This window comes from Rhipicephalus microplus, chromosome 2 (genome assembly GCF_043290135.1).
Source record: "Rhipicephalus microplus isolate Deutch F79 chromosome 2, USDA_Rmic, whole genome shotgun sequence".
Classification (NCBI taxonomy): domain Eukaryota; kingdom Metazoa; phylum Arthropoda; class Arachnida; order Ixodida; family Ixodidae; genus Rhipicephalus; species Rhipicephalus microplus.
This window is the reverse complement of record NC_134701.1, coordinates 180,055,648-180,127,736: the sequence shown is the minus strand read 5'-3', so window position 1 is coordinate 180,127,736 and position 72,089 is coordinate 180,055,648. Positions and strand designations below refer to the sequence as shown.

Sequence of the window (72,089 nt, the reverse complement as noted above, 5' to 3'; positions counted from 1 at the left end):
ACAAGAAAGCAACCCGTTCCGGTGAAGTGTGGCAAATGCCAAAAAAGAAAAATGTAATGTTCGCTTTAAAATACTTACGTTGCAAATACCTCTCGGAAAAACTAAAGTTTGAAGTAAAGTGAGAAGCCCTAACAAAGGCCGTCCCAAGAGAGCAGCAAATGAGTCGGACACGTAGCTTGAGCTCTGTATATAATTGGTAGGCATCAGATTCGGGAGCTTTCATTGCAATCACGCTAGCGGAACTGCACAAACCATTTATACCATCTGGGTTTCTTCAACGTGTCTGAACATCGGTGTTCCTAAATTATTCATCCATCACGACGTAACCATCATATACAGCGGGCATGCAAGGGGCGAGTTCCTAACTGTTTTTTGCGAGCATTCAATAGGCGGTCCTGATAAACAGCGTGTGATATGTACTGGAGTACAAATGGCTATCAACGTCAGGAAGAATCGACAGGAGCACGTGACATGTAGCATTGAATATTTACTCATTGATGCAGGCTTTATTAGGTGTTCATGGTTCTTGTTTACATCAGGTATTAATCGGGTCACTAGGAACTAACCTGATGTAAATACCAACCGGAGAAAGTTTTAATCCACCATACCGAACGTTAAAACATGTTCATGAACAAACAACACTATGTTCAAACATGTTGTTGTTTTTAATTTATATCAATGATATTTCGGTTGGTATCTCATCGCTATCAGGCTTTTTGCCGATGACTGTATAGTCTACCGGAAAATTAAAAGTGAGCAGGATTCGTCCCAACTTCAAAATGACTTGGTGCGTATTCATGACTGGTGTACAACGTGGAAAATGTCTTTAAATTTTAATAAGTGCATTAACCTTTGTTTTTCAAAGAAGAGAAAGAAGATCGAATTTAGATATTGTATTAATGGTGTGCCAGTTACCACGAAGACAACTTACAAATACCTGGGTGTGTTCTTTTCTTCTGACTGTTCATGGAATATACATGTTGATTATGTTGTCGCGAAAGCTGCGAGAGTGTTAAATATTATTCAGCGTAACTTCCGATGTTCGCATCAGCGACTTAAAGAATGTGCGTATTTGACGTGTGTACGACCAGTCTTAGAGTACGCCTGCGCTGTGTGGGATCCGGCGCAGGTATACCTTAGTGATAAGATAGAAAAAATACAGAACAGGGCGGCAAGGTTCGTCCTGGGACGGTATCAATGGCGGGAAAGCTCTACTGCTATGAAACAAGAATTGAATTAAGAGCTGCTTTCTTCGCGTAGAAGAAAATTGCGATTAAAACTTTTATATCTAATATTTAATTATAAAACTGGAATCAATAAGAATATGTATTTACAGACGCCGTATTATTTGTCAAATCGAATTGATCATCCTTTCAAACTGAGGGAATACCGTCCCAGGACTGGAATTTTTGCAAATTCTTTTTTTTGTCAGAACAATACATGAGTGGAATGGGCTCACAAGTGTACAAGTGTCTGCTGTAAATGAAAATTTGTTTGTTTTTTTCGAATCTGTAACCCCCCTGCTATAACGCCTTCGGGCGTTGCAGGTATACTTAGAATAAAGAATAAAGAATAAAGATTGACAGCACCTTATAAGGTTAGGATTTTATAAAAGAAAAGATAAGTTATATATAGCAATGCCGGCCATGAATCAGACATTATATATCTTTAAGAAAGCTTCAGCTTCTCTTATTAAGAGGTTTGTGCTTCATGTAGTAGGACGTAAACACTTCTCCTATAGGGTGTTTCATGTCATGAGCAACGCAATATAACTTCAGGTGAACCTTTCTGCTTTGAACCTTTAAGCTTATTTATTAATCTTTTAACCTGTAGTCAGAGCTGATTCTTGTCTTAGCTACTCTCAAGTGTTTACCTGGCACAAACTTTCTCTACTTTGGATATTGGGGGTTTTCTTACTATCTTTCAAGGTTTCATCTTGCACCTACTATGCTTTTTCAAACATCTCCTACGCTTCTATTTTGTCAATGACAGTTTCCTTTGAATTCGTTGCAGTATAACATCTCTGTAAGTACTCGCGCACATTTCATTGTCCTTCTGTATTTGGTCCACCTTGTCACATCTGTGCAATTATGAAATAACGGAATGCAAAGGGGTCACGACACTACCTGGTGCGATTGCCCTAGAACTTACTGGCCAAATTTATTATGTACCAGTGGAACTGACAGAGAACAGTATTAATTCTACCATTTCTGTTTCAGCATGTTACTCTATGTCTGGGCCACCAGTATGCGGGCATGCTCAACCGGCTAGGTTGACCCAGCGGAGAGACCTGAGGGGAAACACAACTTAAGTTAAAATTTGTTGATGGGCTAGCTGGTAAATACCCCCTTAATATACTTAGTATATACCAAGACAATTGTAATACCAAATGATTTAATACCCAAAAGAAAACATTCTTTCTGTAGATAAAGACCGCAGATATATAGCCCATAAGTAACTATGCGAGCACAAGTTCTTTCAATCTACGTACAATTTTCGTGCCATCCAGAATAATGAATGCGAAATACTTGATTTTAGCCAAGTTCTTTTGGGATATTTGTCTATCTGCAAGTTTCTTTTACTATTTTTGTGTTCCCAAGAAATGAGCATAATATAAGCCTAAGAACATATTGCACTGGTTTTAATCTAGGAACAGTTACCTTCATTTGCACGTACTTTTGTCTCCCGGTAACAACCCTCATCTATATTTTGTGTCTTTCATTGCTTCACGCTACTCTCAAAGAACTTCAGCATCATGAACAGCGTCCGAGATGTTTGAGTTAGAGTTTATTCAACCACGTGACAAGTACATGAAAATACACTGTATACGTGGTTTGGTGCGAAGGGGAAAAAACCTGCATTTCACAGCTTGACTGGCCCCTTCACCCAGAAAAACTCTAAACTAAAAAGTTACAAAAATTTCAAAAAATACAGACAGCGGAAAGCGACAATACAAAAAGAAACACGCATGTGGCCCATGACAGCAAATATTAGAATGACAACTCTGAAATACATACAAAATATTCATAACAAAGCAATGTATGAAAAAATAAAAACTGAATAACCTATACATAAATCACCCAACATTCATTTACAACAAAATCAGCACATCCGATTTAACATTTCAGTTTTAGACAATATACGCAGATTATCAGTTGTTAGTTTCCATTTGTTCATCACACTTGGAAGGCGGTAACCTAGTGTTTCAAATCCATAGTTTGTGCGAGGACAAGGTACGTGGCAAGTCTTCGTACACCGAGTAACGCGACAGGCAGGATTTGGTTGCAAGGTGGCCAAGGTGCGTAAAAAAATACTTCCTCTGCGTATTTCTGATTTAAAAGCTGACAGAAAATGGTATTCGTACTAACAGGTAATTCTTAAAATTCTATATTTTGCAAATGTTGAAGCAGTGTGTGCGTTATAGAATACACCTTCAATGCACCGCAAGGCATTTTTTGTAACACGACCATGTTCTTTCAAGATGTTTTAGAGACTGTAGACCAGACCAGAAGACAATAGTGTAATTCTGAAAAAAAAACGAGCATACTCTTTTGTATACTATATACCATTTTGGATGGGAGAGGGTGGTGAGTGACGGGTTTTCAGGAAAAGAACAGCAAGCAAGCCCATTCACGGTTATTGTTGTGGAACGAAAGGACCGCCGAACATGCGCAGCCAATATTGTGAGTGTATCTTCAGTTACCTCCACCCTCTACTAGAGCACACGATTTTTCACTGAGGAGGATATGTCTTTTGTTGTATGGAAATAGTAATACTAATTTTTGTGTCTAACTTTTCAAAACTACGATATGATTAGGACGGACGCCATTGTGCCAGTCTCCAAAAATTTCGACCACCTGGGATGCTTTAACAAAAGCCCCTATCGAACTACATGGGTTTGTGGAATACTCGCCTCCAACGAAAATGGGGCCTCAGTGACCTGGATTTGATCCCCCGACCTTCGGGGAACCAATCGAGCACCACATTTGTTATAACGTTGTGAAGGTTATGAAAATATTATACAATAATTACAGGCTGAAAACGGTTTTCACAACAGCTATCATGCGTAATTTTTTTTTCACAATGTCCCTGACTTCTATGGGAAAATATTCATATATATCATGGTCTGTCGGACAAGCGTGCTTAACAAAACGCTGTATATAGTCTAGATCCCAGCTTACATGACCATCCCTAACAGTTCTTGTACTCATTCACTTCCTTTTCTTCAAAAAATGGAGAGTACCGGGGCGGGACAACGCTCGTTACGCAAGCACATTGAATGACATTCATCAATACAGCGGGTAACTACAACCGGTATTCGCTCAAAGTCTGGATTCACTCATTTCTATCGGCCACAGATTCAAGCCTGCGGCTACAATATCGGTAAACCATGGCGCCCAGTTGCAGAAGCCTGGAAATTGGGGGGGAAACTGGGCCATTCGATTAACGAAATTTGCGAGAGCAATTAACCACACTGTGAACCCAAACGCGCTGCGGTCGAGGAATTCGAAGCCCCACCTTACACTGCAGAATGCCGCGCTATCCCGCTCACATTGCGGCTACCTTAACGCCTATGGCAATGCCACAGTGAAGCTCCGGCTTTCTGAGTGGTCATCTGTAGGTACGAGTCGGGGTTTTTTTTTGGTGTTATACGTAATGACCAGCATATCAAAGGATACCAATGAGATAGCAGAATGGTCTTGTACAGAATAAAGCAGCTGTCGATATCGCTATGCGGAGTTACTGTGACCTGTTAATCAAATTATAGTGTGATTTTGCGTGAATAAGTGGACCGTTAGTTGTACTGGTGCACTAATTTCACAATTGTTTAGTCTAGATTCACCTTTCTGCGAAAAACGGCTGAGCAAAGGCGGGAAATTGCCAGTGTGTTTCCCACTAATACTTCCGTCGTTTACTTGTGTAGTTCCGCCTTAGTGCCAATAACTACTCTTGATGAGTCTCAGTGTTTTGACACTCATCCGTAGGAATGTAGACCATTCTCAGACGTGTTCGCTGCACTAGTGCTGTGCTTCGCCGTCCTAGATTAATCGGTGCTCCCATAGGTCACAAAGCTCGTGTATTGGCGTGTAATGGTATGTGTCAGTTGTCATAATGCTGTCACGGTTCTGTACGGCGAGTGTAATTGTTAGTTGGCCTTCACAAAACATGTTCAACCGATCTTGTTGCTCTTGTCATCCCTACGCACGATTCAGTTATTAATAAAGAATAATAATTGTTGCCGTAACAGCCGAAAACCACCATGTGACAACCAGAGGGGTGGTAGAGGAGGGCTCGATAATTTTGACGACCTCGGGCTCTTTAACGTGCGCCAAAATCTAAGTTACACGGGCCTCGGGCATCTTCCCCTCCATCAAGTTTTATCCACGTTGTCACATTGTAGTTGTAGAATCGCGTTGCCAAGCAGTTCTGAATGCGAAGAAAATATGCGGAACTTTTTTCTCTAGAAAGTTTTTTACATTCAAGGGTAGATTTAGAAAAAGTACCCGCTATTGATAAATAATACAAATAATTAGAAAATATAATACTGTTAATAACATTAATAGTAGTAGTAGTAGTAGTAGTAGTAGTAGTAGTAGTAGTAGTAGTAGTAGTAGTAGTAGTAGTAGTAGTAGTAGTAGTAGTAGTAGTAGTACCTCTAGAAATCTGGACCATCTGATGTGATTTAACGCACTGACATCGCACTGTGCTCGGGCTTCTAGCCTTTCGCCTCCAGCTTAAATGCAACTGCTGAAGCCAGGATCCAATTCGCCCTCTTCGAGTTAGCAGCCGGGCATCGCAATCACTACACCGCCACGGCGAATAACCGCTATCGATGTAACAAACTCCAGTAAATGAGGAATTAAATATTTTTAATTAAATCGCCTGCGAGTATAATGTAAAACATATTAGTCTGCAGAATATTTTATAACAATGCTACACTCGAACAAGGCTGGTGCGCGCATTAGACAGTGTTCACACTTACGTAATCGCATCTATACAACACACCTACCAAACGCAATGTTTCTGCGCTATAAATTGCCCCTTGCTTCTCCCACGTTCGATGACTACGTGCGATAGGAAAACGTTTGACTTCCATCAGGGACGAACGAATAAATACAATATCAACCAATAATAAACTGAGAGAAACGCTGGCGCAAGCACAGTGGCCTTCGCTTTTTTGTTTGTTTGTTTGTTTTTCTGTGGCTTCAACACAAGCTTTTTCATAAGAGCGGAACTCATGAAAACGCGAGCATCCTCCATAATTGATTGATATGTGGGGTTTAACGTCCCAAAACCACTATATGATTATGAGAGACGCCGTAGTGGAGGGCTCCGGAAATTTAGACCACCTGGGGTTCTTTAACGTGCACCCAAATCTGAGCACACGGGCCTACAACATTTCGTGTGCTCAGCCTCGGTAGCGCAGTAGGCAGCGCGTCAGTCTCATAATCTGAAGCCTCCTCCATAATCCGTGTCGAGATACGGCGCGTGTGACTGCGTGCTCCGATCGCCACCCGGTCAAAATACGAAGCTTTCTTTTTCGCAACCCTCTATGCATCTTTCGTGCGACGCCAATGCCCAGCGCATTTGCTCTATGCTTGAGCTGTCATCACTGCCATCTCTCGCACACTTTCCGTCACACCTAAAACTTGCAACGTTCAAGGGAATTTCGCCAATTTCACCTTTTGGGAGCCTGATGCTTTCGCCAGCAAAAATGTGCCTGAAGTGTGCATTTAATTGCTACAGCAGTACAAAACAGCTTTCATTGCACGTATAGCGCAAAACTGATGCTCCTCTCAGGGCGTATTGGAAACAGTCTCTGCTCATTAAATATTTTAGCTTAGTTTAAAGCAGGACTGATTCACATAACACGAATTCCACGTGCATTTACACGCGAACACAAGTTTTCTCAGCTAATGAAAAGTGTCCCTCTTATAATAAAGAACTGCGACAACCAGAACTGATATTTGAGGCCAGGTAGGATCGTATTCCAGCCAAGTGAAGCAGCCACAACGTCCGAGCCGAGCGTCTCGTGCTTAGCACTGCCGAAGTGGTTGCCGAGCTTTGCATGACCCACTACTTCTTCATTACATATTTCCCCCTCGCTGGAGACGGAGCCAAGTAGGTCTTTTCAGGTGTCGTGAGGACAAGTGGTTCGTGATACGGTTTGAGACGATCCACGGGTACGGTTTCGCGGCCTCGGCGACGCAAGTTCGTAGTGGCCGTGAGGACTTCGATGATGTAGTTGACAGCGGAAGTTTGCTCTATGACGTGATAAAGTCCATGGTACCTGCAGACGAACATTGTTGAGGTACCAGGAGCATCGATGGGAGGCACCCACAGCCAAACAAGAGAGTTAGTTCGGCATAAACTGGTAGTGGGAGCGTCCATCATCGCGACTCGATTTCTGTAGCCCTTGTTCTTGTGTTGTAAGGGTGCGAGCTCATAACCGATATTCTTCATTACTTCTTCGTTACACTTTTGGCGTATTTTCCGCCAAAACACTACAAATGCGTCAAGCTGACAAGCCGTATAACAAATATATCTCACCATCTATAAAGAACTACAGAATTAATGACGTTATTCTAACTTAGGAGTATGACAGTTTGGGTTAGTTCATATGACATGACATCATATGACGAGCGCTAACTTCCACGTTGGAAATTAGCGCTCGTCTCCTTCTTGATTCTTTGTCGTCGTTCTGTCGTCACGCTATAACTATCGTCATATCGTTAATCGAACACAGAGAAACACTACGTCTCCCCAAAACAAACAAAATCCAGGAAGGTCACACATCTTGTGTCATGCCTACAGGAAGAGTGCAATTTAGCGGGTTTGTTTCATAATTTTGTTCTATCTTTTCTTCTTTTTTATTCCTTTTTGCTTGCTCTAGCTCTCTTTGCTATGCATTTTTGTATTAACGCCTTTTTGTTTCTGTTTTTCAGCGAAAGCTGTTATGAGATCATAACTCTGGTCGCACGGAGTTGTTCTGTGTTGCTGCAACTGCCGATGTCTGTAACCACATCGCACAAAATTAGAAAAAGATTGCTAGCACTAAAGTGCACAGTGGGGCTCGAAGCCCGGATCTGCTGAGGCCAGCCCAGTATTCTACCACTGAGATTTACGCCGGTGCTTCTGACTTGTTGGCAAACCTAGCACCAAAAACACAGTGGAGCTCGACCCCGGGTGTTTTGGGTGCCAGCCCAGTTATCTACCATGGAGCTACGCTGGTGCTTGTGACATGTTGGCAGCCTCGCCTTAGGCAGGCTTGGTGTTCGGAAAGCAATCGCTTTATTACGACTTATAAAGTGCTTCAAAACAGCGAAAGAACAGCCAGTCGTCGCACAATACCAATAGCGTAACGAGTGGGCCGTTGAATGCTCCAACCATTACAAAAGCTTGTTCTTGTTCCCCTATTAACTGCGGCGCATACCCACTTCAACCATAGTTCTTCGTCGTCAGCAACTGCATGAACAATTGGCACAAAATTCCTTGCAAGTGTTCAGCGGATACTACGCTTCTCAGAAATGTGACGAAAAACAGCGTGGCGAATGCCAGCCTACTATCCAAAAGTCTATTATTAGTGCCCAAGTGGGTATCAAGCAAGTGTGCTTGCAGTAGTTAACCAATGAATGTTTTGAAAAGGCTCGGAAAGGCCACTCTTCCGACTTTCACTGCGACTGCGTTGCGCCTTTTGCGCTGGCCTGGCGTTTGTGTGTGTGTCTCTTGATATCTTTATGTCTTTCTCTGTGTTTTTGATCTCCCCTTTCTGTAGCAATCTTTCTGTCTCCGTTTTTCATATCTCGTTTCTTCCGTGTTCATTTTCATTTGACACTTGTCCTTGTGCGAATTCACGCGGCTCATACGGACTTCGGGAGTTTTCGAGCACCATGTAGATCTACGGGCACGTCTTTATTGGCATAGGACTTACATTTCTTTGGGGTCTTCTGGCGACCACCATTTGCTTTCCCCTTTTCTTAACTTTATTTCAAAGTGCGCACTCGTGGTGTGCGGCTCGCCATCGTCTCTTCGCAGCTATTTCCCAGCCGTCATTTTTAGTGGACAAGCGATGACAAGTGACATTCGCCCAATTTATACAGTATAACAAAATAGTCTTATTTCCCATTAGTGCAAAATATATTCATAAAGGGGTGGCACACACGCGTGATCACGTGCACTTCCCAGAATAAGGTTGCGTTGTTCATTTTTTATCATTTTTAGCCGACTAGTCGTTGGAATTCGCCCGATTTCTGTTATTTATAATTTTGGTACTTTCTACAAGGGCACGTGTTATGACGTTTTCTCTGAGACGACGTTTACTCAGTCCTTGGACTCGGTAGTGAATGTGAAGACAGAGACAAAGCAAACACAAACCTGCTGCTGATGATGATGACATCCGGTGACAATAATCATTGATCCACAAAAGAATCATGATGAGTACTTTAATGTACAGATGAAAAATAAGCACTTCACAAATGCCCACAATCTGTCAAATACGTGGAACCAATAAGAAGATGATGTTATGTACTAAAACAAAATTAAAATAACAGAAACGGCGTAACACGAACTATACTTGCTTCAATATCAAGGCTGTTAGAGCGCCTACCAGTAAGCGATTAGCGCGAGATCCTAAAGCATTCCTTGGGGTTTACTCAACACATCAACAATTGATAACCACAACTACACTTGCAGCTTTACTGAGGTTTCAGAGATTTTGGCGCCGAAATAAACGATCAGGCGTTCCGTGCGTATACTCATCAGTAGCTTATTCAATATGCGCTACAGTCGTAATTAAGCACACTGGCCCATGTGGCAACAGATGGACCACAGTCCCCCATATGGGCATGGGCCAAGAAGTAGACCAAGCATTGGCCATGGCCCATGTGCTGGTTAAACTGCAGAGTTACGACCATGTGAAATATTGACTGTAAGTACGAAACGGCAGTGGCTGAACTGCTGTGCTGAAGATTATGGGTTCCATTTTTGGTCACGGCTACCTTTTTCCATGCGTAAACCCCCGCTTACTTAGATTTATGCACGCGTTAATTAAACATCCGGCCGGAAAAATAAATTTTTACATAGTTATACAGTCTTGATTTCATTTTGGCTTTGTCGCATGAGATCAAGGCAACTAACTACGCATCGTTAGCCATAATTAACTCGTACACAAGTTTCACGATTTATCAGTATTAACAACACACGCAGCTATGCGGTGCCTCATATTTAGCGGTATACTTACGTTGCTCTAGCTGCATAACGCGATAGGTCGACGTAATCACTTTGTAATAATATAACCTCACCAACAACGAAAATTACGCTGAGAGGCTTGGTAGTAGTAGTAGTACAGAACTTTATATACATAAACCAGACAGGCTAGAACTCCAGTGCCCTGAAGGAAATATACAGGGGGAAGAGCGTAGTTTGTCCGGCAGGGTGGTGCCCCAATTCCCAGGCCCCACTAGCACGAGCCACTCGTTAAACTCTGTGGATCAGTCACCGCTGATCCAGCAGGGCTGGGCTAGACAGCAGCACCTCCCATTTGTTCCATGTGCCACTGCTGCCGTGCTCTTCGTCGTGCTCTGCACATCCCACGTGATTTGAAAGAGTGTTGAGGTGACTCCACACAACGGGCATGTGTATCTATATACGCCGTGGGGTAAATAAGGTGGAGAGTGTGCACATTTATGTAAGGGCTTCTCTGTATCCTTCTCAGGGCTGTCACATCCGCAGCGTGGAGCTTGCTTAGTGGACGTGGGTAGAGCTGCCTATTTTCCCTGTAGTACTTAAGAAACGTTGCGAATCAAGAGTTCAGAAGTGGAGGGTCCTCAATTATGGAGTGGCTCGATGATTTGTAAAGCTTCAAGATACCTCGTCCGCATGCAGGCTCCCTGTAAAGATCTCATACAGAGGCTTGAACCTCATGCTAAGACACAGCATACCAAATTATTGATAATGTCCTGATGCCATCCCTAGATTTTAGTAGAGAAGTGCCAGACCGAGGCGTCCAAATGTGCAGATGGTCTATGAAAAAATCGTACGATAAGTCTAAATCCTCATTATATTATTCCACTGAGCCTCCTATTTGAAAAAAACTACTGATCTTACTCCAGCACGCAGAACTTTTGCTACTCTATAACGCTAGAAGATAAGTGAAGACACATCTTCTAATTATCTATTTTAAGGCATTTTTATCAGCGCTTGACATTTCTATACTTCCGGAAGTTTTCTTAATAGCTCTGAACTACGCGAATTTTTAAATTAATCAATGTCGAGGTGTTTCCTCCTATAGTAAAAAAAATCTAAGCAAGTAGATACAGAGCCATGGAGCACAGAATATACGGAAGGCTTGTTTGTGTACTTATGGACGTGAACACGACAGCCTTATTACGTTACCCGTATGATCGATGAAGCAAGTCTGCACCATTCGTTGTGCATACCATCGCCACGTATGCGGCTGCCAGCCCCATCAGTTGTGTCGGTAAACAAAGTGTCGCACGGCTCCGTCTTCACTTCGTGCCGAAAGCGCCTCCCTCGTTTTACTTGTCAGCTTGTTCACTACGAGCAGATCAACAAGCAAGGTATGCACTTGAGTCACTGGATCGCCCAATTAAGATGCTGATCGAATAAGCTGGGTACTTCAGTTAAAGTAAAAATGTTGATAATTGACTCGTGCCGAAAGTCTTTAATGGGATAAGCATGTAAGCACGACAGCTGTTTCTTTATACTCTCAAGCATATATTATTAGGATCATGTTCGGGAAGAAAGCATGTAATTTGCTATTATTTTGTTGTAATGCATGAGTGGTAAAAATAACCCTCAATCATCCACAGTAGTTTGACCAATCATCCACCGTTAATTGACCAGTAGTTATGCAAATGTCAAATATATGAATGGAAGCCTCTCGTTACGACTGTGAAGCAACACGTGAGCATTTACACCACCATCACGCCTGCTCTCTAGATCTATTTTAGTAGAACCAACCATGTTTGAGTACTATCCTTTCTCATTCGTCAATGAAGATTGACAAATCTGCGTCGTGTGTCAGCCAAATCAGGAATATATTTTAGATCACGCTGGACGCCTGGTGTCCTTTGAGCACGTTGTAAGACTCGAGAGTTCATACTTTAGTAGCACGTTGCTGCTTATTAATACAAGTCCAACACGTAAGCGATAAAAACTCAAATATAGAGGCATCAAGTATAACAAATGCCTGCAGAACAAAAAAAATATTCTTTAAAGGAGGAAAACTTTCGAAGTATTTTCTATACGCGCCATACGTGTTGGTATGGGACGTATGGCATGTACATACTACATTTTAGGCTTTATGGCTGCCCCTAGCCAAGTCGTAAAGTGTATGGCCACGTACTTACATCCTTGAAGTATTTACTGGTACTGACTTGAAGCAATATATCACTTTATAAAAAAAGTACTACCCGTAACAGGGAGTTTGAGGTTACAACCGGGATGTTTATGTGATACACCTTAGGTTATGACACTACGTGGCTATAGAATTATGTTATGATATGCCTTTCTTTTAAAAACATTACGGAGTCCTGTAGCTGATAACTTGGATCACGCGATCATCTCATCGCACAGCACGCAGACTGCGACGGCTAATGATGTGCGCCACCTCCAGATCATGTTGTGGCTCTGGCTGCAGTAGTTTTTTTTTTCGTTAGAAAGCACCTCCCGAAGAAAGAAGCATTTTATTGCTGTGGAACCGTTACTAGTCGAAAGCAGCTTTGTAATCAACAGTTGAGATATCTATGTCACGCATGGCACTGTCGTTGAACTCGAATTTCTCTGCGCTAAGAAGCAACGTAAAAAAATCACGGCATATCCACGGAGTGAATGATCATAAGGCGACCGAAGCCTCGGAGAGTTTTATCGGTAAAGCTTGAAGCGTCCGTTCGTATGTATGTATGTATGTATGTATGTATGTATGTATGTATGTATGTATGTATGTATGTATGTATGTATGTATGTAGGTATGTATGTATGTATGTATGCATGTATGTATGTATGTATGCATGTATGTTCTTCCGTCTGTCTGTCCATCCATCCGACCGTCTATGTAGTGAACACTCCAAGTGCCACCACCTAGTTTTACAACATTTTGGATCTTTTCATCATGTACAAGTACCTCCATCTAGTGAACACTCTAAGAACTAAACTAGAGGCAGCTAACAACAACTACAAACGTCGAGGATGTACAGACCCACGCCTTAAGAATATTCGCCCCTGAAAATTTAGCATATCCTAGCTAGAATGTACTAGCAACATAGAAATAACTTGGTATCACCAAGCTAGAGCCTAGGAACCATCTAGATAAAAAAAATGTTATGCTAAAAATTCATCCTGTTTCACTGTTTCAAATATCTCGTGACTCAATACAAGCTTTGTCATTTTTTTTTTAATTTTAATGCTGCTATAGTGCAAGACATTATTCATTTAGTACTTCGTCCCTTAATTGATTGATTTGTGGGTTTTAACGTCCCGAAACCACCTTATGATTATGAGAGACGCCGTAGTGGAGGACTCCGGAAATTTTGACCGCCTGGGGTTTTTAACGTGCACCCAAATCTGAGCACACCGGCCTGACTTCGTCCCTTACTCCATCAGTTACTGATATAGGGGCATTCATCACATAAATGATGAAATGCTTACGAATGACGGTATCAACGAAATTATTTGAATGCAATTGACCAGGCGTAGGACGCAGTCAAGTGCATTGCTAATAATTTGCTTCCATTCTTCAAAGCACGTTATAACGTACAGCACCCTTCCGAAACATACGGAATGAAAATCCGAAATAAAAGACTTATACGAAAAGAAAAAGAATATTTATATTAAACGCAGCGGTTTCTGTAATAGCAAAATTCAATGATATATTTTGTTGGAACAGAGGTACAACACTTGCGAATTCATTGGCACTCAAGGTAGTAATAAGAAGCTAGACAGGAGAGCTTTGTAGTAGTTGCTGTAAGCTCTTAGGTTGTGAACTCCATCTTGCTTGTGTGGCAAACACAAGTTCTTCCACGTCACGGCTTCATGCTCTCCCATAGTAGAGTAATATGTACTCTAAATCGTTAACCCATTTTTCTAAACACAACAGCCCACAGCACGGCTGTATGCTCTCCCATAGTAGAGTATCTAGTACTCTAAATCGTTACCTACTTTTTCTAAACACACAATAGTTGCGGCCTCATCAAGTCTAAGGCGTACGGGACGGATTTAAACTCTCTCATATTATAATACCAAGCACTCTAAGTTGATAGCCAGTGTTTAGGGGTGTAGCTCCTTAAGTCGTGAGTCGTGTGCGTCTTAGTAGTAGGTAGCCAGCCACCTCCATGTCCGGACTAGAGAAGCGGCACGCGTGCACTCATTTGAATTGAGGAGTGAACCCACGCACGTTAATAATAAGTTAAAAAATCACATCATATCCATGGAGGGCATGATGATTAGTGGGGTGAAGCATCTATGAGTTCGTCCGTGCTTCCGTCTGTCCGTTCATTCTTGTTTCCAAGCGTCCGGCTGTGCGACCGTTCGTCCGTTCATCCCTGCGTTCATCCATGCGTCCGTCTGTGCGTCCATTCATTCGTCCATCTATCCGTCCGTCTAGTGAACACTCCAAGTACCGTCATCTCGCATATTTTCATCATATATTCATCATATATTCATCATATATTCATCATATATTCAACATATATTCATCATATAATCATCATATATTCATCATATATAAGTACCGGCATTCAGCGAGCATTCCAAGGACTAAACGAAGAGTGGCATGGCTGGAACAGAAGAGCCGCATGCGTGCACTCTCTTACGGCCTTTTCTTCGTGTCTAGTTCCCACCTTTCACCGCCGCTAGTTCAAGGCACTACGACCCGACCCTCCCTAAACCGTGCTAAAACCAAGGAGGTTACGCCCAGTGAATTTAACGAAGCTGAATTTTCTGGTCAGATAGTGCTCAAAGTGCGTTCATCTGTTACTACTAGTTTTTTTTTTACTGAGCATCAAATTCAAGGCGACTTTTATCGGAGATTAAGTCAATGATACTTGTCTCTGTAGATTATTTCATCAGAAACAACTACCTATTTATGATTAACTTGCGTAGGTTTCTCCCTCAATTAAACAAAATCGCAGCATATTCACGGAGTGCATGATAATTCGTGGGGAAAAGCGTCCGTCCATCCTTTTTTTCTTGCTTTCGTCCATCGGTGTGTCCGTCTGTGTGACTATTCGTGCGACCATTCATGCGTTCATCTGTCCGTCCATGCATCCGCCCATGCGCCTTTCTATCTGTGCGTCAGTGCGTTCATCCGTGCGTCCATCAGTCCATCCGTCCGTCCATGCGTCCATGCACCATCCATGCATCTGTCGGTCCATCCGTCCGTCTGTCCATTCATGTCGTGAACACTCCAAGTAGCACCATCTCGCATCTTTTCATCATATATTCAGCATATAGAAATACAGCCATCCAGTGGACATTCCAAGGACTAAACCAGAGGTGGCACTAGCGCACTCTTTTACGACCTGCGCTTCGTGTCAACTTCCCACCTTTCACCACTTCTAGGTCAGGGCTATGTACTAGTTTATTATATTCATGATACGGCGGCCCAACCTCAGTTAAAGCTTGCTGAAAACAAGAAGGTTACGCCCAGTTAGTTTAACATGGCAACCCTTTCTGGTCAGATAGCACTCAAAGTGCGTCCTCCCGATACTACTACATGCGAAGCATTTCTTAGTGAACTTCGGTGACTTAGAGCGTATCTATCTATCTATCTATCTATCTATCTATCTATCTATCTATCTATCTATCTATCTATCTATCTATCTATCTATCTATCTATCTATCTATCTATCTATTTATCTATCTATCTATCTATCTATCTATCTATCTATCTATCTAGCCACTTTCGTTTGAGTGCTCTCGTGGTCGCCCCTTAACTTGGCGTAAACCAAAACTAGTATAAGAGGGTAGGATGGTTTGACAATTATGATGCGCTGGTCAAGACATGAATAATGACCCAATTCCATCACATACGTCGTTAAACACTTCCCACCAGACAGTAACGCATAACCACGGGCGAGTATGTGCTGCTGGTATGCGGGTATGTGACACAGGTGATTGACAGTATGTACCCAAAAACGACGAGGACACACATGGGAAATTTTAACGCGCCAGCGATTGCCCCGCCACGGTGGTCTAGTGGCTAAGGTACTCGGCTGCTGACCCGCAGGTCGCGGGTTCGAATCCCGGCTTTGGCGGCTGCATTTCCGATGGAGGCGGAAATGTTGTAGGCCCGTGTACTCAGATTTGGGTGCACGTTAATGAACCCCAGGTGGTCAAAATTTCCGGAGCCCTCCACTACGGCGTCTCTCATAATCATATGATGGTTTTGGGACGTTAAACCCCACAAATCAATCAATCAACGCGCCAGCGATTGAAAATACCCGATATTGGTAGCGTCGCCCTGATGTACGCAAAGAATAAATGTCAGGATCCCAGCTGGAATTGAACCCGAGCATTCTGAACGGCAACGAAGCATCGTACCACATAACTACGCCAGGTCTCGGAACTACTTTTCAAATAGACACTAATTTTCGTGAAAGTTCCACAGTGGTCACAGTGCTGCACACCCAATTTTATAAACATTGCATGTATACTCCTTTGATAGAGCCGTCACGTCGGGTTAACGTCAGTTGTCGTTAGTTGCCATGCGTTCAACTTGATTTATGTAGCAGTGTCCAGGGCCAGCATCCTCGCGAGCATGTGTGCTTCATATCAGGTTCTGGTGTTGCTAATACTCATGTTCCAGTTGGCATTGTTGCGCAAGTGCAAACAACTGGTTATATTGCATCACAGCACCACACGGTGGCGCTGTCGTGCAATGGGTAAGACATCTGCTTTACGTGCATGAGGTCCCGAGTTCGATTACAGTGCTGGAGTGGTCTGCAGACGTAGGTGATTGCGATACCAATGGTTTTCCAATTACCTATGATCATATAAACATCTGGAACTCTTAAACATATATCTGTGTGTGCGACCATTTGTACATATACTTAGCGTTATTTCATGACGTGTTGCTCAATAAGAAATTGCAACATGGTCACCTTCCCTCCGCATGCTTCTCCTAAAGTTCATTTCAGGTAAGTGGTATCTGCCAAATTTATTTTTTTTTCAGTAAGCATCGAATTCAAGGCAAATTTTATTGGAGACTAAGTTACCAATACTTGTCTCTGTAAGGAACTTGATGAGAAACAACTATATTTTATATTATTAACGTGCGTGGGTTTCCTCTTCAATTGAAAAGGGTGCGCGCATGCCGCTCCTCTAGTCTGGTCGTGGATGTGGCTACCTACAACCGCGACGACTACTACATACATTGCGGACGCATCACCCATGGCATAGGGAGATTCAACCCCAAAAAGTGCGTGCGTTCCACCCTCTAGTACTGCCGAGAAGGTAGCTACCTACTACGACTGCTACTACTACTACTACTACTACTACTTCTACTACTACTACTACTACTACTGCTGCTACTGTAGTGAATAAGAAAGACGTTGATACCATAAGGTCAGCTATCATCAACAAAAGAAAAAGGCACGAGATCAGCGATCAAGCACCGTCATCTGTGTCCACCTGCGTTCTTTTAGCGCTACCACCCGCTTGCTCAGTCCTTCAATAAACCCCCTTTACACTACTACTACTGCTACTACTACTACTACTACTACTACTACTAGTACTACTACTACAACATACATACATACATCGCCGACGCAGAACCCACGGCTTAGAGAGCTTCGCCCCTAAAAGATAATTGTCTCTGATGAAATAACCTACAGAGACGAGTATCGGTGACACAATCTGCAATAAAATTTGCCTTCGATTTGATACTTACTAAACAAAACTAGCATTCCGACCAGCAAAGGTGGCCAAGTTAAACTAGCTGGGCGTAACCTCCTTGGTTTTAGCAAGTTTTAGCGAGGGTTTGGCCGCAGTGCCATCTTTTAGAAGCGGTGAAAGGTGTGAACTAGACACCAAGCACAGGCCGTAAGAAAGTGCGCGCTGGCCACTCCTTCGGTCTGACCAGACCACCTCTCGTTTAGTCCTTGGAATGCCCCAGACTGCTATTTTAGGATCGCAGCTCACACCAGGTGAACACAACCACCGCAAGTGATCCAAATACGGCTGCTAAAGCTCGTTAATGCAGCTGGCCGATGAAGCCGAGCGTTCCGAGTTCTCCAAGTGCCATCATGGACTACGGCAGTGGTGGCGTATTGAAACTTGTGGTGAGATCGATCTGTTGTGTTTACTACCATTACATGTGACGCGTAATGTTTAGCTTTGTTTACGTGAAGTATAAATACATTCAACGTGGTATTTTAACAGTAATTGTCAGTGAAGGTTTATTTTGAACAACCGTACGCAACTTGCGCGTTTTAATGTAAGGAAAACATCAAATAATATATTGGTGTGCACATGAACTTTCCCGTAGAACCTGAACAAATACAAAAACAATGTGTAACTTTTGATGCTGTAGAAGACAAATGTTCCTGTATAAGGTGGAAGCAGCCAGTGGGGCACCCACGGCACAACACAATAGAAACTCCGGCGTTCGTGTTGCCCTGATTTCTCTTACTTTTTTTATTGGGAATCCGTAGCAACAACCTCTACTACCTGATGTTCCAAGTAAGTGTAACTGTTCACTGTTCTCCGCCTATTGTGTCTCTGTGACGCATGATCTCTCCTGAAGCAACATTACATACGGCCCCAGAGGCTCTGTGGAGCAGATCTCGTTGCCATATATATATATATATATATATATATATATATATATATATATATATGACGCTATAACAAATGGGCGACGTGGCTTAGCGCATACCCCATGTTTATTCCGTTCAGACGTCTTCCTCCTCGGCTTCTACTACAAGTCACTGCCTTCCTACGTCCCAGGATTCCATTCCTGGGACGTAGGAAGGCAGTGACTTGTAGTAGAAGCCGAGGAGGAAAAAGTCAGAACGGAATAAACATGGGGTATGCGCTAGGCCACGTCGCCCATTCTTTATAGCGTCACACGAGTCGACAGGATGAAGACCTCCCAGCCACTTCATCAGTGTCTCATCATCGACGCAGTTCTCCACAAGACGTCCTGACAATACTTCGACTACGGAATCACCTCCTGGCCGCACACAGTGACCAGCACCATGACAGAATCATCGACTGACCTTCCCATTCCTAAGTACACCGGAGCAGTGGACGACGGACCTGTACAGGACTGGTTCGACCTGTTCGAGCTCCACGCAACCGCTGCATCATGGTCGGAACGGGAGATGGCCATAAACTTTACTGACTACATCTCAGGTGAGGCATTCAAATTTTACCTCACCCACATCTTCGAGAACGATGAGTCTTGGAAAAAGATCAAAGAAGAAATGATCACCCGTTTCAAAGAATACGATGAAGACCTGTCCATACTTCATCAGCGGAAGGCTTTTCAAATCACCCATCACAGTTACGCGAAGTCTTCCTGCAGTAAGCCTATTTTCCAAACCAGACCTCAGAGAAAATATACCACCATTGTACCATCATATGACTTTTTCGAAAAAACGTCACGCATTCGAACACCGACTGGTAACTTGCACGTCGCAACAGACATGGTAAAGCGTTCGTATACCGAAAGGAATCTAGACGATTTCGCCAAAAAAACTGAACCTAAAGCCACCTTTCCCAAGAGCAATGAAATCAGCATTTTCAACGTGTTCACTGCACCACAACACTTCAGATTTTACTGAACCAACCGAATGCCTTGATGCTTCGTGTCACACACAAGGCCCAAACGGTTTCGAGCGTGTGACAGAATTTACGTGTGACGAGCTGGTGAATCCTCGCAATACCAGCCCCCACCCTGACGTTCCAGACCATGGTCGTTCGACAGACATTCTCAGCCTAATCACGCTGCAAAAAGAAAAACATACACCATCAGAACCACCTGAAGCCATGTCTGTTGTGCTCTCATCGTCAAGTCATAACACAAATGTGAGTCAAAGCACTGCAGGAATTTCGAGTCCACCAACGCCGGCGCATTGTCAACTGACAGAAGCATTTACAATCAAGGACGACTCACAACCCTCTTAAGAGATTTCTCATCAGCCTGTCACGCTGCTTTCATCGCAAGATAAGTCTAGCAGTACAGTGTCGATTACCCACAATCTACTGATCACAACACCATGTAAAGAAAAGCAGACTCACGTTCTTAATAGAGGCCCATCTGACGAACTTTCACAACAAGACGAGCAATTTCAACAAAGGCCACTCTACGAACTCCAAGAACTGCAACGGCTACTCGAACAAGAACAGCGATCAAGTGAAACCTCCTCACGAGTGCACTTGTGGCTGAAAGGTCTTCAGAGACAACATAAAATAAAGAAGCAAAGACAAAGTCGATGCCTAAGCCATCTTCGCAGAAATCAACGTCAACAAAATTTTCTGCTCCAGTTCTCAAAGCCATGTCTGCGATCCAACAAACTGAGAGAACGCCACAGAAAGTTACGAAAGAGACATGAAGCTACTACGTATACAACGGAGAAAAAAAGACATCGTCCCATCATCCTCGGTTCTCACGCACGCCGACTAGAAGCAAAGCATCTATTGCCACGACGGCGCTGGATCCCATGCCAAAGACATCCGTTAATCCATTGCTACACAGATTTCAAGCTTTGTTCGTTCTTCACAAGACCTCAAGTCGTGTCATCATCAGTGGAGATGTGCAGGGCAGGGTTATGCTACCCAGGGCACAACAGTCAGCCTCGTCCACCAGAGCTACCCTAGATATGACTGGACTGCTGCCCTATACTGTGAAGCTTTTGTGCGAGTTAAGAAAATCCCTCCTGAAATCGAACTACCGCGCATTTTGACATTCTTCACTTTATGCTTTTTGTTGTTTTGTTGATTTTAACTCGCGCATTCTTTCGGGGGGAGGGGGAATCCTGGGACGTAGGAAGGCAATGACTTGTAGTAGAAGCCGAGGAGGAAGAAGTCAGAACGGAATAAACATGGGGTATGCGCTAGGCCACGTCGCCCATTCTTTATAGCGTCAATATATATATATATATATATATATATATATATATATATATATATATATATATATATATATATATATATATATATATATAGTGTTATTCAATGAATGCTAGTGACACATTGGAGGTGACGTTCAAATTTATGCAGAATTTTTTCATTTATATGCAATGTACTCAAAAATACGATGAATGACGACGTAATGACAATAAGCTGACGGGCAAACCTCTGGTAGATGGGTCGCGTCGGTAAATCCTGGGTTATTACTGCCGAAAAAAAAGGAAGCATGGACGAAAAAGATTGCAGATCAAGTAGCGCCTCTCCATAATCCCAGTCGTGATAGTGGCCGCAATACTTTGGGCCGATCTATTATTACTGCTTGTTCTTTCGGCCGAACAGTAAACACCATCTTTTCTCTATGTTGACGGTTCAGTGGTGTTCGCTTTGGGTATTGAGCTTTGGACGCGTTTCACGGATTTATTTGTCCCACGAGACGCTTGTATTTTTGGCTGGCCACAGCTTTGGTAGAGTCCGAGAGAAGGCTCTTGATGCGGGAGTACTGTTGTACCTCGCGGTTTACAATTTGCCGAAACGCTGGTACTGCGAATCGCTCAAACCTTTACACGCCAGTGATGACGGTTTCATAAAGTAAACTTAACTCACGAACTTTCAATCTTCAGTATCAGAGAACATTGTGACCGATAATCTGCATGCAAATGCTCATCTGTATCAATCTGTATACAAATCGCTTATGATAATTCAAAGACACTTGAATGTAACTGAATCCTCGTCGACATGTGGGGTTTAACGTCCCAAAACTACTACATGATTATGAGAGACGCCGTAGTAGATGGCTCCGGAATTTTCGACCACCTGGATTCTTTAAAGTGCACCCAAATCTGAGCCTCCTTCATCGAAAATGCTGCCGCCGCAGCCGAGATTCGATCCCGCGACCTTCGGGTCAGCAGCCGAGTACCTTAGCCACTAGACCACCACGGTGGGGCAATGAAACCCTCGTCTACGCCATATTAATAAATGTTATTGAAAAAGGTTGCAACAGTTTTGTAGTTTTGTTGCATAACTTAAACGAACAGTACTTTAAGGTAAGACTGGACAGAACTGTTCGTGAAAAACATAAGAGTATATTATGTAGAATAATTAATTGCTTCAGGAACACTTGCAATAGATTCGTATTGTACTACTGTGATGTTATTATAAAACGCAGGTTGCTGCTGTTACAGCACCCGGCCAATTGAACTGGCAGAGGTATGTCTTTATGTTCTGCTTGAGTACGTCGTGAATCTTCTAAACTTAGAATTCTGGAAGTGACTGCTGCACCTATTTGAAGTCATTTAGTAAACTGGGAGCTTCTCAATATAATCGTCATCGTGAGCCATCTTATTTCCGCTGCAGGAAGTCCTCTCCCATCAATCTTGAACCAAGCCTGCCCTGCACGAGCTAATGCGTTTCTATTTATTTTCAATATTTGCTCCATGTATACTCAGTTTGTCCAGATCTGTAACCTTTGTTTTACGAAAAGCCCGATATTTGCCTCAGTCGTCTGCAAAACGCCGCAGTCATATTTAATACAAACTGTAGTTTGTGCTGAAATCGACCACATCACGTAATGATGAGTATTACCGACTTGCGCGTGGTACCAATGCCCATTCTGTAAGTTTTGTTGATGCCTTCTTATCTAATAAGAACTATAATTTGAAATTATTATTGCACTCTTAAAATGTGACATCGCTGTCTCGTATTTGGTAAGTATTGAAGCTTCACCTCCTGAATACATGGGTTATACCTCGAATCAAGTAGTGCACTTATTACAAAGTGACCTACTATAACACTATAAAATACGTTCCGACCGTAGCTCACTAGAATTTTCTTTTTTTCAATCTCCCTCTAAGAAAGACGGATTACATGCCACAACGTATTTTCCAGCCGTACTAACTAATTCAACAGTATAAAACGGTATGTTTATCCAGTCTCAAAGACTAACAACAAAATATCACACACTACGCTAAGAAGGCTTGGTTTTGTTGGCGAATAGAGCAGCAACAGCCAATCGACCAACTGGTGCTCGTTTGAACCCAGACAATCTGGTGGATTGCCTGACACAACTGAGTCAATTGCGTGCTGTTATTAGTTCGTTGGACGAGGTCATAGATAATGCTGTATCGGTTTTACAGCACCAAGGATGTATATGCACACGAAATTTATATATAAAATTGATTGATTGATTGATATGTGGGGTTTCATGTCCCAAAACCACTACATGATCATTCGAGACACCTTAGTGAAGGGCTCCAGAAATTTTGACCTCCTGGGGTTCTGTAAAGTGCACCCAAATCTGAGCACATGGGCCTACTCTATATATGAAATTGATTGATATGTGGAGTTTAACGTCCCAAAACCACCATATGATTATGGGAGACGCCGTAGTGGAGGGCTCCGGAAATTTCGACCACCTGGGGTTGTTTAACCTGCACCCAAATCTGAGCACACGGGCCTACAACATTTCATCCTCGATCGGAAATGCAACTGCCGCAGCCGGGATTCAATCCCTCCATATATGAAAATATGTTTAAATCTTTTATGAAATGTTTTTCACTGTGACGTAGTCTTTGAGAGTGGATTCAAATAGCAAGACTCTAAATTCAAGGTTTGGATCAAGAATAGGCAGCTTACTAGTAACTGTTTCATTTTTATTTTCGTTCTGACAAAGCTGGTACGACACTGCATCGGAAGATGTGGAACTGCTCTATAATCTCCACAGCTTTTCTTGAAAACTAACAGTCCACTGCTAGTGTACCCCTTCAAAACATAGTATACAAAATATCAACTTATCACATAAAAGCAATATAAAAAACTAGAAATCTGTCCCGGCACCCCAATTATAAAACAGAGTTTTTTTTCGTGGATGTCGAGCATGCCGAAATTGCCGAGTTGACGGCTTCTAAGCGACGTAGTAATTAGGCTACTCCTCAATGCATTCAGACCGGTAAGCGTTCATTCTTGGTGGAACAGCCACCTAAAGGTCAATCTCCGGTAGGGTTTCACGCTACATGAGCTGAGACCGTTAAGTCTGGTTGCTTTCAGCGTGTCGGGTGCACGAAAGAGAGGGAAGTCTAGAGAAGCCGAAATTCTTGCAAAGCGAGACATGGGAGATGGCAAAGGGGTTTCCCAAAGAGTGAAACCTTAGGAGGCTCAGCCTTGCACAATGTCACTTCCACGCGTTTTGTGGTGTTGAAATTTTATCCCACAGGTCCCGTACAATGGGCGAGTTAAGAGGAGTTCACCTTATTCACGATAAACTGGGAGAGTTGGCAAAGACTGGACCATTCGGGAATTTAGGTCGAGTGAGTGAGTGAGTAACAACTTTATTAGTCGAAGGGGTGAGGGGTAAGGGAGGCTAAGCCACGAAGGCTGCCAGGCTGTGCTTCTCGATGACTTCTTCCGCTCGTTTCAGGACCCGTGTCTGGATGTCTATGTCGTTGCTGGAGAGAAGGGCCTCCCATTGTCCCTCGGTGGGGGGTGAGCAAAGGAGGTCGGCGGGCGGGGGATCCTCCGGGTAGCCCCAGAGGATGTGGTTCAACGAGGCAACGTTGCCGCACAGGCAGCAGCGTGGATCGATGGCACCTGGGTGCATGTATGAAAACACGAGGGGGCACGGGAAGGTGCGGGTCTGTAGGCGACGCCAGGCGATCTCGGACCGCTTGGGAAGGCTGCTGTGAGGATGTGAATAGAAATATCGCTCGAGGCGATAGTGCTGAGTGATGTCGTGGTAGGTGACCAGGGGCTCCGGCACCAGGGCGTCCGACTCTGAGTGGCCCACCGCTCGGTCGACGAATCCTCGAGCGCGTTGGTGAGCTGTCTCGTTGCCGGGGTGACCCGAGTGGGCGGGGACCCAGATCAGTTCTATGCGGCACTGCTCATCTTGCTGCAGTAGGGGCCGAAGTAGCCGTAAGGTGGTAGGCGAGACGAGACCTCGCGCGAAATTCGAGATGGCTTGTTTCGAGTCGCTGATTATGACGCTTGCGTCAGCCGAGGTCGCGGCCAAAGCAATGGCCACTTCCTCCGCCTCGACGGCGTAAGGCGTTCTGACGGTGCCAGCCGTGATGGTCGGCCCCAAAGGAGCTGAGGAGGGCGACACGGAAACGACTACGAAGGCGTCCCTGCGTGCATTGTATCGGGCCGCATCTACGTAGGCGACGGCCGGGTGGTCGGCGTACTTTGCGTGAAGCATGGCGGCACGGGCTTGGCGGCGAGCGTCGTGGTGGCCCGCCAGCATATTCTTAGGTAGCGGCTTGATGTAGAACGCCGCTCGAATAGCATGGGGTAATGAGACCAGATCCGGAGGGTGGGAGGAGGTGTCGTGGCCGATGGAGGAAAGGATGTGGCGACCGGTCGGCGAACGGTAAAGGCGTTGCACTTGAGCGGAGCGGTGAGCCTCAATCAACTCGTCGAGCGTGTTGTGTACACCCAAACGGAGAAGACGATCGGTGGACGTGTTGGGGGGAAGGCCGAGGGCAGTCTTGTATGCCCGGCGGATGAGGACGTCAATTTTATCGCGTTCCGATTTTAGGAGACGTGTATAAGGAAGGCCGTACGTGAGGCGGGAAACGACGAAAGCGTCGACAAGGCGAAGTAGATCGTGTTCTCGCATGCCTTCACGCCGCGCACGGACACGGGCGAGCATACGTGCGGTCTGCTGCACCGAGAGCGAGAGCTTGTCTATGGTGTGTGTATTATGGCGGTTGGACTGTAGGATCAGCCCGAGCACGCGGAGATGCGAAACGACGGGGACAGGAGTAGAGTTGGCATGAACCGTGATGGTGGGGTGGGGAGTTTTGTAGCGACGCCGGTCGGGAGGCCGCATGAGAAGAAGGGCCGATTTGGCCGCTGAGCAAGTAAGACCGGCCGCGTGCACGTGGGACGTGACGACGTCGGTTGCGCGTTGCAACGTCTGCTCGATATGGCCGTCAGAGCCCGACGTGACCCAGAGAGCAATATCGTCCGCGTACAGGGTGTGTTTAAGACCGGGGATACGGTCCAGCTTGCCAGGAAGCGAGCGGAGGACAAGATTAAATAGAAAAGGCGACAAGACGGCGCCCTGAGGGGTGCCACGAGGGCCAAGCTCGTACGTGGGAGACGGGAGGTCCCCTATGATGATTTCGGCCGTGCGGGCGGTGAGGAACGCGCGAATGTAGTTGTAGGTGCGGGTGCCGGGATTGAGGGCTGCGAGTTCGGCAAGGATAGCCGAATGGGAGACGTGGTCGAACGCCTTGTGAAGGTCCAGGCTAAGGAGAGCCTTTGTGTCTGAAAATGTGGGTGGGTCGAGGAGGTCATGGTGGAGTTGTAAGAGGACATCTTGCGTGGATAGGTGGGGGCGGAAACCAAGCATGGTGTGGGGAAGGAGATGGTGTGCGTCCGTGTACGTTTGCAAGCGAGCGAGAACGACATGTTCGATAGGTTGTGCGTTAAAGGCAATCCTATGCTGTTTGGGAGGTTTTTTGTTCCCTCTGTTTTCAAAAGAAGAGTCCTTTGTAGAACGCGCTTGGTAGATTAGAGGAGAGTAGGTTTGACGTTACACTCCGAGAGTATAAGAAAGGCTGCATCGAAAAAAGCCCTCTAGTTCAAGCTATACAGGCTGCCGTGCTTATATTTGATCATATTTCTCGTTGTTTCTTTAGTGACTCAATCAAATTAGGCATAAGACAAATGTTTTATTCGAGAAAGTCTTGCATATACTCAATATCTAGCCCACAGAATAAAAATATTAGCGTGCGCATAAAACTATCAATCTGCCATCTCGGAGAAAGCATTCATCTTTCACTGTTTCGCAACAGCCACGCAAGCATGCTTGGAAGACCATGTCATGCGTATTATTTGCATCCAATTAATGAAAGTACATTAATGTGAACGGAATGAAAGTACATTAATGTGAACGGCACCGATTGATACAGTGCTTCATGCATTTTCAAGCATTTCGCGTTGCAAGTATTGTCAAACGAGGGCACTAACTACAGTCATCTATGTTCCCGTTACTGTTTTCGTATATTCGCCTCAAAACACGCGTGCATCTCGTTAACCTCTGTCTTACCCTGTCTTTTTTTCTCGCCGTAACTTCTGTGATCATGTGCAAAAAATGTTTTCACGCAAAAAAATAACACACCCAAAATTTGGCAAGTGGTTAGAGCAAGCAATACTTTGTCGAACACTTCAATTCCTTTAGTCGCAAGATATGAAGCAACTCGGCTCGTTTTTATACAGCGAAAGCTTTTACGAGACCACAACTCGGGTCACGCGCCGCCATAGTTTTCCGCCGCCGCCAGTGTCCGTAACCACATCGCATGAAATTAGAAAAAAAAAACCTAGTACCAGCTACACAGCAGAAGTCGAACCCGGATTGATTGATTGATTGATTGATATATTGATTGATTGGTTGATTGGTTGATTGATTGATTGATTGATTGATTGATTGATTGATTGATATGTGGGGTTTAACGGCTCAAAACCACCATATGATTATGAGAGACGCCGTAGTGGAGGGCTCTGGAAATTTCGACCACCTGGGGTTCTTTAACGTGAACCCAAATCTGAGCACACGGGCCTACAACATTTCCGCCTCCATCGGAAATGCAGCCGCCGCAGCCGGGATTCGAACCCGCGACCATCAATGGGAGGGTGCCTTGCTTTTCAAACTAATTCACTTCTTGAAAGAGAGGGTTGGAATAATTAGGTAATATAGGTAATAATAAAAAGGCGTAAAATTTCTAAAAAAACGTTGAAAAGAAAACATAATAAACATACAAAAAAGAAAAAATATACATAAAACAACTGAAGTTAATGATTTTTAGCATTCCATTCTTTTAGATTTTCGTAAGAAGTTTGTAACAGCGGTAAAAACGCTCCTGTGGCTGAATCGAAATGCGACTGCGCCAAATGAAAGAATCACCGGAAGTGTCAAGTTTAAGCCCAACTTTCGTAGGGGTTCTTCTAGTAGATTTTTTCTTTGAGTTTTGAATTTTCGGCATGACAAAAAGAGGCGCTCCAAAGATTCCCTCTCATTACAACAAAGACACAAAGGCGACTTTGCCAGACTCGACCTGCGAAGGTAAAAGTTCAATGAGGGGACTCGACAACGCAGCCTGGTAATCACTATTTCTTCCTTTCTTGATGAACACCAGTTGTTCTTCCAAGGGAACATTAGCTCTGGGAAGTGTGATACAAACAGAGGGGATTTTTCAAAGTTATTGGCCGTTGTGCGATTTTCAAAGCGTGCTGCTGTGATATATTGCGAAGTAGGTAAAATAGGTAAAACAGGACAATCAAGGGAAGATACAGCTAGTGCATCTGCATGCTCATTCAGAGCTAAACCTCTATGGCCTGGTACCCAAACTAGTCGGACGAGTCGCACATGTGTAGGAATGAGCAAGTAGAAAGTTTCTAAGGTTCGCGAAAAAGTTGGTTAGCTTAAGGCATTACACACCTAAAGACAGTCTGTTAGAACAGTCACCGCTGATAGATCTTGCGGCACTTTACTCAATGCAAGTACTATTGCCCGTAGTTCAGCTTCGTAAATAGGTGTAAAGTCGGGTAATCGAATTGAGAAAGCCCAATCTAGAAAGGATGATACGATTCCTACGCCAGCCTTCTCTTCATAAACCGAAGCGTCAGTCGCTATCACAATGAATGTTTCTATATTGGCCAAATGATCTTCCAAAATGCCATTTATATACTGATATGGTAATTTTTTTGCATTCTTGGGATATATATCATCAAACTCTATCCTAATTGCATCTACAGTGCTGAGTACAAGTGTTTCCCAAAGGTTAACTCTTAAGGGCTCCAAAAGCTTCTGAGTAAATATTACTTGAGGACACCTTAATTTAGGCCATTGGTGGTTGAAGAATGAGGTCTGCTGGTTAAAGAACACATACTGTGATCTCCGCTGAGGTGATGATAACTTTTAAGGAATGTACGTACTGTTCGAATATGAAATCTTTTGATAAGAGAAGGCAGGCGGGATTCTTCGTATAGGATATTGTTGGCAACATATTTCGGTAGCCCTAGACATAAGCGTAAAGATTCGCGTTCTAGCAAAATCAGTGGTCGAACTTTGTAGGCCGGAGTGTCAGAAAACAAAACACAGCCGAATTCTAATATCGGTCGAATCTACATGCAATATATCATAACGAGCACGTCTCTACGCAAACCGGCATGATAATTACTGAGCCTGCGCAGCATCCCTACGGCACGTGCTCCTTTAGCAGCCATGTTTTGTATGTGGGGACTCCAGTTAAATATTTCGGTGTAGGTTACCCCCAGGTGCCTAACTGACTCGACCTGAGGTATGGCGTCCTGTCGGTACATTAGTGAAATTCGCACTGCGGCATTTTGTTCGAAAAGTATGATTGTACTTTAGTTTGTATTGAGGCATAGGTTGATATCCTCCAGCCACGTTTCCAGACTATTCATGTATGTCTGCAGAATCAGGTACAGAGTGTGAATGTCCGCCGACCATCTACATATTTTTCTCTTTTGAGTCCTGTTTTTCTTCTTCTTCTGCTCTTCTCACGGCTCTTATCCAATGCAGGGTATTGGCCGAGTGTTAGGTGAATTGTTTTTTAAAGTGTTTCCTCACAATACTTCTCTTATTATCTACGAATAGGTAATACAAGAAAATATAATTACTGAATAGTATATTTAGGTGTTTAAAAAGATGAAGAATTTAACTCAATGTCCTTTTAGTCTGACTGATACCTCTATGGCGTAGAAAAACCCAGCACCATTTCTTCGTTCACTTTCTCTTTTTCTTCTTTATACTTTTCTTCCTCCCTACGCTACGCTTTACTGTCTCACTTCTTTCTCTCTTTCCACTTCACCCTCTTGTCGTATTTTCTTTCTCTTCACCCTCACTTTCCTTTTCAGCCCCCTTGCTATAGAAGGCTATGTTGTGCTCTGCTCTCGTGCCTGGATAGCCTAAAAGTTACAATGCTTGCCTTCGGATCATTAATACGCGGCTTTAAATGCCGCCTCATCAAGCCTATTTTCTTCCAGTGTTTCACGAATACGTGGCTTCGAGTGCCACCTCCTCAAGCCACTTTTTTCTTTCAGTGTTTATCTCTCTCGTAGTTTCTATCTCTTTCTCTGTCCATTTCTTTTTTCTCTCCTTTCATTTGTTCCTTCAATAATCGTGGTGACTCCATATCACGCCCAAGAAATCACTTCTTGTGATTTGAAAGGTTTCAGGAAAGCAAGCGTTGTAGAAACGTTCAGCAAGAAAAAGTGTGTCGCAGCCCGCGCAATATCTGAAACCGTACGAAAGATTGAGGATGGAAGAGTTCGAATCTTTAACATTTAATCGAAGTTTTTTATGATATCCCTAGTTTGATCTGTTCGTTTTTTTTTGTTAGCGTTTGATTTCGTCCACATGAGCGACCCCCAGGCACACTTTTGGGGGGGGGGGTTCTTTATGAAATGGCCCGCGGCTCAAACTTTTTGCGTCGTTGCAACTTGAGTACCACTTTTTCGGTGAAAACACGTAGCTTTCTTTTTCAATGTCAACAGCTAGCTTCTCATTGAAGACGCCTGAGGGCGCCTTCAATACTGAAGAGATTTCCGGCACACAACAACGTTAGTACTTTTTTTTTTGCCACGCTGGACACATGGACTCGTAATCCTGGTCTTGCACTGAAATGTCTGTTTTACTTCAGTATTAGCGCTCTGCAGTACAGTCAAGACTACTGCGTATTATGTATACACCAACTCACGCCCACAAGTACGCCAATCATCTTCGCATTTTGAAAAGTATGCGCACTCACACGCTCACACACTCGCACGCGTGCATGCAAGCAATTATGCATGAATGCATAAACAATCGAGAACATACGGGCACATGCACACACATGCATGAAGCCCGCAACAGCACACGTGTGCATGTATGCATTCACATACACACGAAGAAACTCGAAAGCATCGCAAACAGTTTTCTTGAAAATTGCTGCGCCTAGTGCAGGCAGATGGTTAAAAGCGATGGCGCGCCTGAAACAGAAGTTTGCAGAATCTACTTTCACAACAGCATCGCTGTCTCAATCTAGAGAAAAAATCTGCTCCGCTGTTGTTGCGTGGCAATAGAAAGCCTAAGAACAGTCGGCGAGAAAAAGTGAATAGTAGAAGTGGAGGCAATATCCCAAGAGCCGCACTCCAATATTGACCGAATCGGAACGACGTTCTATTCCACAAACAACACTGTAAAGTGATCAAAAACATTGAATGCATTTCGCATGTCCACTGTACATGCACTGGTATGACGGTAACAATAGCTTTTCCTTCAATGAATCTTCCAGGAAATTAAATGTTAATACAAGGGTAATTGCATTTGTAATCATTCTTTATAATGTTATTTCATTCAGTTCAGTCATGATGTCAGTTTTCAGTGAATGTGTATATAACCTTACAAAGATCAAACCATGAGTTAGGGATGCAAACTTTTCCGTATAAAACTAACGCTCGATCCAATACTATCGCCAGGATCATACTGTGGTGCAAAATTCACGGTTTTACTTCGCAATATGTGCTTAAGACCAGGTCCTGTTCCTCGTAGTAGCATCACATTTTTTTGTGTTCTTTTTCAGAAAAATTTACCTTATGAATGAATGCCCGTAAGTTTGGGTTTAGTGATTTCGATATTTATTCGATTCTTCTTGCCATCAAGCGGAGTCACTGGTACTCTCGCGCGTTTCAAGGTTTTTTTTTCAGGTCAGGCCTAAATATTGCAGAATCTGCTTTCACAACAGCAAGGCTGTCTCGATTTAGAAAAAAATCTGCTTCGCTGTTGTTGCGTAGCAATAGAAAGCCTAAGAACAGTCGACGAGAAAACGTGAATGGCAGAAGTGGAGGCAATGTCCCAAGAGCCGCCCTCCAATATGGACTACATCACGACGCCAGGCTCGAGAAGATAAAGCACACGAAAGAAAATGGCACAAAAAGCGCTGAAGGGGGCGAGAATTGCACGTGCTCCTCCCGCATTTTCAATGTGACCCGCAATTGCACGTCTCGCAAGCACCGTTTTCCTCAATAATACAGAGTGCTCGTGAACTATTACGATGAGCCCACTTCCCCTTCAAGTTGATGAATTATTCTTCAGATCGTACGAACGCGTTCACTTCTCACTTCTAAGATCCTCGACAGGGAATAACTTATCACATATTCATATTCTCTACGCGCCGAAACTACCCAGTGACGTCAACCTCAACATTTTGTATCCATGAGTAATTCCTCAAGCGCTTCGACGCCTACTTCAGTCTATTGTAGCATACTGCAAGGTATGTTTTGCGTCATGTACTCAACTATGTACGCCATCAATGAGCAATTTCTTAGCGTACCTGTTAACACTCGCAGTGAGAACTGTAATCAAATAATTAGTACATGAAAAACATAAATAATCCAACTCTATTCAACTCATGATGACCATCAATTTTAATTTAATTAGCACTGAAGCAGTAAGCTCACAATAGGTATTTAGTGGCATTGGGATAATCAAAACTAGAATACGCTACCCAGGGACATTAGTATTTTTAGTATCAAAAATCATGCACGTGTGGTAATTTCTGTTCAAAAACATCGCCAACGTTTTTTTTTTTTTTTTGTGGTATGCTCATAGTTCTAGGTCGTCTTCTGTAAAGCATTTCTAGCTGCATTTGTGCGTAATCGTGTAATGGTCTACAGATTTTAACAAAATACACGCTTGTAGGAGCAACGCATCGAAAGCATCGCATACACTTTTCTTGAAAATTGCTGCGCCTAGTGCAGGCAGATGGTAAAAGCGATTTGTGCGCATGAGACAGAAGTTTGCTAAATCAGTTCTTTCGGTGATTTTGGACGCGTAATACAATACTGATACTCATGCAATCGACAATGCGTGGTGTATAAATGTACGACTGCCGTGCTGCCATGATCCCGCCCTGCAAGCGTTCGTACATGACTTGATTGGCGCAGATGTTGGAGCATGCTATAGGACATTATACATTACTTGAATGCTCGGTTAGTTTGTCGTGCACAACTGGCGAGAATAAATTAGTGGAACTTAGCAATAACAAGAAGAGCAGCAGCTAAAATGACCACCAGAAAGATTAATCCCATGTCCTTGTCCCCTTCTTTGTGTTTTTCTTTTTTTAGTTCTATCAATTTATCTAAACCAGTTTGCTATCAGTTCCCATGGTGATACGACTGCGTTTGCCAGACGTATTGATTGTACCTTTTGCGAGTTAGAGGCGTGTGCCTTCCTGCCTTTACGTACTTCGTCCCGCCTAACTTTCCGCATGCTTTTGGTGTTCCGCGCACGATCTTGATTGCCGGTTTCCGCCCGTGTGTTCCTGTCATTTCAAGTGACCCAGTGGTGAGCAGCGGAGAGCATTCGCCCGATTCCTGTGCTGCCTACTTTCGCTAGGCATTTAAGAGCGAAGCTCTTTAGTGCCTCGCGATTGTACGTATAGTCGAAGCGCAGGTGAAATACACCTGTGCGCAATACTGCTTACAGAGCGTACATAGCGCGCCTATGATTGAACAAGAGACCACACGTGGACGCGGCACCACTCGCAAGCTGTTCGAAAAACATTTTGATGAACGTTCTCTATATTGTTTATTATTGCGTCAATTGAGTAATGCCTCATTAACATTCACTTCGTGGATCTGCAGCCCTTTTATATTTTTGCGCACACAGATCGAAGGGACAATAGTCAATTACAACAGCAACGCCCTCTCCCCCAAAGTAAATGAAAAAAAATGTGCACTCCACTCACTTGACCGCTAAGGCCTTGCCACTCGCTTTTGAGAGGCAGTCACCTCGCTTTCCGCTCAAAGCATTTGCAGGTGTACTTTTTTCTCGGCTATAGTGTAAATACTACGCCTACCAATAGTGCGGGTTCATCGTTAATCTCTTTACTGCCTCAAAACAGGTATCTTAGATACTTCAAAAATTAACTGGAACTGGGACAGAGAGGTAGAGAACGACGTCAGTGCTTTGTTTCCAGAGACGGCAGATTGTAGACAAGAAAAAATCGGAGAAGGGAAAACCTCACACTACCTGTCTCTAGGAAACAGAGCAAGGAAGAAACAGTAAAAAATAATGGGAAAAAATCTTGCAGAAATTTTTTCAGGCCGCGTGAGATTTCCATCCACCTTGCCATAGTCCTAAGGCGAGCACGGCAACCATTCGGCTGTGCAGGTACGCCAGAAGAGCGTAGCGTAGGGTTGTGCATTACATAGCAAACGGTAATGAGGATAATGTGGAAAGAAGCGAGGGTGAAGATTAGAGATAGCAAAAGAATGAACAGTAAAGCATAGCCCAAAAAGAGAGAGATAGAAATAAAGAGAGCAAAAAGTACATCAAAACTACAAAGACAAGACAGCAAACGAAAAAAACGGAAGAAAGCAAAGCAGGCTGTCCTGTTCTGCACTTCCGTCAGGCTTGGCCTGCTGCCCTAAATACTTTACAGCGCAAGCTGTATGAAATCACAACACGGGTCACGTGCGCCGTAGTAGTCCACCGCCGCCACCGGTGTCCGTAACCACTATCGTGCGAAGAAAAAAAAGAACCAAGAAAAGCACCGTGGACACAGTGGGATTCGAACCAGGGTCCGCTGCCGGCCAGCCCAGTATTCAATCACAGAGCCGTGGCGGTACTTCAAACTAGCCCTAGGCAGGCTTGATGTCGGGAAAAGAATCATGTAATATGATAGTGTTTTAGAACAGCAAAGCAACAACCAGGCGTCGGACAATGTGAATTGCGTAACGACTGGGTCGTCGAATGCTTCAGCCTAATACGAAAGCTTTAGGCATAATTGATATTCATCCACAAAAGCATCATAATGTTGCACAAAATTTCTTGCAAATGTGTGGTGGGTACAAGGCCTCTCCGTAAAATGAAGGATAGTGTAGTAAACGTAGAATCAATACATGAAAAATATAATGTGTAATAGCGCAATGGGTACCCATAACTATGCTTCTAGCAGTTGCCCAAGGAGTTCAAAAAAAGGTTCTGAAAGGCCGCTCTTCCCGCTTTTGCTGTTACCTGTACCAAATGCATCAGGCAAGTTTCAGTTTCGTTTACCGAGGTGACTAGTGAGAAAAAAGCTATGTTGTTCGAAAAAGCTTTAAGACACGTGAAGATGGTGAGAGGCAGTGTAAGACTTTAATGAAACAAGCTCATCATAACGCTTGCTTTGAACGAAAAAAATAAACTTGCGCAGATTCAATTAGTATTCGAAGACACGCCGCACTCGTCACCAACAAAAGATTTCGCCGCCGTGTGCCGACACCGTCAATCGTTGGTCTCGGCGGCCGCGCTGCTAGGTTCACCGACGCTGTCGTCCGACATGAAGGTCTCGTGCAGGCGCGTGGACGAAGGTCGCTTGCGTCGCAACGGCGACAGAGGCGCAATGGTGACCTGGATCTCCGGGCGCGCCTTGGCCAGGTACTGCCGCAGGATCGAATGACTCAGCTTGTCAGCTGGGGTTCCGTCCACGTGCGTCAACACGTCTCCGGGAAACAGGTTCTGGCCCACAGTCTGCACATGCACGTCCTTGGCGCGCTGCGAACACCCCAAAGTTCATGCTTTCAATCTTGTGCACAAAACAAACACGTTGAGTCCTCTACAACGCACAGAATGACAGTATGTGAGAGTTCAGCAAAGTAGCACATTAAAACTTAATGAGTGTTCGAGTTCAGCGCTCCTTTAGTTCCCCCCCCCCCCTCATCTACGAGTGCTTTCACACTAACTGGGACTTTCCCCTTATTTTAGGTGTAGGGTAAGTGAACTATCGCGCTCGGAAAATGCCCAAGACGTGGCGTAGTATATGATAAGACACCAGGTGTCAGCTACCGCCTTGCAGGTAGACAAAGAAAGTGCTTAACAGCGCAAGCAACAGGAGAGGACAGAAGAGACGATGGAGGTAGGCCGTTTGGCGCTTGTCTGTGTGATTTCGCTGATGTTGCGTCGTTTTGTGTAGATTCTGTTTTCCTATAAAGTGCAGTTGGTTTCCAATAAACTTTGGTTGTTAGTTCAGCACTCTTTTGTCGTCTCTTCTAACCCCTCCTGTCGTTTGCACTGTTAAGCACTTTATTTGTCTATCATGCAGCACCAACTAGCCCAATTAAGCGCTTTGTTACCGCCTTGCAAGACTTTCATATTCCTCGTTTCGCAACTGCACTACAATAGCTTCAAGATCTGGGGCCGGTCAAGCATTGTAAGTCACAGTATTTTTCTACGGAAAATATGAGCTAGGCTTACGTTTCGATTGGCGCTATTTTTTTTCAAGCGAAGCTCCGACTGATTAACTTGCATAGCTGGATTTGTCTCAAAAACGCCTTCCTTACGCACAAAACCTAAAAGTTTCTGTTTCCCAAAATAATAACAAACAAATTTAACTTTCTTTCCGAGTGTATGAGCCCGGGTCCCCTCAGGAACAAAGCAAGTGCCCTGATCACTATCCCAAAGGCCCACAGCGAACTCAACTGAAGATACTTATGCCTTCTAAACAAAAAAATATGGAAACAGTATGCTTTCTGTGGGTGTTTCGGTGAACTGAGTGCGTGCGTGCGTGTTTGTACGTGTTGGTAGACTGACCGTCAGCTTTGGCACACCGCGTATCTGGAAAACTTCCACCCGCAACAGTTGTCGTGACTAAGGCACTCGGCTGCTGACCCGCAGGTCGCGGGATCAAATCCCGGCCGCAGCGACCGCATTTTTCAATGGAGGCTGAAATGTTTGAGGCCTATGTGCTTAGTAAACTTAAGAAACACACATTTCAGGACCCCTCCGCTACGGCGTCTCTAATATAATATGGTGGGTTTGGAACGTTCAATTCTAACAACTATAATTAAACACTTTTTCCGTACTCGTGCAATGGTCCTCTATTATTCGGCCGTCCTGAAACCTTGAGTAACGCTAGACAGAACATAAAAATGCTACGCCTCTTTCGTCCGAAAACAGTGTCTACAAAGAAAGGAAACGAAATTTTTGGTTTGTTTTCGCGCTTCTAACCTTAGCCAACAGCGGACTATTTCTTGCAATGTAACCAAAAAGGCACAATTTTAGAAACTACTGAAACACGTTTCGAGCGCACTTTAGTGACCCCTGAGAATAGGAAGAAAAAGTTATCGGCGTACAAGACGATGCCTATCGTGCCGCTTACACAAACAAGGAAGATCAGAGATTCCTACTAGATTTATGCGTGGTAAGCAAGCATTCCGAGTTTGCATATTCGTAAGCTCTCGTCACAAAGCTATAGCTAAAGACCACTTTCACGAAGAGGAGGAGCTTAGCCTCAAACTGGAGCATTTTTTGCCTCTCTATCTCTCCATTCGCCGCTCGGCTACCGCCACTGGTCTGTAGGGATTGCCGCGCTTTGCATGCGTGGCGTGTGAGAGGTCAAATTGTTGCCCCCCTTCTTTTGCTTTTTTGATGCGCTAAAGCAGTTGTGCTCAAAACATCGGATGAGAACAAATCGACAGGCTACCGCAGCCCGGTGTTTGGCTGCCACAACTATCGAAAGCAGAAAAGGCTGCTAGCCGAGACATGCGAGGTGCAACTTTTTTCGAAATGACTTTACTATAGGTTACAGGCCTTCTTCGAAAAATATTTTATATATCATGTCGATCCTTGTGACCATTTCTTCATCACACCAGGTTGTGATTCCGCTTGGGCGCTGGTACATTTCATAATCTGCCGCCAAGAGAAGCAATGTCGAAACTGACGGTTAAAAAAATAAGACAACCACATGTTCGTAGCACGACGCCACAAGGAAATCCAACAGATTTCTCAGAAATGAAAGCCTCTTAGTTGCCGAAAAATTCGTCCTGGTCCGCGGTTCAAACCCGGACCAACACCTATCCGGGGCGGTCGCTCTGCCAATTCAGATCACCAGGAAGCTAGCAATTGACAGCGCGAGGGCGAGTACATCTACAACTCGAAGCACATGGACGCACATGGCTTTCCCCAGAAGTCATTTGCAATACTTGTGTCCACGCGCTTCGAGTTGTAGATGAATTCGTCATCGCGCTGTCAATCGCTAGCTTCCTGGTGATCTGAATTGGCAGAACGACCGCCCCGGATAGGCGTTGGTCCGGGTTCGAACCGCGGACCAGGACGAATTTTTCGGCAACTAAGAGGGTTTAATTTATGAGAAATCTGTTGGATTTCCTTGTGGCTTCGTGCTACAAACAGGTGGTTGTCTTCTAAACCCTTTCGCCACCTTGTGGGTTTCCGCTGAACTCATTTCCAAACTGACGGTTAATACAAAAAAAAATGTTTTGCCCAGAATTCGTTTGTTGTAACACCAACATCTCCCGTTTCTATATAACATCATAAGAGCTACAATGCCTGCGGCTACTCAAATCCAAGCGCGTCTAATTTAGAGATTATGGAATTTGCACTTATTAAATTGCATGGGAAAAAGACCCGCTTGACGTAAGTAATACTTGGCACAAGAACGCGCTTCTGGTGTTTTTCCGACGGCACGTCATTTATCGACTTGTCAATTTATTTACAATAACAGGGGCAGTTTTGTGACAACTGCACTATTTTTTCATGACTGTCTGAGTGTTGTGAGTAATCAGCCCACAATCATTATTGCCTGAACACGTGTGCTTCTCGCAATGCTTAAAAAAACGAACAAGTAATGCCACCAAAAACAGGCGCACTTTCCTCTTATCGCCACAGGTGGCTGCTCACGCCGAAGCAAACTTACGGCATGCCTTGCTTCAACATATGCAACATGTCTATTTTCATTTTCTATTTGTCTTCTGCGGAGAAGTTCGAGCTCACCCATCGTGTATCAGTATGTTATCCTGCGCAACGATCAGACAGAAGCTTTCAGTTACGACAACGACACAAATCAGCAGAGGCATCGGTGTTTGAATGTGCTTTCTTCGTTCCATAAATCTTGTATTGGGACGTTCCAAGTGGAACCAGATGGTCTCCTAGCGATTACAGAGTTACGTGTAACTTAAGTATTAACGGTAAATCAGCCCTAGAATCATTTTAAACACTTCATTTACATTTTCCTGATTACTTTCAGAGTAGTCCGGAAATTTCACGCTAGTGCATACTCAAAAAACATAACAAGGCACAGCCATAACAGCACCTACTAGCCAATTACGTAGTTGCGCGTGCTACTTAAGGAGTGCATTGAAATTCCGCTCACATCCTGTCTATTGTCGGCATTTTGCTGCGAAAACTTCGTGTGGCTTGCCACTGCTGTCTGTTTTGGCCATTTTGAAGCTGAGAGCTTAGCGATAACTTACTAGTATATTTACGCTCGCGGTGCGTTGCTGTAGTTTGATAGGATACCGTGAACAACAGCAACGCCCTGTGTACAGAGCGCATACGTTACATACACTCCACGGGTACACCCACACACCGACAAGGTGCCATAACATGGCAGCTGCTAGATGGTGCTGCGGCGGAAAAAACGGCAGCCGTCTTTTGAAAATGATCTATATAGGCATTAGCCACGGCATTTACAAACCATTCATCTGAGTAGGTGCACGCACTGCCCTGAGACCGCGCGCTTGCAATGCAGAACGCTTGACTACCAAGTTGTACACGTTGTTAATGCGTTGGCTGATGATGATATAATGGTTATCAATCAAATCTCGGTGATTTGTAATAATGGCTTGGCCTTGCCCCGTCTGCGAGGCAGTACGCGGATCAAATAAGGTGTAAGTGGCCCTTCGAAACTGTACCGATACAGGTTCGAAGCGTGACAAGCGAATTAGGAGACCGACTACGCTACCTCATTCCACTATTGAAGGCTAATCTCGAGCATCCCCAAAGTTTTCACCGTGATAAAAATATGTGGGGTTTAACATCCCTGAATGACTCTATGAGAGACGCCACAGTGGAGGGCTCAGAAAATTTCGGACCACCCGGGGTGTTTTTACCCTGCATCCAAATCAAAGCACATGTGTTTGAAGCATATATTTAGCTTTAATTTCAGCTCAACTCAAACAATGGCACGACTGCTTTCTGCATCAACCCTCAATGCCCCGCCGCAGTGTTCTAGTGAGTAAGGTATTCGGCTGCTGACGCGCAGGTCGCGGGATCGAGTCCCGGCTGCAGCGGCTGCATTTCCGATGGAGAACGAAATGTTGTAGGCCCGTGTGCTCAGATTTGGGTGCACGTAAAAGAACCCAAGTTCGAAATTTCGGGAGCGCTCCACTACAGCCTCTCTCATAATCATGCCCCGCCGCGGTGGTATAGTGGCTAAGGTACTCGACTGCTGACCCGCACGTCGCGGGTTCAAACCCGGCTGCGGCGGCTGCATTTCCGATGGAGGCGGAAATGTTGTAGGCCCGTGTGCTCAGATTTGGGTGCATGTTAAAGAACCCAAGTTCGAAATTTCGGGAGTGCTCCACTACAGCCTCTCTCATAATCATGCCCCGCCGTGGTGGTCTAGTGGCTAAGGTACTCGGCTGCTGACCCGCACGTCGCGGGTTCAAACCCGGCTGCCGCGGCTGCATTTCCGATGGAGGCGGAAATGTTGTAGGCCCGTGTGCTCAGATTTGAGTGCACGTTAAAGAACACAAGTTCGAAATTTCGGGAGCGCTCCACCACAGCCTCTCTCATAATCATGCCCCACCGTGGTGGTCTAGTGGCTAAGGTACTCGGCTGCTGACCCGCACGTCGCGGGTTCAAACCCGGCTGCCGCGGCTGCATTTCCGATGGAGGCGGAAATGTTGTAGGCCCGTGTGCTCAGATTTGGGTGCACGTTAAAGAACCCAAGTTCGAAATTTCGGGAGCGCTCCACCACAGCCTCTCTCATAATGATGCCCCGCCGTGGTGGTCTAGTGGCTAAGGTACTCGGCTGCTGACCCGCACGTCGCGGGTTCAAACCCGGCTGCGGCGGCTGCGTTTCCGATGGAGGTGGAAATGTTGTAGGCCCGTGTGCTCAGATTTGGGTGCACGTTAAAGAACCCAAGTTCAAAATTTCGGGAGCGCTCCACCACAGCCTCTCTCATAATCATGCCCCACCGTGGTGGTCTAGTGCCTAAGGTACTCGGCTGCTGACCCGCACGCAGCGGGTTCAAACCCGGCTGCCGCGGCTGCAATTCCGATGGAGGCGGAAATGTTGTAGGCCCGTGTGCTCAGATTTGGGTGCACGTTAAAGAACCCAAGTTCGAAATTTCGGGAGCGCTCCACTACAGCCTCTCTCATAATCATGCCCCGCCGTGGTGGTCTAGTGGCTAAGCTACTCGGCTGCTGACCCGCACGTCGCGGGTTCAAACCCGGCTGCGGCGGCTGCATTTCCGATGGAGGCGGAAATGTTGTAGGCCCGTGTGCTCAGATTTGGGCGCACGTTAAAGAACCCAAGTTCGAAATTTCGGGAGCGCTCCACCACAGCCTCTCTCATAATCATGCCCCGCCGTGGTGGTCTAGTGACTAAGGTACTCGGCTGCTGACCCGCACGTCGCGGGTTCAAACCCGGCTGCGGCGGCTGCATTTCCGATGGAGGTGGAAATGTTGTAGGCCCGTGTGCTCAGATTTGGGTGCACGTTAAAGAACCCAAGTTCAAAATTTCGGGAGCGCTCCACCACAGCCTCTCTCATAATCATGCCCCACCGTGGTGGTCTAGTGGCTAAGGTACTCGGCTGCTGACCCGCACGTCGCGGGTTCATACCCGGCTGCCGCGGCTGCATTTCCGATGGAGGTGGAAATGTTGTAGGCCCGTGTGCTCAGATTTGGGTGCACGTTAAAGAACCCAAGTTCAAAATTTCGGGAGCGCTCCACGACAGCCTCTCTCATAATCATGCCCCACCGTGGTGGTCTAGTGGCTAAGGTACTCGGCTGCTGACCCGCACGTCGCGGGTTCAAACCCGGCTGCCGCGGCTGCATTTCCGATGGAGGCGGAAATGTTGTAGGCCCGTGTGCTCAGATTTGGGTGCACGTTAAAGAACCCAAGTTCGAAATTTCGGGAGCGTTCCACCACAGCCTCTCTCATAATCATGCCCCGCCGCGGTGGTCTAGTGGCTAAGGTACTCGGCTGCTGACCCGCACGTCGCGGGTTCAAACCCGGCTGCCGCGGCTGCATTTCCGATGGAGGCGGAAATGTTGTAGGCCCGTGTGCTCAGATTTGGGTGCACGTTAAAGAACCCAAGTTCGAAATTTCGGGAGCGCTCCACCACAGCCTCTCTCATAATCATGCCCCACCGTGGTGGTCTAGTGGCTAAGGTACTCGGCTGCTGACCCGCACGTCGCGGGTTCAAACCCGGCTGCCGCGGCTGCATTTCCGATGGAGGCGGAAATGTTGTAGGCCCGTGTGCTCAGATTTGGGTGCACGTTAAAGAACCCAAGTTCGAAATTTCGGGAGCGCTCCACCACAGCCTCTCTCATAATCATGCCCCGCCGTGGTGGTCTAGTGGCTAAGGTACTCGGCTGCTGACCCGCACGTCGCGGGTTCAAACCCGGCTGCGGCGGCTGCATTTCCGATGGAGGTGGAAATGTTGTAGGCCCGTGTGCTCAGATTTAGGTGCACGTTAAAGAACCCAAGTTCAAAATTTCGGGAGCGCTCCACCACAGCCTCTCTCATAATCATGCCCCACCGTGGTGGTCTAGTGGCTAAGGTACTCGGCTGCTGACCCGCACGTCGCGGGTTCAAACCCGGCTGCCGCGGCTGCATTTCCGATGGAGGCGGAAATGTTGTAGGCCCGTGTGCTCAGATTTGGGTGCACGTTAAAGAACCCAAGTTCGAAATTTCGGGAGCGTTCCACCACAGCCTCTCTCATAATCATGCCCCACCGTGGTGGTCTAGTGGCTAAGGTACTCGGCTGCTGACCCGCACGTCGCGGGTTCAAACCCAGCTGCGGCGGCTGCATTTCCTATGGAGGCGGAAATGTTGTAGGCCCGTGTGCTCAGATTTGGGTGCACGTTAAAGAACCCAAGTTCGAAATTTCGGGAGCGCTCCACTACAGCCTCTCTCATAATCATGCCCCGCCGCGGTGGTCTAGTTGGTAAGGTACTCGGCTGCTGGCCCGCATGTCGCGGGTTCAAACCCGGCTGCGGCGGCTGCATTTCCGATGGAGGCGGAAATGTTGTAGGCCCGTGTGCTCAGATTTGGGTGCACGTTAAAGAACCCAAGTTCGAAATTTCGGGAGCGCACCACCACAGCCTCTCTCATAATCATGCCCCACCGTGGTGGTCTAGTGGCTAAGGTACTGGGCTGCTGACCCGCACGTCGCCGGTTCAAACCCGTCTGCGGCGGCTGCATTTCCGATAGAGGCGGAAATGTTGTAGGCGCGTGTGCTCATTTTTGGGTGCACGTTAAAGAACCCAAGTTCGAAATTTCGGGAGTGCTCCACTACAGCCTCTCTAATAATCATGCCCCGCCGTGGTGGTCTAGTGGCTAAGGTACTCGGCTGCTGACCCGCATGTCGCGGGTTCAAACCCGGCTGCGGCGGCTGCATTTCCGATGGAGGCGGAAATGTTGTAGGCCCGTGTGCTCAGATTTGGGTGCACGTTAAAGAACCCAAGTTCGAAATTTCGGGAGCGCTCCACTACAGCCTCTCTCATAATCATGCCCCGCCGTGGTGGTCTAGTGGCTAAGATACTCGGCTGCTGACCCGCACGTCGCGGGTTCGAACCCGGCTGCGGCGGCTGCATTTCCGATGGAGGCGGAAATGTTGTAGGCCCGTGTGCTCAGATTTGGGTGCACGTTAAAGAACCCAAGTTCGAAATTTCGGGAGCGCTCCACTACAGCCTCTCTTATATCATGCCCTGCCGTGGTGGTCTAGTGGCTAAGCTACTCGGCTGCTGACCCGCACGTCGCGGGTTCAAACCCGGCTGCGGCGGCTGCATTTCCGATGGAGGCGGAAATGTTGTAGGCCCGTGTGCTCAGATTTGGGTGCACGTTAAAGAACCCAAGTTCAAAATTTCGGGAGCGCTCCACCACAGCCTCTCTCATAATCATGCCCCACCGTGGTTGTCTAGTGGCTAAGGTACTCGCCTGCTGACCCGCACGTCGCGGGTTCAAACCCGGCTGCCGCGGCTGCATTTCCGATGGAGGCGGAAATGTTGTAGGCCCGTGTGCTCAGATTTGGGTGCACGTTAAAGAACCCAAGTTCGAAATTTCGGGAGCGTTCCACCACAGCCTCTCTCATAATCATGCCCCACCGTGGTGGTCTAGTGGCTAAGGTACTCGGCTGCTGACCCGCACGTCGCGGGTTCAAACCCGGCTGCTGCGGCTGCATTTCCTATGGAGGCGGAAATGTTGTAGGCCCGTGTGCTCAGATTTGGGTACACGTTAAAGAACCCAAGTTCGAAATTTCGGGAGCGCTCCACTACAGCCTCTCTCATAATCATGCCCCGCCGCGGTGGTCTAGTTGGTAAGGTACTCGGCTGCTGGCCCGCATGTCGCGGGTTCAAACCCGGCTGCGGCGGCTGCATTTCCGATGGAGGCGGAAATGTTGTAGGCCCGTGTGCTCAGATTTGGGTGCACGTTAAAGAACCCAAGTTCGAAATTTCGGGAGCGCTCCACCACAGCCTCTCTCATAATCATGCCCCACCGTGGTGGTCTAGTGGCTAAGGTACTGGGCTGCTGACCCGCACGTCGCGGGTTCAAACCCGGCTGCGACGGCTGCATTTCCGATAGAGGCGGAAATGTTGTAGGCGCGTGTGCTCATTTTTGGGTGCACGTTAAAGAACCCAAGTTCGAAATTTCGGGAGCGCTCCACTACAGCCTCTCTCATAATCATGCCCCGCCGTGGTGGTCTAGTGGCTAAGGTACTCGGCTGCTGACCCGCACGTCGCGGGTTCAAACCCGGCTGCGGCGGCTGCATTTCCGATGGAGGCGGAAATGTTGTAGGCCCGTGTGCTCAGATTTGGGTGCACGTTAAAGAACCCAAGTTCGAAATTTCGGGAGCGCTCCACTACAGCCTCTCTCATAATCATGCCCCGCTGTGGTGGTCTAGTGGCTAAGCTACTCCGCTGCTGACCCGCACGTCGCGGGTTCAAACCCGGCTGCGGCGGCTGCATTTCCGATGGAGGCGGAAATGTTGTAGGCCCGTGTGCTCAGATTTGGGTGCACGTTAAAGAACCCAAGTTCGAAATTTCGGGAGCGCTCCACTACAGCCTCTCTCATATCATGCCCTGCCGTGGTGGTCTAGTGGCTAAGCTACTCGGCTGCTGACCCGCACGTCGCGGGTTCAAACCCAGCTGCGGCGGCTGCATTTCCTATGGAGGCGGAAATGTTGTAGGCCCGTGTGCTCAGATTTGGGTGCACGTTAAAGAACCCAAGTTCGAAATTTCGGGAGCGCTCCACTACAGCCTCTCTCATAATCATGCCCCGCCGCGGTGGTCTAGTTGGTAAGGTACTCGGCTGCTGGCCCGCATGTCGCGGGTTCAAACCCGGCTGCGGCGGCTGCATTTCCGATGGAGGCGGAAATGTTGTAGGCCCGTGTGCTCAGATTTGGGTGCACGTTAAAGAACCCAAGTTCGAAATTTCGGGAGCGCACCACCACAGCCTCTCTCATAATCATGCCCCACCGTGGTGGTCTAGTGGCTAAGGTACTGGGCTGCTGACCCGCACGTCGCCGGTTCAAACCCGTCTGCGGCGGCTGCATTTCCGATAGAGGCGGAAATGTTGTAGGCGCGTGTGCTCATTTTTGGGTGCACGTTAAAGAACCCAAGTTCGAAATTTCGGGAGTGCTCCACTACAGCCTCTCTAATAATCATGCCCCGCCGTGGTGGTCTAGTGGCTAAGGTACTCGGCTGCTGACCCGCATGTCGCGGGTTCAAACCCGGCTGCGGCGGCTGCATTTCCGATGGAGGCGGAAATGTTGTAGGCCCGTGTGCTCAGATTTGGGTGCACGTTAAAGAACCCAAGTTCGAAATTTCGGGAGCGCTCCACTACAGCCTCTCTCATAATCATGCCCCGCCGTGGTGGTCTAGTGGCTAAGATACTCGGCTGCTGACCCGCACGTCGCGGGTTCGAACCCGGCTGCGGCGGCTGCATTTCCGATGGAGGCGGAAATGTTGTAGGCCCGTGTGCTCAGATTTGGGTGCACGTTAAAGAACCCAAGTTCGAAATTTCGGGAGCGCTCCACTACAGCCTCTCTTATATCATGCCCTGCCGTGGTGGTCTAGTGGCTAAGCTACTCGGCTGCTGACCCGCACGTCGCGGGTTCAAACCCGGCTGCGGCGGCTGCATTTCCGATGGAGGCGGAAATGTTGTAGGCCCGTGTGCTCAGATTTGGGTGCACGTTAAAGAACCCAAGTTCAAAATTTCGGGAGCGCTCCACCACAGCCTCTCTCATAATCATGCCCCACCGTGGTTGTCTAGTGGCTAAGGTACTCGGCTGCTGACCCGCACGTCGCGGGTTCAAACCCGGCTGCCGCGGCTGCATTTCCGATGGAGGCGGAAATGTTGTAGGCCCGTGTGCTCAGATTTGGGTGCACGTTAAAGAACCCAAGTTCGAAATTTCGGGAGCGTTCCACCACAGCCTCTCTCATAATCATGCCCCACCGTGGTGGTCTAGTGGCTAAGGTACTCGGCTGCTGACCCGCACGTCGCGGGTTCAAACCCGGCTGCTGCGGCTGCATTTCCTATGGAGGCGGAAATGTTGTAGGCCCGTGTGCTCAGATTTGGGTACACGTTAAAGAACCCAAGTTCGAAATTTCGGGAGCGCTCCACTACAGCCTCTCTCATAATCATGCCCCGCCGCGGTGGTCTAGTTGGTAAGGTACTCGGCTGCTGGCCCGCATGTCGCGGGTTCAAACCCGGCTGCGGCGGCTGCATTTCCGATGGAGGCGGAAATGTTGTAGGCCCGTGTGCTCAGATTTGGGTGCACGTTAAAGAACCCAAGTTCGAAATTTCGGGAGCGCTCCACCACAGCCTCTCTCATAATCATGCCCCACCGTGGTGGTCTAGTGGCTAAGGCACTGGGCTGCTGACCCGCACGTCGCGGGTTCAAACCCGGCTGCGACGGCTGCATTTCCGATAGAGGCGGAAATGTTGTAGGCGCGTGTGCTCATTTTTGGGTGCACGTTAAAGAACCCAAGTTCGAAATTTCGGGAGCGCTCCACTACAGCCTCTCTCATAATCATGCCCCGCCGTGGTGGTCTAGTGGCTAAGGTACTCGGCTGCTGACCCGCACGTCGCGGGTTCAAACCCGGCTGCGGCGGCTGCATTTCCGATGGAGGCGGAAATGTTGTAGGCCCGTGTGCTCAGATTTGGGTGCACGTTAAAGAACCCAAGTTCGAAATTTCGGGAGCGCTCCACTACAGCCTCTCTCATAATCATGCCCCGCTGTGGTGGTCTAGTGGCTAAGCTACTCGGCTGCTGACCCGCACGTCGCGGGTTCAAACCCGGCTGCGGCGGCTGCATTTCCGATGGAGGCGGAAATGTTGTAGGCCCGTGTGCTCAGATTTGGGTACACGTTAAAGAACCCAAGTTCGAAATTTCGGGAGCGCTCCACTACAGCCTCTCTCATAATCATGCCCCGCCGTGGTGGTCTAGTGGCTAAGGTACTCGGCTGCTGACCCGCACGTCGCGGGTTCAAACCCGGCTGCGGCGGCTGCATTTCCGATGGAGGCGGAAATGTTGTAGGCCGATGTGCTCAAATTTGGGTGCACGTTATAAGAACCCAAGTTCGAAATTTCAGGAGCGCTCCACTACAGCCTCTCTCATAATCATGCCCCACCGTGGTGGTCTAGTGGCTAAGGTACTCGGCTGCTGACCCGCACCTCGCGGGTTCAAACCCGGCTGCGGCGGCTGCATTTCCGATGGAGGCGGAAATGTTGTAGTACCGTGTGCCTAGATTTGGGTGCACGTTAAAGAACCCAAGTTCGAAATTTCGGGAGCGCTCCACTACAGCCTCTCTCATAATCATGCCCCGCTGCGGTGGTCTAGTGGCTAAGGTACTCGGCTGCTGACCCGCACGTCGCGGGTTCAAACCCGGCTGCGGCAGCTGCACTTCCGATGGAGGCGGAAATGTTGTAGGCCCGTGTGCTCAGATTTGGGCGCACGTTAAAAAACCCCAGGTGGTCGAAATTTCGGGAGCGCTGCACTGCGGCCTCTCTCATAATCATATGGTGGTTTTGGGACGTTAAACCCCACACATCTCATCATCATCCGCCTTTGATAAAAACTTAGCTATCGTGACCAGGATTGCGTCAGCGATATTGATATCTAGCTATAATCAAGAACAAATAATCTAAGTGCGGCAGGCATACATCCCTTTAGTAACGCCGCAACACGCGTGATTTGAGTTGCAATGAGCGCGGACGATGCGTACCTGCACAATATGCAGACGACTGAAAGCCTTCTGCTGCTGGTCCCACGTTTTCGCCTCGAACGTTGTGAAGCCATACCAGGCGCCTTTACGGCATCCGGCTCGCACTAGAGCCAACGTCAGCGTCTGCCGACCACATGACTGCAGGATGTTGTTCATGTCCTGCCTGTACGTATGGAAAAGAAAAATATATGCTTGTGTAGGCGTGTCAGAAGCTCGTGGGCAGCTGTGAACCTTTCGCAGTTTTCAAAATTATGTTTGCACCAGTTGTGACGGCTCATAGGCAAGTTGTTGTGTTCACTCTTTCTTTAGATTGTTTTACATGCATAGTAATATACTGTCATGGTTTTTAGAGGGTAAACGAAAGAAGAACACTTCAGGTAACGAAAAATTCCTTATGCGACAAAAAAATAAATTATATACACAATAGGTGGTGAAAAGCCCACAATGTAAACTAAAATCCTTAGCACACACTGAGTATGCCCCCAAAAACCAGAAAACATTTTACAGTTTCAACATTGCTGGGTGGCCCTGACGTGGCGGCTCGGGTGCCGGGTTCAAGTCTCATCATGTCCGTGAAGAACGAAATTTTGCCGAATCATGACCAATCGGTGCATCATCGAGGCGCTGGTCGGGTTCCCGTAGTGTCTGGTGACCATCGCGTCAGGTACACACCGCGGCTGTCTCGCTCGTCCTCAGATGCGCAGCCCACCGAGCATAGCCGCAGAACATCTGCGCCGCCCCAGGAGCAAGGTCTCGCTGGGCTGAGCTACGCCGAGCCGGTCGCCCTCCTGGTCGCGCCCCGCAAGGGCAGAGTGCGTTGCTGCGAAGACTGGAGCCATTGACTGGAGCTCTGCTAGTGGACTTGGAGCGAGCGCCTTGCCGCGACCACCGCACGTCCACCCGTCTTGCCGTTCCGATCCGCCCTCTTTCCCCTCTCCTCTCTGCCGGACGCGTCATCTCCCGTGAACATTCTTCAACATGTTCTTCTTTGTGTTCTTTTTCAACTCTGCTTCACTGTACGATCTTCTTTGTATTATGTATTTTCTTGGCATCCTTTTGCTTTATTTCTTCTTCCCCAACTGTCCCTCTTTTTGGGCAATTCGCATAATCATGACATTTACGTTTACATGCATTCTGAAGACGTGCAGACGTTTATCAAAGGCCTGGCACCAAGAATATGAATCGCGTAGTGTGGAAGCATCACTTGATAAATTAAATTTTCTAGTTTCATAACTCAGTATTGGATAAAACCAGATATATATATATTTACGCCAACAATACGGTATTTACTATACAGGGGCATCAAAATCCTGTTCACTAGAATACAAGTGATTCATACACACCCGCACCTCCATGGCTGTTATGTAGAAAAGCGCTGGTAGTATGAATTTTGATGCAATGCAACACTGGTCTTTCTCATTTCTAAGCAGACACCAAGAGTGCTAATTTATATAGACCCACTACAGTTTTGTCGAGAAATGTCGCTGGCAACGTCCCTGTAGTGTTTGTGTCGCTGTGGAACGGGGATCATGTACTGCTCAGTGATTTGCTCTTATCTAATAATGTAGAGCACACACCACGCGAGGGTTTAGCTACTAATGTCAAAGTATAGCATAATTTTCAATAATTACATTTGCTTTATAAGGCAATTTTAGAATGGCGAGACACCTTGAAATGTCCATGTGGCAGATAAATAAAATGGTTGTATAGGTTCAATGTTTCTGTTGAATAAATTTGCCGATTCGGTGTATTCGCACAGCAATCCGTGTTCCGTGCGGTGGCTTCACACAGCAATCAGCCATTCCCACTGACGGCAGCACCCCTGCACAAAACTTATGCCAAAACTGACATGGGTCCAAAATACTGGTGCAGCGAGGACGTAAATTTATAATGGTAAATACTGAAGCACGTACTGTAATGAAAGACGAAACACCCATGAATTGCACAAAATGGCACCTGTATAATATATCGGTGAGTGTTCCGAGCTTACATTGAACACTGCAGAAAATATTACTCAACATCTGTACACATCAAATGAAGACGTTTTTTTTTTATCTTTCGTTTACTCGATTGTTTATACAGGTACGATTGTCACAACTACAGGGCTCAAAACACATGCCGCCACATAGAGATGTCGTGAAAATGTGTGACGGTCTGCTTGAGAAAAAAATAAGCGATGAGCAGTTTGCGTGAAGAACCTTACACGTACTGCCTATGGTGCAAACATGGAGCACACCACTTCACGAGTGGGCGCTATATTATTTCATTCGTCTTTTTCTTTTCTTCATGTGCGCATAGCCAGTGCCTCCTGCGACGACAGTGGCACATTTTTCGTTTTGAAAGAGCATGCGTCATACTGCATCGAGAATGCGCCAACTGTCAAGCTGGTCTTCAAGCACTTGATTCCACCCAATTTCGTTTGACGATTATAAAAACGCTCATTTGGTTCCTCATTAGGTTTGAATTGAACCCCAGTTTTTTTTAATAATCACTTGTCAATGCCATTTTGTGAAATGTTTCTCGGAGAAAGTGATGATGAACAGCGTCTGCTAATAACGCACCTGGTGTTTATGATTCGGTACGGACTCGAAGTGAGGACAGTGAGTACGAGCTGGTCCCCGGAAGAGTTCATGATCTTCCGAACAATGTTGAGCGGCAGACCGGCCAGCTTGGTGCCGTTGACGGCGACCACCACATCACCGACCAGAATCTGGGACCTCTGAGCAGGGCTGCCTCGCTTCACACTCTGCGAAACAAACGACGGTGATGTTGGAAGTCTAATGACACTGACATCGGAGTACCGAGGTATCGGCCTTGACACTGTGCTTATTTCAATCGATATGCGCAACTCGACGAGTACGCAGGCATTATGTGCTCCACGGGGTGGGTTATCATCCTCCTCGTCATGTCAGTCGTTTTCAGCCAACTTTTCGTGCTCACTTAGGACAAATGTGCTTAGAACTAATTGTGAACGCTTTACAGTACTATTCGCTCTATGCGATAGCTATAAGCTTTCCAGACAGTCTGTTTAGAAAAATTGTTTAACGACCAAGAGTACTTTTTCCTCTACTGCAGGAGAGCCCCGAGCCGTTCCAGATTAAGCTTCCCCATGAACATGAGGGATGTATTATCTTCAATTTTCTTGTTTTTATGCGAACCGATCCCTTTTTGTGCGTGCGAACCTGATTTTGTTCCCCTGTCAAACTCTCTTTTTTACGTCAGCTATTTACTGAGTTTTTTTATATCTATACCATGGCTCTAACCGATAATCGGTTATCAGCCCATCGCATTACAATGCGTCTTAGGTAAACTTTTTCTATTTTATGTCAGCTGGAATGTCGGTAAGTTCTGGTTGTTATCTAATGTACTCTGTACTTTTCTTATCTCATTTATTATGCCTGCCATTTCTTGTTCTATCAAATGCCGCTTGGTGGTTCTGGAGTTCCATTGTTACTTTATACTGGATATCAGCCCCCTTGATAAGAATACAATGATTTACCCTTTCCCCTTTAGGCACCACAGTAAATTGTCTGCCGATTAATACTCAGTAATGCTAGCCGTAAGTGCTTAAGCTCCACGTTAGTTTTAAGCCTAGGTCGGAAGACTCATTTATCAGTCGACTCATACTCATTCAGACACAGATATAGCAGTGAGACTTCGACTGATACCGGGTGAGTTGTATCTTGATAAGTTTGAGTCCGAAGGAGCACGGCTGAGAAATTTTTCCGTGATTCCGAGTATGAGTGAGTCTGGTTGAGCGAAATTTTGGTGAGTAAGTCCGACTGAGCACAGCTGCTCTTATTTGAGAAAAACAAACATTTTTTTTCTGTTTGACTATGCTGAGAATATTTTGCCTGTCATCTATAATGAAGCACCACTCAGATAAAAGGGAAAGTCTGAACGATGTTTTTCCAGTTTCTATTCTACTAAAACCAAAGTTATTGCCTTGGAAATGTGGAAATATTTATGTTCTTTTGTCTATGTGTTTCCTTCCTCTAGAGGTATCCAATTTTCAATCTGTTAAACATGCGTGATAAGACCAAATATAGGTATAGCGTTCTTGTAATGTAATGTTTCTAGATATACTTTACTGCTGACATTTAGTTTTCGGTTTCATTATCGTGAGCGTCATCTCTTTTCCTGCTCCTGTGGGACATAATATGCACCATCGGCGTCAATTGAAACTCAAACAGCGGGAAGCCTTGCTCGCGCTACTCCAGTCATCACCACTGACGTGTGCGCGCATTCGCTTTGACAGCACTGCGCACCTGTTCATTGTGATGCCATTAGGGAATGCTTGCCGCATTTCGTGTTTCATTTGACGCCGACGGTACGTAGGTTCCTTCCATAAACACAGTTGGAAGTTCGTGCCAGTCCCAAGCTCTTTCTTTGTCCGTGCGTTGCTCTCCGGTAACATTTTTTTTTCAGAAAGAACGTTCCACGTATCATTTGCTTGTAGACCTGGCGCGATTGTAGGATTCTGTCACCCAGTGTCACACACGCTTCGCTGACGATGCGACGCTATGCACGAAAAGACGGGTTTTTCCTATGATTTGCTAGAACCAAACAGTCTGCTACTTGCGCGTGTATCAGCATTCTACATACTTTGGCCTCCGAGATGGCACGCTATCGGAGGTCATGTAGAGATCTTTTCGTTTTCCAAGATTACTGCCAGATGGCACTCAATTCACACGAAGCACCTCCACTATCCCATTAATTGATTTTCTGCCGTAGAACACCTAGTAGACGTTTTATTCACCCTCTCCAGACGGAATACCATCGTCTTTAGACGACACTTGTAGTCAAACACGCAGATATTCATTATTTTATTATTTTATTTATTTATTGGATACTGCAGACCGAAAACTGGTCTAAGCAGGACGGGTGCAAGAGGCAGGTCATAAATATAAAAACACACGCGGCCAATTTTATTTCATTTCTATTGAAATTTCAAGAAATGACGTGACACTGTGCTAGAACATCTGCTTGTCACGCGTATGGCCTGGGTTTGATTCTTTCTTCGAACGCAAAGTTTTCATTCCTTCATTTGCACCTTTTTCGATATTCAGGTCATGCACAAGATGATTTTTCTCTCAAAATCAACGACATCTACGCCGCCATTTGTGAGGAACTCTTTAAGGCATTGCATTAAAAACTTATATAGGTCCCTAATGGACTACTGTTGCGCATGACATTGACTCCCAGAATGAGTGGTATCTGCCAAATTTTTTTACAAAAACTTGTATCACACATGCACAGCTAATTAAAGTAATAGTTACCTGGTCCAAGATGTTTAACAATGATTTGCTGAGTAAGGCAAGTATGGCTGTTTCTCCTTCTGTAGCTGCTATGTAAAATCAATTTACAGCGACCTTTGAAATGGTGGTACCCATCGAATATAGAGTGTATAAAACTGTGGAATGACATACGAACTTCCTATATTTGCGGCAGTTTCTGTATTTGTAGACAAACTCCCGGTGCCCGTGACACAGGTCATAGCATCTCTCTTTCTAATCACGCCCGGAAACTGGTATTTCACATTCAGCACTTCGCTGTAGAGTAAGCACAGCAGCGTATGCAGAGCAATTTGTCAAAAAGCAGTGACACTGGACGTGAGACACTGGTAAGGCTCACCTCCACAACGTAGAAGTTTCTCCCTCCTTCTCCCGTCACGGCTTCCAGGTTGACTCCGAAGCTCCAGAATCTCCCGAAGCTCTTCTTGCGGAATAGTATGACGTCAAGCTTTTCGGTCGCCCTTCTGTTTCGGCTGAACGTGTCCGCTACAAGAAGAAAAAAATTCCGCCATATCCACGAAGTTAATGATGATGAGTGGGCGAAGCTCCGGAGGTAAACCTGGTAAACCATGAATCCTCTGTACATTTTGCCCCCTCGATTTTATTACATCGCTCCCCCTAGCGTACGTCGCCGCACTAAATCGAACGATTGCCTTCAACCAATGACACGCGCCATATGTGACATCATTCCTATTTTATAAGATCTCGCGTCTTTCATCAACTACAAGTACCGCTTTCTAGTTTATAACATCTTGCATCTTTTCATCATCAGCTACAAGTACCACCATCTAGTAAACACTACAAGAACTAAACGAGAGGTGGCTACATACAGGAGACGGTACCGCCATCTAGTGAACACTGCAAGAACTAAACTAGAGGTGGCTACATACAGGGGATGGTACCGCCATCTAGTGAACACTGCAAGAACTAAACTAGAGGTGGCTACATACAGGCTACAAGGGACGCACAGCCCACGCCCTAAGGAGCTTCGCCCCTAAAAACATGAAATTTCTATATTTTACTAAGCGTTGACATTAAAAATGAAACTTTGAGGCGACCCGCGTCAAGATTGATTGATTGATTTGTGGGGTTTAGCGTCCCAAAACCAACATATGATTATGAGAGACGCCATAGTGAAGGGCTCCGGAAATTTTGACCACCTGGGGTTTACTGGCGCACCTTTAACGTGCACTCAAATCTGAGTACATGGGCCTACGACATTACCGCCTCCATCGGAAACGCAGCTGCCGAAGCCGGGATTTGAACCCGCGACCTGCGGGTCAGCAGCCGAGTACCTTAGCCACTAGACCACCGCGGCGGGGCGACCCGCGTCAAGAGGACGTTGTTCTCTCGAATATGCAAAATGTTTGAAAATCATCTTTTGGGAATCGTACAATAAATACCAAGAGGCAATTGGGCAATTCAGTGCGATCGCTATCACGGGAATTCAAAAGGCGTAATCAGCTAAGTAAACAAGATTTTCTCGTTAAATACATTTTTAATGACTAATAATGAAGATTTATGGATTGTGGTCGGTGAGCTTCCATTACAGGTCTTCTTTCAGTGAATTACCACTGTGGCTCATACCTCCAAATATGCGGTGTCAAGCTCGTAGGAAAAATGCTCTATTTATACCCGATAGTGGCATAGCCGGAGGGTGGGACACCAAGCCCTTCTTCCTCCCCTCTCCCATATTGTTTTCGCTTTGGCATATAGTGCAATAAATGGTTATTTTATGGGGGTGCCCCCCCCCAAAAAAAAGAAAAACCAAGCAGGTGCACACCCCGAAATTAGTTTCTGCTTATGCCCCTGCCCTTACCCACCTCTTTCTTCAAAAATGAAAATAATGAATGGTCAAATAAGGCATTGAAGCACATGAGTTACAGGTGCGCCAGTGTATTTTGTCAATAATATTCTGAATCAAAACCGGCGCTTTACCTTTACCCTCGATGTGAATGCGCCTTGCGAAATTCTCGATTGTTACGTGTAACTTGAAAGGCAATAATCTTTGACAAGCTTCTTCGTTACATAATGGGTCCTTTTCGCACTTCTCAAGGAAGCATAACGCGCCTGCAATCCAGCTGAGGACAAGAACCGCCGACAGCAGTCTCAAAGAAACCCTGTACAAGCAACTTTGTGGGCTGTCAAACATGATTCTTGGATCTGGGCACGAAAAGGCAAGAACTAAGAGAAAATCGGCCCCGTATCTGCGTGTTAATCTGCAAATGTCGTCGAAACACAATAGTTTTGCGTGTGGAGAGAGTGAACAAAACATTTATTTGATGTTCTGCGCAAGAAAATCAGTGAATGGTATTAACAAGGCGCTGCGTTAGTGTGCCTCGAGCATGCAGCAGAGCCGAACGATCGCATCAAGTGAGACATGAGCGCCATCTGGCAGGTTTCTTAGAAAACAAAGCACGTGGCTCTGAGATGGTTGTGCGCGCTCGTCTCAGAGGTGATAAGGTGTAAAACGCAAGGCGATGAGTCGGTGCCACGACTGTATCGTCTTAGCAAAGCATTGGAAGCACTCGCCTTTTCGTGCAAGCGTTGCATGATCAGCGCAGCGTGAAAAGCGCTACGGTCCTTAAAATTACTTATGTATGACTTTTCTATTAAAACACGCACATGCAGAATAGAAACGTGTTGTTATTGTGCCCCAGACATGCGCAATAATTGCTTTTAAATTGACAATTCCACAAGTATGAGCAATAAACCATGAGCAACATTGGTGGGCTCTGTGGATGGGGTCAGCCATTTCAAGTACCCCATGCCGTTAGGAGTGGACAAACAGACAAACGTACAGACAGACAGACAGACAGACAGACAGACCAAAATTTTTGTGTCGAAGGTCCCCATGAAAGACTATTGTCTTTAAAAAAGTACAAGCCCGCATCACTATCCTTGAAACACACGTTTGAATCAGAAATTCTCCATACAAAACTTCGCCAGAACAAATTCATCAAATACAGCTCATATATGTCTAGCTGTCGGACGTGTTGGTGACACTGGCTGGCGTGCATCCTTCATGACTAATTTGGAATATCTTGTTGTACGTGCTTACTTTTCGAAAAGCCGGTAAAGCCGTAGTTGGATTCCGCATCCGTCGTCTTCTGGTAGTCGATTTCTGACGACGACACGTTCGACTCGCCCATGAAAGATTCATTCACGGACACCGGATCATCACTTTCTCTCACCTGAAGTTTCAAAATTCACATAAAAACGGGATTTATAAATTTTTTTAAGTGTACGTGTGCGCTAGATATTGCATATATTTCTACAGGAATGTAGAGTTCTATAAGTAAACTTTGTCCTTTTAACGTTTTGTGTTTTGGACGCCAGATGGTTTCATTGCAAACCTCACGCTGCATCATACAGGTAACGCCCGCCGTGTTGCATGCTAAACGCTGAATACAGATGGGCTGAGCTTACAATGCACGGGCTATACGGGTTCAGTGGATAGAAGGGGCACCAGCTATCTATAGCCAGAGTTTAAAAATACGCCAACGCACACTATGACGACATGGCATGTTGCTTACAGAAACCGGAAGATAGAAGCTTGAGAAGAAAAAATTCGTAAACAAGGAATGTATGCTCATGGTGACATTTCGACAAGTGCACCTACCGAAACTTATGTCGAAGAATTCGCTTTTCGAAACGTCAGCTCGATTTTCTTTAATTATTATTGGATAAAGTCACACAATTTTTTGCTGCCACGTACAGATGTCTGCACAATACAAAATGATCATAATAAAAAAAATGGCTGATCACACGTGCAGTGAGAATCGATGATATGTGAAGCACGAATGAGGAATGTTGATATGTCATTTTAAAATCAGCACAACGTTATGAGGTGCAGGTAAATGATGCCGTACATGACTTCCGTGCCATGATTATCATGTTTGGACGTGTCGCTAACAATCGTCATCTACTCAGGTCACGTCAAACTGAATTTAGTACATGTGGAGCTAGCGAAACGGCCTCGAGCACGCTATGAGCGTGGTATGTTGTCATGTTCTTACATGACACACGTGTCTGGATTATCCTGCATTGCAGCAGTCATATACTTCGTCATTCATTGACGTCACGTAACACCAAACTTGGTATATGTGGAGCTAGCAAAACGGCCGTGAGCGCATCATGAAGGGACCAATATACTCCAATGTAGCAGTGACGCGCGCGAACGCTATAGGCGCAGTGACGCTACGTTAGCAAAACGCGAGCACTCTATAGTGTGACGCCAGATGCGACCAGCGTCCGTCAGCGCGGCACGACGGCAACCGGCGCGAAATGTGACATGATTCATTTCAGAATTTCGCAACGATGCGTTACCCAGACAACACTGCGTCTCTCTCTTTTCGTGACGGAGGGACGCCGAACGCACTAAAACGCGCATGCGTCAAAGCAACGCAGCGCGGCGTGCGCCTGCGAGTATATAGCAGGACCGGCGCCTGGCGTGGCAACGCCGGCGTGACGCGATGAAATGAACGTCGGCGAGCACGCGCACTGCGTCATGTCAAAATGTATTGGCGCCTTTACTGTGGCATGTAGTGATGTTCTCACATGACACGCATCTCATGATTATCATGTTTGCACCAGTCACATACCTTCGTCAGCGTCACGTAATACCAAATTGGCGTCACGTAATACCAAATTTGGCATATGTGAAGCTAGCGAAAGGGCCGCGAGTGTATTATCAGTGGGGCATGTAGTCATGTGGTTACATGACACGCATGTCGTGATATCATGTTGGGATGTTTCATTTACCTATGTCGTCCGTTCGCGTCACGTAATACCATGTTTGGTACATGTGAAGCTAGCGAATCAGCCGCGAGCGCATCATGAGCGTGGCATGTAGTCATGTTTGTTACACGACACGCATGTCATATTTTCATGTTCGGGTCTGTCGCTTGTGTTCGCCATGCAATCATGCCATGCCATACCAGTTTTGCAACGTGCCATGTGAACGAAACCACCGCAAGAGCTGCAGAACTATGAAGTGTAAATTATGACATTCATGGCATCCATATCGTGATTTGCATGTTATGACTAGTCAAATATGTTCTTCATACAGTCAGGTTATGTCATACCAAGTTTGGTATTGATAAAATCATTGAAACGGCCAGGAGAACTAAAAGTTCTAGGCGGCTAGATAGATAGATACGCTCAAAGTCGCCGAAGTTCGCTAGGAAATGCTTTGCATTTAAAAATGACCCCGTATCTGCATGTTTCACTGCAAATGTCACCTGAAGACAATATTCTTTCGTGTGGAGGTAGTGAACAAAACGTTTATTGGATGTTCTGTGCGAGAAAATTGCTTAATTGTATTCTGGAAACGCTGCGTTAGAGTCTCGATTCGTGCAGCGAAGGCGAACGAGCACTTCGAGGCACGTTAGACACGAGCGCTATCAGGCAATTTTCGAAAACGAAGGAAGCCGTGCGCGCTCATGGAAAAAGATGCGCGCCTGTCTCGGAGGCGATAAGGTGTAGAACGCAAAGTGACCGGCAGGTGCCACCACCGTGTCGTCTCAGAAAAGCGTTGCAGCATCGCGTTCCATTATCAGCACAGTGTGCTAAACACCACGGTCCTTAGAATTACTTATGTGTGCCTTCTATAGTATAAAGACACATATAAAAAATATCGGCGTTTGTTATAGTGCCTCAGATATGCGCCCTAATTGATTTTAATAGACAATCGCACAATTATTAACGCTCAAACTTGAGCAATATTGGTGGGCGCTGCGGATGGGGTTGGCCGTTTGAGGTATCGTTCGGCGCCGTTTAGGGCGTCGTTACCGTGGACAAACATACAATGTACAGTCAGATAGACAGGCAGAAAGACAGAGGGACCAAATTTTTGGTGTTGAAGGCCATCTTTCAAAGGACGCAATTTTCTGCCTCACGTCGCGGGGCACTCAGTGCTCAGTTCAGTGCCATTAGGGAGGGGGGAAGGGGAAATAAAGATGGTAGGAAGAAGGGAGGAGAGAAATAAACATTGAAAGGCATGGCAAAACAAGACATCTCGTCTGTACAGTTAGTAGAACAAAGCAAAAGCGTTCGTCTATAAAGCCGTAAGCTCCACAGAAGCACAGAACTTGAGGAATGTTCCGACGGCTTCCGTCATCAATAGCGCGAAAAAAGGGATGTCTTTCGCCGTTGCCGAAGGCAGACCGAGCAGGCTTTAACGGCTCACCAGCACACAACGCTCTGTGACCAGGTCAGCGCAAGAGCCAATAATATGCTTGAGCGTTTCGTCATCGCCGCATCTTCGGCACGCCGGCGATGAAGATCTATCCGCGGAATACATGCGTACCACATGTATTCCGCGGGAACACATGCGAGAACTATTTTTCGCTGAGAATTGGCCGTTAACTCTAAACTCTATACTGCGCTACAATGCATGGCTCGCGTCTTCTCAGAAGTCTCGACTACTGATCGGAAAGTTTTCTAGCCATGCTCAAATAAGGGTTGCAGGGCCCCTCTACAGAAATAGGTGACGCTGGCTGTGCAAGTTCCGGGGAAGTTAGCTTGCGCGCAGTTAGCGATTTGGGGATATGCCGCTGTGTGCACTGTATAGGTAAGAAACATTGTCAGTTGGGTCAATTGAAGTTGTTGTTCAGTGAACTAGATCACGACGCCGAGATTAAATAGTAGGCTTTCATGAGACCATAACTAAAATCATTCGTCGTTTTTCACGGAAATATGGGCGCATATCCACACACGTATGCGCACGCATTCGCGATAAGAACGTACTCCAGGTTAAGTACCGGATCAATGTGAAGGCACACAATAGGACACACACACACAACACAGCAAGCTGTTGCGCGTGTACTTTAAAATATTCACCATGGAGAGGAGCCGCTTGAAGCCTGACGAGGCGTAAGTAAAGAGTGGCTTCTGCAGCGAGCTGTCCATGTCAGTGAGCTCATCGATCCTCATTAGCTTGCGCTTTTTAGTCGAAGACGTCGCTCCAGGTGCTGCGCAATGACGAATAATGAATGACAGTTCTCAGACGTGCCCGTCTTACACTAAGCAGAAAAGTGCTTGCCGTATGCCGTATTGCTTGAACGAGTATGGTTATTTTTGAGTACATTTCCGAAAGTCATTTCATCAGTATCGAGTCTGACACCACTTTTTTCAGAGTACCGATTTAAAAGTTGGATATTTACTCCGGTGCTATTTGACTGGTCGGGCTCTAAGGAGCCACATGGACTGCTCTTCAAAGCTGTGCCTTGCTGTCAATTTACAGTGCTCACATGTTGACACGCGTGATGACACGCGTGGAAGAAATTTTGAACGAGCCTGCTGGGTCGTACGTTCCAATGAACAAAAATGAAGTACATATTCATCCGTGGGTGCTATAGAATTAGCATACGAAGTTTTGGATTGTCTCTTCGAGCTAATGTCACGAAAGCAAATTTCGAAATTTTAGAAGTTACGTGCGGAAATTTTGGCGCGAAATTTAAAAATGAAATTGAAATCTTCATACTCCTAAAGTTTTCAGAGTACAGTTTGTCAATACAAACCAAATCATTGTTCCTTTTTAGTGTCCCTTTAAGGCGTACCCATAGACACGCATCTGGGTATAACAGTATCAAAACTATTGTAGAGTCAGCCCTTCCCCACTTTTTCTATTGGAGGTCTTAGTTAAACACTACCCACATACACAGGTTTAGTGTGCTGTGTTGAGCCACGTTGGTAGTTGAATCTGAGGGCGGCGATATCTGCATGAGTTCGTACACGGCAGGGACATTGCAAAGGCTGCTGCTTGTACGAAGCCGGTTCCAGTCGAAGTCCTCGAAGAAGGAGTGTGACTGCGTGAGGAATTAGCACACGTCATTTTGTGAACGGCGTTTGTGTACATGAGAAAAAAGCAAATTACAGTCAAACACAAAAGTATAACTTTCAACACCGGGTATAATTTTTGCGTTTCACTTTATAACGCGACGCGCTTTTTGGCATCTGCGCCTACCTGCTTCTGCCTCAAGAGCAGTGGATTTGATTGATATGCGGGGTTTACTTTCGTCCAAAAACCACCCCACGATTATCAGAGACGCCGTAGTGGAGGGCTTCAGAAATTTAGACCACCAGAGGTTTTTTAACATGCACCCAAGTCTGAGCACATGGGCCTACAGCATTTTCGCATCCATTGAAAATGCAGCCGCTGCAGCCGGGATTCAATCCCGTGACCTGCGGATCAGCAGACGAGCACCTTAGCCACTAGACCCCAGCAGCGGGGCCTCAAGAGCAGTGTGTGGCAATAACTGTTCAGTCGCAATCCTTACCACAACGTGATACCTAGCCAATAGAACAGCGTGCCGTTCGAGGCACGTTGTGATAGCTTTGATCACGCTATTAAAAAAACGTCACAGCTTTGCCGCAAAGGCGAAGCAATCAACGCGATAGCAAAAAACTAGAAGGTCAAGCGCAGAACGACTATCAGATAGAGAAGTTCTCACGCACAAAGGAAGCACAAAACGTACTCACAGGTACAGATTAGCACGAATAAGCGCCTCAGTTACTTGGCTATGTCTGAAAAGCACGCCCTTTTAGCAAACGGAGGCTGTGCAACGATTGCAGGGACCTTTGTGTGCCCGGTAACTACAACATAATCGTTCCGACGATATTCAAAGGCTAGTCAAGGCGTACGATTATTCCCAATGCAAAATAACGGCGTGCGATTGAGCGCACACCCCCTTCTTCTCTACGCGGGCCAAAGAATGCATGAGAGACGAGAGCCGCCGTGCGCTCACTGCGCCATCTTGCTGATAGTGTTGAAAACACAATAGCCCCTCCCCCCGAGATGCCCGCCAACAGCGGTAAGTTGTAGAAACAAATAGCTTGGCGTTTGAACGTTGCAGGAGGTACCTCTCGGTGGAGCGGGGTCTTTTTCTGGGACATATTGCAGAGAAACTTGAAAAAAGAATTACCGTGGAGTCCACATGGCAACCGATTTCTTTCAGTTAAAAACGAAGCAGGCGTACCTTATGATATGATCATGCTTATGGGGCTGCACAGTATATGGAAAACTCGATGTGCCGGTGGATGTAGAAGTGCTATTTGTGCGCCAATAATTTTGCGAATCTGTGTGCCGTCTTCTTGAAGTGGTGAAAGGCCAAGAGGATGTACCAGACTGGATTGTGCGCATTGAGCCATTGTTACAAATGCCCAAGTATTCATCAATAGTCAGCGAAGAGCTGACTGTACTTCAATGAATTTTGTGGGTACATTTCGTGACGCACATTATTTTGACCAATATGTATATATGTAAAATGTGAACAGTCTTGATATGCAAGGCAATTAGGAAAATTAAACCTCTCGGTGGCTTAGTGTTTAACGCCTCGTATTGACGACGTGGAGGTACCACGTTCGATACCGTGCGCCAGAGTTTTTTTTTTCAGATTTTTTTCTTTCCAGCGTTTTCTTATATATAGATACGTATAAATATATGGCGGGAGCGGAGGGAGCGTCAAGAATGGAGGGATCGTCAAAGCAGTCAAGAGGAAACTTGGAGTGGGCAAAAATGAGATGTAAGCACCAAGAGACAGGGAAGACAAAATAACTAACATTATAGATGAGATAGTTACAACAGCGGAAGCGTTTTACAGAGATATGTATAGTAGCCGGGAGAACCATGAACTTACTATAAGAACTAGCAGTAACCCAGATGGCACCCCACCAGCAATGATAAAATAAATCAGAAAAGCTTTAGAGAGCATGCAAAGAGGCAAAGCTGCTGGTGAGGATCAGGTAACATCAGATCTGCTGAAAGATGGAGGACAGATTGTGTTAGAAAAACTGGTTACCCTGTTTCCTAGGTGTATCCTGACGGGAAGAGTACGAGAATCTTGGAAGAATGCCAACATCATCTTAATACATAAGAAAAGAGATGACAAGGACTTGAAGAATTACAGGCCGATCCGCTTGCTCTCTGTCGTATACAAGCCATTTACAAAGGTAATTGCTAACAGAATTCAGGCTACATTAGAATTCAATCAACCAAAAAACAAGCAGGATTTCGAACAGGCAACTGAACAATCGACCACATTCATACTATCAATCAAGTAATTAAGAAATGCTCAGAATTCAACCAACCACTATACATAGTCTGCATAGATTACGAGAAGGCGTTTGATTCAGTAGAAATATCAGCAGTCATGCAGACACTGAGGAATAAGGGCGCCGACGAAGCATATTTAAACATCCTGGAAGAAATCTACAGGAGAAGAACTGCTACCATAGTGCTTCATAAAGAAACAAACAGAATACTAATCAAAAAGTGTGTAAGGCAGGGGGATACAATTTCCCCAATGCTATTTAACGTGTGCTTACAAAAGGTTTTCAGAGGCCTATATTAGGAAAAGTAAGGGATAAGAGTTAATGGAGAGTACCTTAGTAACCTGCATTTCGCCTATCAAATTGCATTGCTGAGTAACTCAGGGGATGAATTGCAACTCACGATTACGGAGTTAGAAAAGTAGAGCAGAAAGGTAGTTCTTGAAATGAATCTGCAAAAAACGAAAGTTTTGACCAACCTCGGAAGAGAACAGCGCTTCGAGAGATGTCTACCTAGGACAGGTAATAACCGCGGAGCCGAACCACGAGACTGAAGTAACCAGAAGAAAAAAGAATGGGCTGGAGCACATTTGGCAGGCACTCTCAGATTATGACAGGTAGATTGCCACTACCCGTCAAGAGGAAAGTATATAACAGCTGCATCTTGCCAGTACTTAGCTACGGAGACTTACAAAGAGGGTTCAGCTAAAATTGAGGACGACGCAGCGAGCAATGGAAAGGAAAATCGTAGGCGTAACTTTAAGAGATAAGAAGAGTAGAGTGGATCAGGGAGCAAACCGGGTTGAAGAGTATCATAGTTAAAATGAAGAATAGGAAATGGACATGGGCTGGGCATGTAGCGCGTAGGCAGGATAACCGCTGGTCTTTAGGGGTAACTGACTGGATTCCCAGAGAAGGCAAGCGGGTTAGAGCGCATGACATAAACGGCACACGACATCGACGCCGGCGGCGATATCCAGCCGAAAGTGTCCATATAATTGCTATCGCAATAACAGAAATGCACAATAAAAATCTCGCTTAGATAGTACAAACTGCAGATAACCATTTTGTGGTAACACTGCGAACAATTCTCTACGCGGCAGTCGCAAATTGAAAGGCCAGTGAATTACAAGGCCCTTTTCCGGCCAAGCCCTGCGGTCGACAGTAGATGTCGCACCGCTAGGTGGCGCGAACAGGCGGTTTGGTCCGCGAACTTTTGTGGATGACTGTGCGCGTCACTGAAAACGCCTAACGCACAGATTCAAAGATCTAAGCAAAAAATATGCCGACCGTCTTAGAAAAAGAGAACGAATAGCTGCAACCCACCTTTAAGTCACGGTACTGTTTCGAACCGAGTCGTTCAACGGGGTTCTTTTTGAGCAGCAGATAGACCATGTCTTTGGAGGTAGTGTTAGCCGAGTGCGGGTGTTCGGTCACCTTCGGCCACTTCAACGGCGCCGCAATGATGCGGTCGCGAAGCAACTTCTTGGTCTTACCTCGAAACGGCACTCGACCAGTCATCAGTTTGTAGAATACCACGCCGCTGGACCACCAGTCGCAGGCGCGTCCTGCGTTCAACATACAACGTGCACCATACTGCTAAACAACTTGCTAAAAAACTTTGGTATCACGTCTCATTTTAAAAACCTGTCCAGCGATCTGGGCTAAACGATACAGTTGCAAGTCCTTAAGTTCTGTCTGAAATTTATTTTGAACTTATTTGTTCTTAAATTCCTTCTCACGTGCAAGTTTTAATGGGCACCCTGCGCTTGTGACTTCAGAGCTTACCTCGCCCGGCATGGTCACCCTTCAGTGCTCGTAATGACGTTGTAACTGCGGGTGTCGTGACAGCGGTTGTTACAGTGACGCTACAGCTAGTCGCATTGCGAGATGACATCCTTTTTTTTTCTTGCGTAAGCAACATGTATACTTCGTTTATATCGCGTTCGTACAGGCAATGGCGTCTTTGCAGACATTACGCTAAGTGACTATACCGGTTCGAATTTCAATACAGCGTTTTATTTATTTAAAATAATGGTGAATTCCAGCGAATTGACTCTCAATACCATGTGATAACGTCTCTCAATACCACGTGAAAACTGACAATATTCTAGCATGGTTAAGAAAAATCCAAAGGTATTATTTAGCGCTTGTGTATTGAATGCGCAACTACAAGGTAAAGCACTTTAACCGACACAATTTTAGGAAAGGTTGTTCTGCGCAATCAATCCCTAAAGGAAGCTTCAACAGTCCTACCGTCAGGGGCAAGACGTCCGCATTATTCCACTACGATCAGAAAGAAATTAAAGCGAAGCGCTTCAGACACGGTTTTGTTAATTTCTGTACTGAGGTGATTCTCCTAAATTACCTGCCCATTCATTTAAAATATCTGTATATGTAAGCCCTTATTTAAGACCACTGCAACGCATGTCTGCGAACTCCTCAGGTATCGTTCACAGTGACACGAAAGCACAAACATATCGATGGATGGAAACGGAGAGCAGTCAGAATGTAGCACTTGGTCTCACCATATGGCCTTCTTTTTAGAATTTCAGGAGCCATGTACGGAATGGTTCCGGCGGATTCTCCATCCCTGAACTCGAACGGGGTTCGCCGGAAGTAGCCTCGCATCACACGTTTTGTAACTACGAAAAAGACGAGGAGCGTTACTGAGGGTTGGAAATGCAATTTCGGTTTTGTGTACTCACAGTGTCCCTGACAAACTTTATTGGTGTCGAAATCTATGAGCTTGACTCTTCCACCGGGAACCATGAGCATGCTGGAAATGAAGTGAGAGATCGGTCGGCCCGGACTGCACCAAGCGCGCGTCTTGTACACTCACTTGGAAACCTTGATGTCCCGGTGCAAGAAGCCCTTGAGGTGCAAGTGCTCGACGGCCAAGACGAGCTGGGCCATAATGATGCGCACCTGGTCGATGGGCAGGAACATGGCGCGCTCCACGACACGCATCAAGTCCACGCCACAGACGTATTCCATCACTGTGACATACGCGTCCTGCGGAACGCATACAGCTCAACCTGTGCAGTGTCTCACATACAGGATGACTTTTGTGTGCCCAAGCGAGAGTATTTGCAACAGTGCATAAAGTGGCGATTCACCACTGGTGCGCGTGAACGTTCGAAGGAGGTTTGAAGGCTGTGTTCACATTGTTGTTTTATTGATTCGACTTTTTTTTGGCCGTACAGAAATGTTTGTAAGCGTTAGGCATTTTTCAGGCAACCAAACCATTCACGTTTACCGTTTCTTTCTTCCTTCCTTTCTTCTATCTATCTGTCTATCTATCTATTCATCTATCTATCTATCTATCTATCTATCTATCGTTCCGATGGAGGCGGAAATGTTGTAGGCCCGTGTACTCAAGATTGGATCAACTCCATGACTTGGAGTAGACTAAATTGGTATTGGAGGTTAAGAATATTCATGAATATGACTGTCAGGTCATGGCAGAATTAGCCTGAAAATTATGTCAAGGGCGTCTTCGAATCATTTCCTCCGGATATGTGCCACACATACTCGTATACCATGGGCTGTGGTATGTGAGTATATTTGTGTCTATTCAGGGACAACGACAATACACATTATTAAGTTAAATACGAGCGTGTCGAGAAAAATTAACATACGTGACGTTGACGCAATCAATGCAAGGAAGAGAAATTAGGATATCAGCAGGAGTCACATACAAGCGTTAAGTGTGGCTTTCCGGTTTCTTACAACAGAGCCACGGTAGGTCTCAAAACAGCTTTCGAATAAGACCCGATGCAGGCGTTATGTCAGCGCAACATCAATTGCGTGTTTAGTAAGAGTCTTTAACTATCCAGAATACTTTGTAGTCTAGTATTCGTGGCAGCATGTAGTGCTGCCTGTCTAATTTGTGAAAACAATTTACTTCTATGACTAGAATGTCATGTTGCCTTAACATCAACTGAGGTTCTAGTGTTGACTCTACGTTTATAGCAGTCTTATAAACATTTGATTTGTATTTTCCTACCTCAGCAAGCTATATTCAAATGTCGCTTCTGGAGGAATGCGCTAATAAAATTTACGTATGGTATTCACACCGTGAGGTTCTCTCTGTTTTAAAAATACAGACTTCTGTACTCTAACGTCCGTGATGGGTTTACATAGGACCATACGTTACGTGTTTAACACCATGCAGCGTAGTCGACGTTTCTGGCAAGCCCACGATGTTCACCACGAATAATACGTGTATAGAAATACATCGACCGACCTGATAACACGTAGGCTCAAAGTAGAAAAAAAATCAGCCCAGACAGCCATTCGCCGACTGCTTCGTATGAAACCTATTTGCGCATGACGTGGGATCGGTAGATTTTTTTCTAACTACAAAATTCTGCGACGTTGACATCCTGAATCACAATGCAAAACGAATCACGGTCTTAGCACTGTAAACATCGTGGAGCCGGCAATACTCTCGATTTCCTGCTCTGGCGGCCATGATAAATTGCTTAGGCCGCCAAAAAAGTGGAACCCACTCAGTTTCACTAAAGTAAAATATTCAACTCAGACTCGCCAAATTTTACTTCGACTGGACTCTTTCGTACTCAAGCTCACCCAAATACTACTTCGACTCACTCAGGCCCAGACTCGCATGTTGATCCGAGTCTGAGTGATTCAGAATGAGTCGACACATGAGTGAATTTACTGGCATTTGCTGAGCTTCCAGCAACTAGACTATCTTAGCCTAGCCTAGCTTAACCTAACCTAATTTAGCCTAGCTGCAATGTAACCACGGTTGCCCTCACCTTTGTGGCGAAGCATACGTAATACTTGACAAGAAAAGGACTCCGCACGACGGACGCCACCACCTTGTCAATGCACGCCTGCTTGGGCCGGTTGAATCGGTCCGAGGCGATTAGCTTCATTGTGCAAATCAGGTTGGCTGGCTTGTATCGGGCCTTGTATACGGCACTGCGCAACAGAAACGTTCAAATATGAGCACATCAAACAGCCGACCACTATTTAACCGAGTCAATCACAATCTGTCTCTAGCGCCTCAGTTTCAACAAACACAGGCCACGAGATGTATAACGTCGAAGGCTTTCGCGAAACACATTTCAGCTATCGTAGCATCAAGCGCAAGATTACGTCATCCCCAGCAAGATGTGTTTAATTTGTGTGCGGTGTAAGTACAGAGGGTACTTCGCAGAAGCTAACGCACTTGCGCCGAATGCGATGGTGATGCAGTTTCACGGTTGTGTGCGTTTTCGTGGCACACGTGCAGCGCTCGGCGCTGAAAATACATCTTCCTTCTTTTTTTTTGAAGCAAAAAAGAAAAGGAAAAAAAGTGGTGGGGCACTTTACTTCGTGGCGCATGCCACAAGTTCTCGCAGGCCCATGGTAGGCCAGTCATAGGTGTGGTCGATGGTGTCTGCGTGACCGTCTTGGCAATAGTGTCAACAATACACTTTTTTCTGCACTGAGCTCAGCGCGAATGGACCTCGTGCATACTGTGGGCCGAGGTTTCGACGAGTTTCTTGTGGTGGTCCTTCGACGAAATTTGACAACTACAACACACTGGAGACCAACGGAGTACATGGAACGCTAAGCATTTCAAAAAAGTTCCGAGCCAAGGTGAGTCATTTGAACTATTCCTGTGGGACATCAAGAAGGCACTGGGTTCCAGTTAGTACTGATTTAAAACTTCTGTGAGCGTGAAAGGCGCGTACGTTAGACATGTGAGAAACACAGGACAAGCACTCGTCTTGTGTCATTCACTCGTCTTAGTACGTCTCCTTCGCACTTACAAAAGTTAGGGACCTGAATAGGCCGGCACGAACATGCGATTTTTGCACACATCTGGATTCCATAGTCCGAGAACAGATATTTTACGCAAACGACAACGATGACAGGGTGGGAAAAGAACTGACGGGAGAGTGTGAACTGGCATAGCAAAATCCCGAGCCCGTCTGGAAAGCAAACAAAAGATCGGCGCTCCGGCCAGAAAGCTGGGTAAGCGGTAAAAAGAAAGCGGCGCTAGCCAAGCTCTCCAAGTAAGGGTGCACAAATCAGCCTGAACATTGTTCCGCGTTTGAATGAACGTGCTGAAAATGCCAAACAATCAAGACCACTTTCCGATTTACGGCAGAGCCCCCACGCTGATTGGCCAAACCAAAGATTACGAAGATGACGATTGTCTAGGAGCTGTCTGCAAAAGGATTGTCAGGCTAACAAGATCGGATGGTTCGAATGAACGTCAACAACGTTTCGGTTACATTAAAATTTTATACGAGACCTCCAGCCATTTTCCTGTCCTTTGGAATATGCAATGAGATGGGCTCAAGCCCTGAAATGAAGCAGAGTAGTACGAGGCAACATTCATACGATGAAGACACGATCAAGCATCTTAGTGTCACCCCACTCTTTCTCCGTAGTGTTGGTCGTACGGAAAGGACGCCTATGAGCATTTCAAGTCAATTTTTTTTGTAACTATGACCGCACAGGCCCACCTTCGTTCCACCTCACTGTTATGTTATTAAGGGGAAATGGGAGTTTCCCCTTCGCTCCTAGGGCGCACGCTCATTCCAGGGCACACCAGTAGATCACTCAACGCCCACCAAGGCACACTATTCCCACACTCTACAGGCCCATACATGGGAGATTGGTGCAACTGCAATGGGGAGAGGGGGAGGGGGAGATTATCACAAGTGACTAATGACCGGAGTAGAAAAGTCTTGACTAGTTTCAAAGCCTGGCTTTATTAAAGGCAATTTATGCCGCCATGTTCGTGAACGAGACGCCGCTTACTGCTCTTTTACAATGAAGACAATTTAGGTAATCACTTTGGGTCACAAATAAATTGCACTCAAACCCACCCATACCAATAAGTATATGCCATCGAAATCCCATTGTTATAACCGATAGTTACGAAAGGTCTACCTGAAAACAAGCTAAATTAGGGTGACGACAAGCTGTTGTGAAAGCAAGCTATGTTATCACATTGACTATGCCAGGGCCTGACACACGCTTTGCGTGCGCCTCATGGTGCCCACGGCTTCGCAAAGAATAAGCGATTGAGGTAGTTCAAACTGACACTCATATTAGTTATTTGCCTATTTGTACAGAGATGAAACTGGTCTCCAGCTCTCCAGCATTTGTTTATATATATATATATATATATATATATATATATATATATATATATATATTGCCCCCACGCGGTCACCATGTGCTGACACATAACTGTGGAACGAAACCTATCTCGGAATCAGCGTCCAGATTTAAACCACTCTGTAGATAAGCATTGATATGTTTCACAAAATACGTGGTAAGACTGGCTTTTTCAATTTTAACACAACATCGACAAATCAACTCTGTGTCTTGCCTGATCTGCTTTACAGTCCCACTGATAAATATACAAGCGGAACTATAAAATAGCTATGTATTAGAAACAATACTATATAGTAGTTCTACACGACAAGCTAACTAGCGCAACCATACATTCTTGCGATGCCACTCGTGTGGAGGCCCTCAACTGATTGTTCCATAGCTCACTCAATCTTTCACTGGTCATACGTCTGTTTCCGACTCAATGACGACCAAAAAAAAAAGACTAGAGATGACTGATCTTCACACCTGCGTGCCACACACTCAATTCCCGTCTGCTCGCTTTGTCGTTGCGCTATAATATATACTGGCTTCTGTTCCTTTTCATCTGATTGAATCAAAGATCTTCGAGTGTACGGTCCTGCGGTTGAAAATTCAAGCAGCCAGAGGCTGAGCGAAATCAGTCAAAGCGACCGCTTTACGACAAACACAGTCATTTGTGAACTCTCGCTGTGTGACTAACGTGGTCCTGCGAGTAGCGCTCTATTGCAAGTATACGATGACGTGACGGCATCTACTCACCCAAAGCCGCCTGCTCCGAGAAGCTTCACAGCCTCGAGGTCTCGGGTCCTCGGAATGAAGTCGGTGAAAGGGGGCAGTTCATCAATTATCATCTGCGAAAAAAAAACAGCATAGCGTGGTAAGTATACGTCCAGTGCGGGTATCTAAACGCGAATAGCTTTTGTTTTGTTCGTGACATCACCCATACATACGCGAAATCATGTAATATAAAAGCGAACGTCACCACACATGTGCGCAAACACGCGCGAGTCCACGCTGCCTACGTAAACCGTACAAACATACATAAATATGTTAACGCTCCGAAGAATAGATTGTTCCTGTAATCATTGAACAACGAAGCATGATGATTTAACCACTACGGCGCATGCAAGAGCAAACGCAAGCGCATGCGCAACGATGCAGATTAGATGAAACGCTTTTCAGAACGTGTCGCACGCAAATAAACGCGTTGAGACGCTTTGAGAG

The 72,089-nt window shown here is 45.9% G+C and overlaps 1 protein-coding gene across 1 annotated transcript; it reads right to left on the bottom strand.

Annotated features, from left to right (window-relative positions):
* Nucleotides 1-35,352: 35,352 nt before the first annotated feature.
* LOC119169649 (uncharacterized) lies at nucleotides 35,353-71,757 on the bottom strand. Its single transcript, XM_037420681.2, has 13 exons — nucleotides 71,625-71,757; nucleotides 68,522-68,687; nucleotides 66,580-66,752; nucleotides 66,446-66,516; nucleotides 66,266-66,382; nucleotides 65,064-65,305; nucleotides 61,348-61,495; nucleotides 60,528-60,658; nucleotides 56,746-56,878; nucleotides 54,025-54,170; nucleotides 50,952-51,136; nucleotides 48,391-48,553; nucleotides 35,353-35,692 (listed from the first exon to the last, which is right to left on the bottom strand). The coding sequence occupies exons 1-13, from the start codon at nucleotides 71,714-71,716 to the stop codon at nucleotides 35,423-35,425; spliced, it is 2,037 nt and encodes a 678-aa protein (XP_037276578.2). The 5' UTR covers nucleotides 71,717-71,757; the 3' UTR covers nucleotides 35,353-35,422.
* Between the last annotated feature and the right edge of the window lie 332 nt (nucleotides 71,758-72,089).

What these genes read in the sequence shown, in the direction of transcription:
- LOC119169649 (XM_037420681.2), bottom strand. Translation starts at nt 71,716, where the DNA reads ATGATAATTGATGAACTGCCCCCTTTCACCGACTTCATTCCGAGGACC. An exon ending in CGGGACATCAAGGTTTCCAA is followed by an intron (nt 66,517 to 66,579) that starts GTGAGTGTACAA and finishes CTTCATTTCCAG; the next exon opens with CATGCTCATGGTTCCCGGTG. An exon ending in TCAAGCGGCTCCTCTCCATG is followed by an intron (nt 56,879 to 60,527) that starts GTGAATATTTTA and finishes TTGAAACTTCAG; the next exon opens with GTGAGAGAAAGTGATGATCC.